The sequence below is a fragment of the Eublepharis macularius genome, chromosome 10 (assembly GCF_028583425.1).
Source record: "Eublepharis macularius isolate TG4126 chromosome 10, MPM_Emac_v1.0, whole genome shotgun sequence".
NCBI classification, from domain to species: Eukaryota; Metazoa; Chordata; class Lepidosauria; order Squamata; family Eublepharidae; genus Eublepharis; species Eublepharis macularius.
In genome coordinates, this window is record NC_072799.1 from 68,332,116 (window position 1) to 68,404,204 (window position 72,089).

Sequence of the window (72,089 nt, forward strand, 5' to 3'; positions counted from 1 at the left end):
ATGAATAAATTTAGTAATCATTTTTTGTTTTCTTTAATGGCATATCCCACATATACATTTCTGTCTCCAGTTGGAATGAAATTCTCAGGAGTGTATCCCCTGCTGAAAGGAACCTCTCTTCAAATTTCCAGCAGATTTGAGAAAACATTCATGTTCTAGAAACAACCCTACTCTATAAAAGGCAAACTGTATTCCTGACAACTCACCTCCTACCCTGGTGCACATCTAGAGGGCGCTGCCATGAAGGGAAGCCCAGATGAGGCAGCCCATTCCTCCAGACAGCTCACCACGGCAGGAAGCCCAGGCTGGGATCAGGAGTGGGGCATGGGCAATGCTTACCCTCACCTTTACCCAGCTGCGATCAAGAGTGGGGCAGGGGGCAATGCCTGCCCCTCACCTTCACCCAAACCAACAGTGCATAACCACACCTAAGGGACCCTTATTAACAATCAGAGATATAGCTATATAGAGACATTTTAAATTGTTTTATGTTATAGACATTTTAAAGTAACCTTGTGCATATATTAATAAATGCATAATTTACAATCACATACAAAATAACAAATCATTACAATGCTCCCTATAGAATGCAAGGATATACAATGAAACATTTAAAGGCAAACGGCCTAGTAACAAAGCTCATCATGTCAATAACACAGCTTCTTAAAAGATTAGAAAAGAGTTCTCTTGTTTGCAGGTGCGAAGATGTTGGAGCAGTCCCAAAGGAATCCCTGGACAATGACAGTAAGTATTCACAATAGTTCTTATCAAAGAGTAATAAACATTATTTTTCTTATGCAGGTGGAATGAGCGGGATTGAAAACACCAAGGAACCCCAGACCCAACAAGGGACCTGTTATCAAGACGCCTTTTTTCCAGAGTATCACTTCATCAGGGGTTAATAGACTTTGCCACCATGCATCGAGAATGGCACTTGGATTCTCTCTTGTATCAGTCAGGCACACCTCTTATACTGGGACCAGGAGTGGAGCAGGTGGCAATGCCCCCCCACCTTCACCTGGCTGGGATCAGGTGTGGAAAAGGCAGCAATGCCCACTCTCTCTTCACCCAGATGGGATCAGGAGCAGACCAAGTGGCAATGCTCACCCCCCCTTGAGCCTTCTAGGATCATTAGTGGACCAGGTGGCAATGTCCACCCCCCTCATCCGGCCAGGATCAGTCTCAGATGAGGATTCAATGCCTGCCTGCCTACCCTCCCCTTTCTAGAGTATTTCCCCCCACAATGGACTTTGTTACTAGTGAAATCAATAATACATTCTTGGTTCTAATAGCCTCCTCCACCAACTGAGAAGAAATGGTGGTGGGGGTGCCGCACCCAAGGCATTCTCTTTGCCAAAATGCAGAAAGAGAAGAGAAAATGTCTCTGATTTACAGGCCCTTAAAATTCTTCCTCCCAGAGGTGTGCGGTCAAGATCCCCCCCCCATTATTTCCAGCTGGGATTCTGATATGGATAAGAGTGAGGAGGGGGCAGGCAGTATTTTAAAACTGACACAATAAGAGATACTTTATACTATGCACCCACCTTAGCCCTGCTTTTATTCATTTATTCATTTCAGCATGTTTCTTCCACACCTGGCCTAACTAAACCTATCATTTGAAGAGCTAGCGGGCTTCCTTGCATGATTTCGGACAATGGGAATTTTGACACTCAAAAACTTATACCCGGAAAACCTTGTGGGTCTCTGGGGTGCTAAAGAACTCAAATCTTGCTGTTCTACTGCAGACCAATACAGCTACCCACATGAAACAAGAGTTTTTTTGTTTTTTTGTTATGCCATACCAATATTGTCACACTGCATTTTGCCATGCAGCTTTTTTGCTGTACCAAACTGAAACCTGCACTCATTTTATGTTTCATCCCTGCACTCCTTAAAAAATTTCCTTCCCAAAGACTTATCTATGTTCTGCTTTTTAATTCTCGTGCAGCAAAGTTCTCCAGGGAAAACAACATATTTTAATCTGTCCCTCTGGATGGTTTATTGAATATGTCAGATACTTGGTACTTTACAACAAATGACATCAATAAACAGAGCATATATTTGTAGACTTTTCATAAAAAGCAAAGTGTAAGTAGTAGTAGAAGGTTTATTGTATTCAGCCATAGGCCATTAAAAGTCACAAACAACAAACAAAACAGAAACACAAGCTTGAATAAAATTGATGTGACATGGTCAAAGCTAAGTGTAAGTAAAAGAGTTTATTATAGTTGCAATATTATACAATCCTTAATAATAATTCTTAACATTTATATAATGTAGTTGTAGTGTATACTACCATATGTACAATGTATGTATTTTTCATAATACAGTAATATGGTCAAGGACAGAATCAGGATACAGGATGATCTTGACAGGCTGGAAAACTGGGCTAAAAGAAACAAAATGGATTTCAACAGAGGTAAATGCAAAGTTGTACATTTAGGTAGGAAAAATCGAATGCATAATTATAGAATGAGGGAGACTTGTCTTGGCAGTAGTACGTGCAAAAAGGATCTAGGGGACTTAGTAGACCATATACTGAACATGAGTCAGCAGTGTGATGTGGTAGCTAAAAAGGCAAATGCAATTTTGGGCTGTATCAACAGAAGCATAATGTCCAGATCACGCGAAGTGATGGTATCGTTCTACTCTGGTTTGGTTAGACCTCAGCTAGAGTATTGTGTTCAGTTCTGGGTGCCACATTTTCAGAAGGATATAGACAAACGTTGTCCAGAGGAGTACAGTGAAGATGGTGAAGTGTCTGGAGACCAAATCCTATGAGGAAAGGTTGAAGGAGTTCTGTATGTTTAGCTTGGAGAGGAGATGACTGAGAGATGATATGATAACCATCTACAAATACTTGAAGGGCTGTCATATAGTGGATGGCACGGAGTTGTTTTCTGCTGCCCCAGAGGGTCGGACCAGAACCAATGGGTTGAAATTAAATCAAAAGAGTTTTCGGCTAAACATTAGGAAGAACTTCCTGACAGCAAGAGCAGTCCCTCAGTGGAACAGGCTTCCTCAGGAGGTGGTGGGTTCGCCTTCTTTGTAGGTTTTTAAGCAGAGGCTAAATGGCCATCTGACAGCAATGCTTATTCTGTGAACCTAGGCAGATCATGAGAGAAAGAGTGTGGTTACATCAGTGCTTAGTTCTCGTGGCCTCTTCTTACATACCCAGGGTAAGGCTGATCACAACCTTGGGGTCAGGTAGCAATCTTCCCCAGGTCACTTTGCCTAGAGACCCTGATGGAGTTTTGCCATCTTCTGGGCATGGAGTAAGAGTCACTGTGAGAGTGTGTAGGAGGGGTATTTGGGGATTTCCTGCATTTTGCACGGTGTTAGACTAGATGACCCTAGAGGTTCAACCCTATGATTCTATGATTCTTTAAGGTAGGTCAGTATTATCTACATATTAGATCTTGGGGGCTGAAAGTTTGCAATGACTAAGACACTAAGATTATAAACATAATCTTATGTATGCCTACTCAGAAGAAAGTCTCATGATATTCCCAGAGAAGTATGCATAGAAATCTGCCTTTCATAGGTGAGGGAATATATAAAAAACAGCTTACACTCTTAGTCATATAACACCAGAAAGATTAAGAAGTATATTATTTTAAATATACATTTGGTTTCAAAAACACAGAATGCCACATGTCAGTCCCTAAAGTCTTTATTAGTTAAACCTAGCATTAATGAATATTTATTAATCTTGACAACTTTGACCTATCTAGATATATCAACATATGGCACTCTTAGTTGTGCTGTAAATATTAATTGTACAATCTTCAATGCACCACCCGTACTACTAATTAACAAAGATCTTCCAGTTACAGTGAACAACAAACAAGAAGCATTGTTCCAGGGGTGCTTTAATAATTCAAGAAGCAGTTTAAGAAAATATATTATTTTATGCTTACCAAATTGCCTATATTTATATTGCCTATATAATAAGGATGGCTATAGTAGATAACGTGTGGATCATTAACAATTTTGATAAGATCTGCATTATTAGCTATAGCCCCTGATCTTCCTAAAACTCAAATGGAGCTTCTGCACCCTTGGGGAATACCAGAAGTGTACTTGGGCCCAACTGACTTCATTTTTTTTCTCTTGACCTATTTAATTCAATTCAGACTAGGATAGTGAAGATTCAGGAAATCCCCTCTCTTCTATGGAGCTCACTAGGTGACCTTTGGCCCAAGCTCACTTTCGGCCTCAGCTACCTGATCAGGTAGATGTGAAGATAAAATGAGGATGAGAGAACAGTGTATGCTGAGCTTCTTGAAGGAAGGGTGGGATAAAATGTACTAGATACATGCTGTATTGTTTTGGTCATACATTTACCACCCCCTGCTATTATTTGATAGGACAGCTATTAATTGCAAAAGGGTTTTATTGTTAGTGAAACCTGCTAAGTACTATATTGACAGAGTAAAGTGTGAAGAGCAAGACAGAGACCCTAACCTGATGTTATAATTCTTTCTTGAACATTATTGCATTTTTAAAGATATGTTCCCCAAAGGCCTATTTTTAATTTTGTGAAAATGTAAACTAGACATCAGACAAGAAGCACTTTTTAAATTGTAACCAGTGAGTTCGCTAATAATACAACATGGTAGGTGGTAAATGAGCTAATAAAATATGTAATATATTTCTATGCTGGAGTCCAAAATCAAGTGTTAAAAAAACTTTTACCATTGCATTTTTTTAAAAAAAAATTATATAAGCCGCTTGGCAGGAGGTGAGTGCATTGGCCTGTCACAGAATTTACAGTGGGAATGATCTCATCATTTGTATCAGCAATGAAAGAAAATTCAGTCTCGTAAACCTTATTTTATAAGGATCATCTTAAATACAGGGACTGGTAATAGGTACTCCAATGAAGCTGGGGTGGAGGGGTGGGATAAGACACCCAGATTCTGAAAGCTTCATTGCCTGCATGTTAGCAGCTCACTATCTGACTGAACATTTAACCTAACATCTATTTTATTCTAAATCAGAAAATGGCTTTTGAAGTTCATGTACGAGTGAGTTATGCTGAGGCTACAAAATATCTAGAAGCGTAAAATACGAAACACCAGCTATAAACTGGTCAAAAAAATTCTCACAGCATACAGCAAATAAATTCTGTTCCTGGATGTGAAAGATATTCATGTTATGCCCATGCAAACCGGGTGCCCACCAACAGCATATTTTGTGAGTGTGAATCCCTGCCACACACACCCAATACATGCAGTTGCTGTATGGCGTGAATTGGACAATGAGTTAATTTTCCAGCATTGGCAGAACAAATGTGAGATGAACTAATAGGTTTAGTCAATTTCTGATTGTATAAAGTTAAAGTCAAAAGCAGATCTATCTTTCTGATGGCTATGTAGAGTTAGGCTTGTGATGAATGAACTAAAAAGTACCCTTTAGTGACAAAGAGCGATTGGGGCATTAGAAAACTGCTTTCCAGTGACTGAAGCAGCTAGATCAACATTTGATTAGTTCCCAGACTGTAATTGAATCAAAGTTTTGAAGTGAAATGCAAAAGGATATTGATTTTTCTTGTTGACTAATCAAGAAGCAACAATTTAGATGCTGGGAGAAAGAGAGTAGTGTGCCAGAAAACATAATTGCTATTAAAGAATAACAAAGTGAGTCTATGACAAAAATCAATAGATGACTGATATCATGCATGTCTGGATACTTCCCATTACTTGAAATGAAAAAGGGTATGTTCTGTAGTGACTTGTGCTGCAACTAACTTCATTGATTTCTGTGTAAAAGCTGACTGAATACCTACACATCCATCTAGTTACATGACAGATATGCTGTGTTTCTTCTTCACCTGATCTGCTTTCCTTGGAGCCAATGACACAAATCCTGCTGGCTGCACATATTCAAGATCAGTCAGCTATTTAATAGACCCACATATATGCTTAACTATTCACTTGGAGATTAATTCTATTTTCATACTTTCCTGTTGAACAGCATTCTGATTGATTGATTGATTGATTGATTGATTGATTGATTGCCTGGCTTTCTCACTGAGATTCAAGGCAGATTACATAGGTCATTTTTACACATCTTATGGCCGTGCAAAATTGCACAAAACTCTCAGAATGCTGGCATCTTCCTGGCGCAATTTCCTGTCATGACTCCAGTTTGTGGCATAAATTGTGTCACAAACTGGTCATGACGGGGAATTGTGCCAGGAAGATGCTGTCGTTCTGGGAGTTTTGCGGCTGGTAAGATGTGTGAAAATGGCCATAGTTTAAGTCAATGCAATTAACAGGATGAGATATCCAATAAACAATGCAACAGGGTCTGAAAACTTACAGACATCTGAAGCAAAGTGTATGCAGAATTAATAATCCTAGCAGTTTCTTCTCTCTGGGCTGTCCTGTCTAGAAATGTACACTGATGGACATAAGGTGATTAACTTCAGACTTGCAGAGGATCCCAAGAGCTTCAGTGACACATTGGCACAGTATCTCCGTGCCATGACAGTATGTATCCTAATAATGTGTTAAGTCAGTGGAGTTTTGAAGATTTCACAAGAAATCTCATGACCATTTCAGAAAGCCAAAGCTAAAGACAATTTAGATTGAAAAAGCAAATATTTCTCTCTCTCCCCTAATTTAAAATTGTACTATAGGACTTAGATTCTGTGAGTAAACCAAAAATTGGAAGGAACTAGAGATGGGCATTAACAGCAATACGAATTTTAAAAAGCCATGAACAGCCCAATCTGCTGTTCGAGAACAAGCTGTTTGGAATCGTGAGGCCCCATTCTAAACGAACAGGTGGTCGTTGCAAGCCTCATTCGTTGCTGTTTGTCAAACTTGGATGATGGCTGGAGGAGAGCCTGCTGACCCCTATGAACAGCCAACCACGAACATGTTTGTGAACAGGGCCATGTTTGTGGTTGTTCGTGGATGGCAACAAACAATGAACATCGTGTTAGGTTTTTTTCTGTTCGTGCCCATCTCTAGAAGGAACAGAACACAAAAAAGGTACTGTTAATAAAACCAATACTGATACCAAGGAAAGCAACACAGTAGAGGTCTAAGTGGAGGAAACCTAGTATGGCACTTGTGACACTGGAGTCCTTGTTGTATAGTAGTCACAAGGTGAATTTGGAAATTTGGAAAGCATCATCACATCACAAACCAGGCCTACACATCTCTAAGGGCATAACTACATGATATGACCAAGATATCATGGATGCTCAACTTGACTTGCGGTCAGACATACACTGGGGGAACTCATATTAAAAATTGCTTGTTTATTCGGCACTGTGAGAGAGCACTGTGAGGGAGGAGAAAGAGCCTCCAGTTTCCCTCTCACCTGACCTTTGCCATCCGAAAGGGTGGCTGGAGGGGGAGTCTCTTCAATCCTTTTCTTGGCTCCATATGTCCTTCAATCAGGCAAGCAGATGGAAATGATCTCAGAACCAGTCCTACAAAACCATACATATAGGAACAACATGCAGACGCTTATTCTGTAAGAAACTAATAATCTAAGAATTAAACATAAATACGTAATATTTAGATATATATTCTGAACATGAGTACAGGAATCAGTTTGGGTCTCAAATCAACACTGTATTCTTGTTCTGTGAATGTTATCTGATTCATTTTGTAACCCCAGCCGGAAGGAAGAGACAGACACAGGCTTGGAATAAAGGGCTGTTTATTAAATGACCATAAACGTAATGCACGGCAAGAGCTAACTAAGCGGTACAGGTCAAGCCCTGGGGTCATACCACTGACCACCACCTTGCCTGTCTGGGCGAGCCCCCCTGCCCCGGGTATTGGCCATCTCATGAATGGCTGGAACCCGGCGGCCAGGCCTTGGATCCCCCCTCAAGCACCCTTTACGCCCCAGCCGTCTAGCATGATGTTAGGCCTTGCTCCTGGGGATCCCCTCAGGCGCCTGCCCTCCTAGCAAGGAGCCGTCAAAAGCATCCCGCCGTCCTGGCAGACCCTGCACCCCACGCATGGGGAAATGTCAGAGGGGCTCACCGGCCCGCACCCTATTCCCCAAAATCTCCTGCCACCGCAAGGGTCAAGCCTCTGCTTAGACCCTCACACCCACAGGTGGCCTAGAGCCACCCGAAGCCCTTGCCGCAGGTCATCAAGAAAAATATCATTGCCTGCAGGTGCCAGGTGGACACCATCTCCTCTGTAGAGGTGGGCAAACTCGGCCCTAATCTTGGGGTATGGCAAATAAATACCCAAGCCTTGCCCCAAAGACCTCTTAATGGTGTGGTTGGCCTTGCGTCAGGCCCTATCTATAGCCCTGGTGTCAAATGCCTCCCGCCAAACCCTGCGTTATAGCATCTCCGACCATACTATAAGCACACCCGGCCATTGGCTGCTTATGTATTCAAGGTCCTCCGCCACCTGCATCGACAGGGCCTTGCCCTGTAACAGCCCAAGGTCATTACCCCCCAGGTGAATGACCACTATGTGTGGGGGAGGCTTCATCCATCCCCTAAACAGGAGAGGCAGCAGGCCGGGCCATCTGAGGCCACGCCTGCCCAGCCAGTCCACCGTGGCTACAGCGCTCAGGCCCAGCTGGGATCCAAATTGTGTTCTCTTGGCTTGATTGGCCGCCCAGAACACCATGCTGTGGCCACAAATCAGGATTCTTTTCCTCTCCCAGCCCGACACGGCACCTGAGGAAAGAACAAGTAGTTAGCCATTTAGAACTGATGTAGGGGCTGGACATAGGACCGAAACGCCCTTGACCGCCACCTACCCACTCTCTGAATCGCCTGGTGAGGGTACCCCAAAGCAGCTGCTGTAGAGGCCGCCCCAATCCGGAAGGAGTGGGTTCCGAATTTGACCCCCGACAAGCCCATTTTATTAAGCGCCCTCTCTGTCACAGCCCAGAATTGATATTTAGTCAAAGGGGCTTGATCCTTGTGGCAGAATAAGACCCCTTGGGCATCCCCACGAAGCGTGACATATTCCTTGAGGGCCTTAACAGGGCACAGTTCCCGATCAGAGCAGGGGCCCAAAAGCAAGGTGGTCCCCCGCTGCCGCTTGTCTGTTTTGGACCTTCTGATCCCAATGGAGACTTTATCCCCGACAAATTTAATGTCCCGGGCATTCAAGGCCCGTCCAGACGCATCTGTTCGCGATGAGGCCACCAGCTCACTTACTCGCAGGGCCCCAAAAATGCCATTAAGGCAGCAGCGTGGAACAGTGTCCGCTCAAAAACGGATGAACAGACTTCCGCCCACACTGACCCCATCCCCTTCAGCACTGATGGGGAGATGGGTTGTCTCGGGTCACTTGGCATTTTAATTTCCCTGGCCCAGCCTTCCAGCATTTTCCGAATCCTGAAAACACCTGTGAATTCAGGCAAGCCACGTGCTTTGCTGGCAAAGGCCAATGCGGCCAGCTGTCCCCTGATAGACTTGACAGCAAGTCCCCGCCCCCGTTGCACCACACAAAAGTGCATCAGGTGTTCAGGTGGGATGGGCCACAACTGCTGGAGCCCCACCGACGCCCTGAACTGGAACAGCAGTCCTACCGCACGGTCGTAGGCTCGGCGTGTACTGGGGGCAATGGACAGCTGGATTGCTCTATTTACTTCCGCCATCCAAGCTCCCACAGCTACTGGGGCATCCGTGCAGGCTGCCTGTCGGCCCAGGGGGCAAGCTGCCAGAATCGTTCCATCTGTTGGTGAGACAAAGCGTCTGCCACACCATTGTTAACGCCTGGAACGTGTCTGGCCCTAAACAAAATGTTCAGCTGTAAACATTTTAATGTAAAGGCTCTTACCAGCCTCATCACCCTGGGGGATCTAGATGCCATGGTGTTGACCACGTGCACTACCGCCAAATTGTCACACCAAAAGTGGACAGCTTGGTTCGCCAATTGTGATCCCCAAAGCCACACAGCCACTACCAAGGGAAAGAACTCCAAAAACGTAAGGTCTTTAGATAATCCCTGGGCTATCCAATCTGCGGGCCAATGGTCAGCACACCAATGCCCCCTGAAAAAGACTCCAAAGCCTGTGGTCCCAGAGGCATCAGAGGTGACCTGGAGTTCAGCTTCTAAAAGCAGATCCTCCCTCCAGAAGGCCACCCCGTTATAAGTGGCCAGAAATTCCATCCACACTAATAAATCCTCCCGCATCCCTTTATTAATTCGCAACTGATGATGGGGCAACCGCAAAGTCCCCATGGCATCGCACAGCCTCCTGAGGAAAGTCCTCCCAGGCGCCACTGCCTTACAGGCAAAGTTTAAATGGCCAACTACCTGCTGCAACTCAAGGAGAGATACCTTGTCTCTGCTCAAGCAATCCTCCAACCTGTCTCTCAGGTCTACCACTTTCTCTAGCGGCAACCTCAAGGTCTGTTGAACTGTATCCAGTTCAATGCCTAAAAACGTCAGGACAACCGCTGGTCCCTCTGTCTTCTCATGGGCCACGGGAACCCCCAGTTCCTCAGCAAGCTCCATGAACCCTGCCAGTAGCCTGGCACACTGCCCCGTGCCAGCAGGCCCAGACACCATATAGTCATCTAAATAATGAACGGTGTCTGAACAGGCACAGCGGCGACGCAACTCCCATTCCAAAAAGGAACTGAAGCGCTCAAACGCAGAGCAAGATATGGAACACCCCATAGGTAGGGCTCTGTCCATATAAAACTTGCCCTCAAATGCAAAACCCAGAAGATCAAAGTCTTCAGGGTGAACTGGGAGCAGGCAAAAGGCAGACTTGATATCACACTTTGCCATCTCAGCTCCCACCCCGCACTGCCGCACAACCTTGACCGCTTGGTCAAAAGAAGTGTAGTGCACCGTGCAGAGTTCATCCGGGATGCCATCATTCACCGATCCCCCTTTGGGAAAAGATAGGTGGTGAATGAGGCAAAACTCCCCCGGCGCCTTTTTAGGCACCACCCCTAAAGGAGAGACCCGAAGGGATGGGACCGGAGGGGCATCAAAGGGGCCTAAGACCCGGCCCTCAGCACACTCCTTTAATATCTTATGACGGACCACATCTTCCATGCCAGCCACTGACCTAAGGTTGGCTGCCATAAACGGTGTCCTGGGACCCTGGAAAGGGATCCTAAACCCAAACCTAAAACCGGAAAGCAAGTAACCAGCGTCCCAGCACCTCGGGTATGCTTGAAGCAACCGCTCAAGTACCCTCAACCTTACTGGACTGGGCCCCTTTACCAGGCCCTTGCTGGCCCCCACCGCCCCCAAAGCATCTTCCACCTTGGCCTCCCTGACGTCCTCTGGGACAGGCGGAGTGTGCATGAGGTCCTGCACAGGTAGGGCATTCGTGCCTGAATTTACAGGCCTTCCTATAACACACCCCCTTGGACGTGAAGTCCCAGCAAAGCAGCCGTGATTGAACCTGCTGCTCCGCGAGGGCGCAGGAACCTGAACCCTGTGCGGGCGTAATAATCATATGCCCGCTGTCAGTCCTATCTCCATTGGTGGATTTAGAGGGAGCCATTATCTGGACCCACAGCTGGACCAGTATTTGATCCCAGGGCAAGCTTGGGGTCAAGGCTGCCCGCATACGAAATCCTTCATCGTAGCGAAGCCAGGCCCCCCCCTCAAAATCTGTATACCCCCTGTAAATTATGTTCATGTACTGAAAAAGGGGGAGGGCCCTGTGTGGCTGTGCCCTAGCCAGAACCCCGGCGTAAACCAGGAACCCGGGCAACCAGTGAGCCCAGGTCCTGTCAATCCACCGTCGGTGGATCTTTTCCTTATCCCTGTCCTCCAGATCGTCTTTATCCCTCTTCTCCAGTTCCCTGAAGAGAAGGGTAAAGACGTCCACATACTCGCCCCTTATGATTTTCTCCTGGGTGGCCTGCATCAAATGATCTCCGAGCGGTAAAGCTGTATCACCCGGAGGCAATGCCCTATAAGGGACCATGCCACAACCTTGCGCAGCATAAGGGGTTAAACTTAGAGCATTGCCATACCCGTAAGGCCATCCTGCAGCAGGAGGCAGCAAGACTTGTCCATCCCAGCTCGCTGCACCGCCTGGAGAAGGCGTAACTGAAGCCTGTTGCTGGTAGGTAGGCAACACCGATGGGCTCGCAAGAGGCCAACCCTGTGAGGGGTAAGAACTTGCCACAGAAGGGGGAGACACTCCTAAGGCGGCAGCCTGGGCCCAGGGCCCCCAGGGCCAAGAAGTGCTCTGTTGGGGAAGGGGATCCTTACCCTCAGGTATTGGTGGTTCCACTGCGACGGCGACTTGCCAGCTCTCAACCTGACAGTCCTGGCCGCCGTCAGTACCCCCTTCAGAAGTGGTCAGCTGTTCCAGGGCACCCTCACTTGCCACCGCACCTGACATTTGCTCAAGGGCAGAAAGGCGAGAAGCAAAATCTTTGTTAAATCCCACCTTCGCTACCCTTTTGGGCCCCTTGCGCGGCTGAGTGGGCGCAGCAACTGATGCCATACCCCCTTTTGCCACCTCAAGAGCCAAAAGGCATTCCATAAGTTCCTGCCTGCTCGGTCCGTCCTCCTCGTCCGAAGAGGACAAAGCTGGGGGTGGGTTTCTTGGCGCCGGCCTTTTAGCAGGCTGCTTCCCTTTAGAGGGGCCACAACCTTTTTTAGGTGGCATAACTACCCGAAAATAGGCCACTGAAGCTGCCAAAGGCGATTGCTATCCAAGAAACTGACCCACACCCACTCTCCTAATCAATCACAACACCCCCCCTGTAAGGTAGACCCGAGCCAAAGGAGCTTGCCAAGACAAACAGAGCAATAGCCAACTGTCGCCACTAGGTGTCACCGAGAACCCTTGAGCAGCCCTCAGTTGCCAATAAAGACCCCTAGAGGGCCTCGAACAGCCTCTTAAACAAGAAAGTTTAATGGACCAGCAAAATGGCCCCCCTTTTCTTGATGAGGCCTAGGGGCAAATAATCCCTCTCCCCACTAGGCAGCCCAAGGGGGAAACAAAAGCGCAGACTGTATGGGCCAAAGGGGGGGGTTAACACAGGATATGTGTAAAAGGTCTCCCCCTCCCCCCCACGGGCTACAAAGGCCGTGAACGTGTGTCTTGTTTAACTCGCCGCCCCTCACTAAGGCGGCTGTGAAAAGGCGTGTCGGCGCACCACCGAAAATGAGGCCCTCAAGTGGCCGCTCGCCAAGAAGATGCGTCGCAGCTTCCAGCGCTGCCGCTATGCAGCCACTCCAGGGGCCCTCTGTCGGGCCTGTCTATCGAGCCCGGGGCGACGCTGCTGCAACCGCGGCAATGCAAAGCGGGCAATGCAAGGCGGCCAATCCGGCCGTTCACGTCTCGGAGGCTCTCAGGACTGAGATCCGGGCCGACGAGGCCTTTTCTTCGATGCTCGGAGGAGGCAGGCAAAAAAAAAGTCCTGTCTCTCTGAGCGATGGAAGAGACTGAGGCTGGGTAAGGGCGGAGCAGCCAGTAAACAGCTCGAGGCTCCGCCCCCCAGCAAAGCCCTGGATGCCCGGGAAGGGAGACTGTCTCCTTTCCACCGGGCGGGGCTCCAAAGGACGGCTCCCAGCTTGAGCGGCATTCTGCCGTGCTGGGAGAGCCGCATTCTTATCAATCCTTCAAAACCAAGAAATTTCACAAAAAACCCCCAATGTTTTATCAACTATTTCACTATTCATCTTTTAAAGAGCAACTTAAATCTGGTAAAGACTTTTAATATTTTTTGGTGTTTGTTTATCTTTTAGAGGATGTTTTTTATTTGAATCAATGGAGCTAGGCAGGAATGGCTCACATAATTTCCGTTCCTTGTTTATTTAGCAAAATAGTTATAACTAGGGCTGGGTTATGAAATTCCTGGAGAGCCTGGGTAGGGTAGAGAGCTCAGAAGGGTTGTGATGCCATAGAGTCTACCCTCCAAAGCTGCTGTTTCCTCCAAGAGCAGTGTATGCTGTGGTCTGGAGAACAGTTTTAAAAGGAAAAAACAACATTTAGCCCTCCCTTTCTGTGGGCTTTTATGCACAAGTGGTCAGGAAGTTCAAACAGGGAGTCCCCAGGCTGCTGCAAAGAAGATCAGGGTGAGGACATATTCATGGGTGATGTTTTTTAAGAGGGGAAGGAGGAATGATCCTGCTAATTATAGGCCAATTAGCCTGCACAATATTATTAGTAAGCTTTATGCTAGATATTTACAGGACTAATTTAAGAGCTGGCTAGAGCAAGAAGATCTAATTGCAGAAGAACAAGCTAGTTTTAGGAGAAGAAGAGTCACCATCATTGCCTGATTCTACAGCATCTAATTGAAAAATGCTTGTCTAACAGTTTGATCTATGCTGCCTTCATAGACTTGAAGGCGGCTTTTGATTCCATTTCTAGAACTAAATTGTGGGATAAATTAGAAGTATCATCAATAGAACTCTGGCTTCTTTATCTAATCCGTACCTTACATATTAATATTATTCTTAAGATTAGATGCAATAGGCAAGGGCATCTTATAAACTTAATTAAAACTTCAAAGGGAGTCAAACAAGGTCGCATTCTGGCTCCATCACTTTTTATTTTTTACTGTGGTCCGATGTTTAGGTGACACAGACTTCCACCCTCCTAAATGAACGGATCATAGGATTTCCATGTTATTGTATGCAGATGACACTGTAATTCCATCAAGGACTCCAGTGGGACTCAAAAGAGCATTAAGGGTGTTTGCACAATACCGTACTAAGGACCATTCAGTGATAAATTACCCAAAAACTAAAATTATGGCATTTGGTTGGAGACCTAAGATCTGAGTATGGGACATAAATGGCCATAAGATAGAGTAGGTGTTCAGTTTTAAGTATTTAGAGGTTATACTGCATGCCTTTGGCTTGAGGAAGGCGCATTGTGATTATGTAGCCAATGCTGGACAAAAATCTGCCTATAATATAATCAAACTTTTATGGACAAAGGGTGGCCAATATATTCCAGCTGCTCTCAAACTATTTTGGGCCACAACATTGGCTCAACTTTTATATGGGATTGTAATTTATGGGCCATTGACTTCATGTCCTGCACCCCTTAAGCGAGTAGAGTCAAAATTTCTGAGAGCAGCTCTTCAAATTTGGCACTCCCCGCTGGCGGCAACAGCCGCTACAGCTGGGGGCTGTGCTTTGCCCACCTGGAGGAGGATGAGGCAGAGCCAGCGCCCTCCCTTTTTCCGGGGAACGTGCGTGAGGGGCAGAGTTACGCAGAGCTGTTGCCTCTGATCTGCCCCTCAGCGTCTCAGTGTGCCTCATGCTCGGGCAGAGTAAGGACGTGTTCCTTCTCTCCCAGCTCGAGGGCTTGACTGCAAGGCTGCGGAGGAGCAAATGTCGGCTCCTCTTCCCTCAGCCTGAGTTGGAAGCTGTGTGTCAGTGGGCAGGCGTCTGGCTGCTTGGGCCTGAGGAGCTCGGAGCACTTTTCTTGCCTCCTTTCTTCTTTTGTCCAGCAGGTTACGGACGGTTTGTCTCCCTTCCCCCACCCTTCTGTTGTGCGGGCGGTGAGGGCTGCTTTCTAGGGAGGGAGTCCTCGCCTGCCCAGCGTTTTCCCTGTATGGCCCCAGCGTCGGGGCTTTGTGCCTTCAACAGCTGCATTTGTTTCACTTAGCCCCAATGTCGGAGCTTTGAGTATTTTCCAGCTGCATTTAGCAGCACGGCTTGCCTCGGCTGGCAGGGTTGGCTGGTGCAGCTTTACTACATTCATGTGCAGCTTAACTGCAGCAGTTTTTCCCTCCTCACTTTTGCCTGTTGCTGCTTTACCCCTTAGCTAGCTCATGTGAGCTTGATCTCATCAAATTTCTGAAAATAAGCATGGTCGACCTTGGTTAGCAATTGGATGGGAGACCCCAGCCAAGACTAGGGTTGCAGAGGCAGGCAATGGCAATCCACCTCTGATAGTTTTCTTCCTTTTTGGCTTATGGCCTGTGCAGTTTGTTTGTTTGTTTGTTTTGTTTTTAGGCCCCCTTCCCCTTTTGCCTTGACACAGCACATCTACTCTGATGATCCCCCCCCCTTACGGTAGCAGGTTTGTGCTTGGTTTTGAGGGCCCATTCATTTTTAGTTTAGGACTCCCTCATAGGGGCTGGCTTGACAGCCATTTGGTTTAGCTTGTCGGCCATTTTAGGGAAAGGGGGCTTGAGTTGCCCAGGCAGACATTTTGGGGGCCAAGTCTGGTCGCCTTTATAGCTGGGGGGAGCAGGGCCTAGGATCCTTGTATAAATTAGCAAGTTTTGGGCCATTTTGGGGGCACTTAGGGTGCCCCCCTTTTTTTCTTTTTCTTTTCTTTTTTTGCATCTTGGGGGCAGTAGACAATGGCACATTGCCTTTTGCCCATTTTGGCAGGTATTTTGTCTTTCTTAACTTAGTTTAGTTGGGGTCAGATCAACAGGGCCCACAGTAGAGGTTTGCTATACTGTCAGTTTGGTGTAGTGTTAAGAGCAGCAGAACTGCTGGAGTGTTTGGGGGGTGGCTATGCCTCCAAAAAAAGGAGTTGGCCCTTCGAAGGGCAAGCAGCCTGCCAAACGGCCAGCAAGGCCAGCCTCTCGGTGGCCCCTGGTGGCGGTATCGTCTTCTGATGAGGAAGACATGGGCCCTAGCAGGCAGGAATTGCTTGAGCATATTGCTGCATTGGAACAGGCCAAGGGTTCATGGCACTAACATTACTGCCAACCGCAAAAAGCCAGTACGTATGGCCTCTTCCACTGCCTTCTTTAAAGATTTGGTGTCTCGTATTTCTGTTCTTGAGGGTATATCTGCCAGGAGTGGCCCTTCGGTGGCACCTGAAGGTGAAGGAACCGGTGTTCAGCCTTTGGAAGAAATGGTCATGGCAGGTGACAACATTAGGTAGCCCTTGGAGCCTGGTCAAGTTGCGGTGGCTGTGCAACCTACAGAACCTGATGGTAAGGCAGCATTGCCCCAGCAGGGGAGTGTGTGGCCATGGGGGCCCTGGGGCCAGGCCACTGCCCCCTTGCCCTCAGCTACACCTCACATGCCTTCCACGGAACCCAGTAAGTCACAAGTTGCAGGTTCTAGCAGCCTGTGGCCCCAATGGGGCCAGACTGTCTTTCCAGGCCAGTTTCCAGGGGTGTCTAGTTGGTCGCCCATGCCATCTCAGTCACAAATGGTATGGGATGGGTTTTGCCTTGGGGTGTGTACTATGGTGCCCCATGGTCGACCTATGGTTCGGTTCCTTTTCGTGCACTCCCCTTTGGAGATACTGCCATGCCTCTTGGGGACCACCTTACGCCTGGTACCAGGGAGAAAATTCTAAGAGGGGAATATGTGGATGTGTTCACCCTCCTTTTTAGAGAATTGGAAAAGAAGGATAAGAAGGACCTTGAGGAGCGTGATAAGGAATGCTTGAAACGCCGCAGGGTAGACAGGACTTGGGCAAACTGGTTGCCAGACTTCCTCATTTACGCGGGAGTTGTTGCCAGAGCTCAGCCCTGGAGGGCAGCCCCCCTGTTCCAATATATCGATATCATTTACAGGGGGTATTCGGACTTTGACGGTGCAGCTTGGCTGCAATATGACAAAGAATTCCGTATATGAGCTGCCCTCAATCCCTCAATGCCGTGGGACCAAATCCACCAGCAGCTGTGGCTGCAGATCATGTCCCCAGTTAGGCCCAATGCTGGTGATTGCTCCAACAGCGGTCACCTGGTTCAATGACCCTCTGTGTCACCAAGCACCCACCCTTCTGGGGATCAGGCGCCTAAGTCTCGCACGCTTTGTTGGGATTTCGCATACCAGGGAATTTGCAATAGGGAGTCTTGGAAATTCCGCCATGTGTGCCTGGTTTGTGGGGGTCCTCATGCCTTTATGGCCTGTAAGCAGGTGAATGTGGGCAAGAAGTGTGGTCCAGAGGGTGCTGGTTCTTCTCAACAGCAAGTGGGCAAGGGGCCCTAGCACTGTGTTCACAGGTTCTCCAGTTGTTGCCTTCTCCAATGGTTAATGTCTGTGTTTTTTGCCTAGGTTTGTTCCGTTTGCTGGAGAGGGTGTGGCATTTATATGCTGAATGTTTGTTTGTTCTTATTGCAGGCAAGACCCAGGGCTTCACTGTGTACAGGACCCAGTTTGTATGGGCTGCCGCTTCCCTAGGGGTGGAGGAAAATGGACGTTTGTTTGGGCCCTCAGTGGGGGGTATCAACTAGCTTGTTGTTCTGCTGCGAGCCCATGGCATGGGTGCCTAGACATGCACAGTTGGGGGATCCAAGGCTTACCCGTTGGGGGTGGCGTGATGCTTGGTCCCAGTGTTTTGTTGTTCACTGCTCCTCGTCTGTGGTACATAAGGAGCTTGGACAGAAAATGGGGTATACAGCAAAGTCTACCATCTGCAAATGTGGGCCGCATTTGCTGATCTCTACCAAGGGGATGGTTGGAACAACTATTTGGAGGAGACGCGGCAGGGGTTTGGGAGGCTTCATGCCTCTTGTGGGGCACGAAGGCCTAAGCAGAGGCTTGGCCTTAGCAGTGGCAGGTTAGGAGCTGGGAAAATGAGCGGGCCGGTGACCACCCCTGGAATATCTCCATTGGTGGGGAATTGGGGTCTGTCAGGAGTGGCTGGCTGCTGTATGGCCCAGCTGCGAGGGCAGACGCCCTGGTGGGGAACCCCTGGACAAGCCGGTCCTCCCCTGCAGCTGTACAGCCAGGGGGGGAAGCTTCAAGGGGGTGAACCATCTCGCCAGGCTGGCCGGGTCACAGCCATACCATGGATGGCTCACCCCCGGGGCTGTTGGTAGATCACCCAAACAGGGTGGGGCGGGGTCCTGGAATGACCCCAGGGCCTGACCTGTACCGCTAGTTAGGCCCTTGCCATGTTGACAAGTATGTTGTTTTAATTCAATAAAGCGGCCCTTTAATCTCCAAAACTTGTGTCTGCCTCTTCATTCCAACTTGGGGGGCAATGCCCCACTGTCTCAAATTCAAACTTGATCTTGGAGACAGGTATGGTAAAATCCTCCATTAACCTTTATCTAAAGGTGAATTTCAAGCTTCAAGGCTTAACCCCCTTGATTCTTCAAGATAGTTGTCAATCTTCATGGCTTAAGGCAATTGGGATCAAGCTGGCGAGTTTGGGGTCTCCCCTTATTGTGTTTTGGAAATGGAGTGTGACCAGGCAAAGCAAGTTCTAAAGCAAAGGGTGATGGATATCAATCGGCAGGTTACCGACTTACCTGTGTTCAGAAGATGCTAAATACGTAGTTTCTCTGGCTGCTTATTTCTGTCAACTGAAGATTTCTAGTTACAGGAAGGCATTTTCCCTTGCCACCTTCTGTGGTTTTGGATGAGTGATATAAAAAGGTTTCCAAGGTAGACAGGCTATATCCTTACGGTTCAGGGGAGATTGAATCTATGGAACATGTTTTACTTTGTTGTTTCTAGTATTAAGAGGAGTCCAGTAGCACCTTTAAGACTAACCAACTTTATTGTAGCACAAGCTTTCGAGAATCACAGTTCTCTTCATCAGATGCAGATGCAGATGCATCTGATGAAGAGAACTGTGATTCTCGAAAGCTTACGCTACAATAAAGTTGGTTAGTCTTAAAGGTGCTACTGGAGTCTTTTTGATTTTGCTACTACAGACTAACACGGCTAACTCCTCTGCATCTAGTATCAAGAGGTTCACTCTAATTTTATGCTCTCCTTGCTTCGTATGTATCCTGGCCAATCAGATTTGGTGTACATAAGTATGTTACTTATAGAATGTTACTTATAGTCACTGATTACAGCACATACCACAAAGTTTTGCATGGTAGCCTGTAAAATCCATTACAATTTGGTGGCTTAAGTTTTATTTATACACTTCTAGTATTTGAATAATCTTATTTACTATTTTATTAATATGTATTAACCTGAATTACAATTTGTGGGAATCATTTTGAGCTTCTTCACCTGCTGTGGTGGTTGGGAATTTTCCCAAGACTTGTGCTGGTCTAAGACTGCATTAACAAAGATTGATTCAGCTAAAAATAAATAAATAAAATGAATGATTAAAACATCTGGCATGAGGGATCATTGTTTGCCACAACTGAAATTCCTTACAGCAAATATAAATACTAAAATAACCATAAACAGTTCAAAGTCAAGCCACTTCTTCAAATCTTTCCGAATCTGGTTTAAGAATTAACTTTAGCGATATTTTTTTTAAACAGTTGGTTTGAATCGCTCTCTCTATGGCTAATATTGCATCCAGCAATCTGGACAGAGTCTCATTAAGCAAAATATATAATACCAGCTCCCTTGAGTTACACAGTATGTCTTTAGTATTCATTACCATCTCTCACTTATTTTTTTCCAGTTTAGCCATGTAATGGGCTAGAGGATTTAAGGATTTGTCTATAATTGCTCCCAGATCTCTTTTTAGGTCAATACGTAGCAGTTCATTTTCCATTTAACTGTAGTACATACTCTTTATTTATTTCTTCCCGAACTCATTAGTTCACATTTATCTATATTTGGCATCCATAAGCCAGGTGCATTAATTACTTTCCTCATTAAGTTTTACATGATTTTGTTATTGTAATTCATTTGTAATTTGTTATTTGTAATTCATATGCACCCTTCTGATGGCAGGCACTGCCTCAGTTTTTCCCATTCATCACAATCCCAGGAGCAGTGACCAAGCAGTTTTGGTTATGGTGTGTTGCAGGGCTTTTTTTCAGGGGGAAAGCTGGGGAACGGAGTTCCGGAACCTCTTGAAAATGGTCACATGGCTGGTGGCCCTGCCCCCTGATCTCCAGACAGAGGGGAGTTTAGATTGCCCTCTGCTGCTGCTCTGCTCCGCGGAGGGTAATCTAACCTCCCCTCTGTCTGGAGATCAGGGAGCGGGGCCACTAGCCATGTGACCATTTTCTCTGAGGACAACCCACTGAGTTCCATCACCTCTTTTCCCAGAAAAAAAGCCCTGGTGTGTTGTCAATAAAGCTAAATATAAAAATAACTATGCTGGGTAACTTGTCGCACTTACAGATGGAACACAGGGGAGGGGATACATAAATATCTGAGACCATTTCAATGCCTTTTTTACCGCTCTTTTCCCAGAGTGATCTACACTGTCACCTTCTTTCAACAACACAAGGATAAATGTATTGTCTTCCTTAGAAGAGCTGATGAAAAGTAGTTGAGTGGGCAAGTAAAAGGGTATACTAATGTAGTAACTATTTACAGCTAAATGAAGCCAAAGCTGTGCTTTACAAGCATTACAGTACCATACACCCAGGGTTACAGAAATGACAGACTGTTCTCATTGGAGACAGATGGATGGATTTTACTTGGCATAGCTCACTAAACCCAGGAATCGCAGACCCTTCAAATAATGTTAGCTTGTCTCTCAGGACTTTTCCCTCAATCCCCTCACAAATCACTAACACATATTTCTTTGAGGTAACCTAACCTGCTTATCACAGAATATTTAACCTAATCATGCCTTTCTATAGGCACTTGAGCCATAACCACCTAGCTCTATATATGTAGGAACCTTTCACACAGCCTTTATAAAAAAAAAAATTGGTTGCTGGTTTCAGTGGATTTTTTGAGCAATTAACATATTTGGATATCAGTTGCAAAAGGATTTTTAAAAAACCTTTTCAGGCAAAGCTGCTTGTGTCCTGTTTTCAATGTGGGGTTGAGTCATTTTTTAAAAAGAACCCAATTTTTCAATGTGTTTCTCATTTGCTACAGAGTACTGTTTGAACTATTTAACAACAACATTTGATTTATATATCGCCCTTCAGGACAACTTAATGTCCACTTAGAGTTGTTTACAAAATATGTTATTATTATCCCAACAACAAAACATCCTGTCAGGTGGGTGCAGCTGAGAGAGCTCCAGAGAGCTGTGACTAGCCCAAGGTCACCCAACTGGCTTCAAGCGGAGGAGTGGGGAATCAAACCCGGCTCTCCAGATTAGAGTCCCACTCTTAACCACTAAATAAAACTGGCTCTTCTGACAAGAGGCACTTCTGACAATGCAGATGTTTTTATTTTCTCTCCCAATTCCAGTGCATTCTTCTTTAATATATATATATATATATAGATTAGAGCTGTAGCGCTATAGCATTGTAACGACAGGTGTAGCAGGTGCTCTGAATTCCCCGCTTTCATTTCTTTTTTTAAAAAAATCTGTTTTAACCTCATTGCTATCAGTTGCTGCCCTGACATCATATAAATTGGTATGGGGGTGGCAGTTTCCAACAGCATTTATATCTGTTTATGAACCATATGTGAATTGCTGTGGCCATTCCAAACAGTGTCACTTCTGGAGTGGGAAATCTTACATACCCATAAGTATTATAACTGGATTTAAAGTAGTTAAATACTGTAGCAAAGCACAGGTAGCATGCTAGTAAATAATAAATACAGCTGAAAATTGGGGAGTGGATGGGAATAAAAGGTTGCTTGATTGGTGCATGGGTGGGAAGGAGAGAAGGAAGCTGGGAGATAGGGTTGCCAGCCTCCAGGTAGTGGCTGGAGATCTCCTGGAATTACAACTGGTCTCCAGGCCACAGAGATCAGTTCACCTGGAGAAAATGGCTACTTTTGGGGTGAGCTCTATGGAATTATGCCATGCCAAGGTCCTTTCCCTCCCCAAACCCCACTTTCTCCATGTTTCTCCAGGTTTCACCCCCCAGATCTCCAGGAATTTCCCAACTTGGAGCTGGCAACCCTACTGGGAGAGGTGAGGATATGTTTGTTCCCAGGAAGAAGGAAAGAGGAAATAGTGTGGGGAGCGGGATACAGAGGTCAGAGGGGAAAAATAAGTTGCCCCTGCAAGTCTTTGTGGGTTCCTGACTGCAAAACTGGGCCTGGACTGTCAGCTGACTCCATGCAACTAGGCCATCATTTTCCTGGGTAGAAGCTGCCAGGGGAAGGTTAAAAGGGAAAGCTTAAGATCGGGGAGGGGGGAGGAAGGAAGGAAGATAAATGTAGATTGGCTGGTGGGCAGGAAGGAGACAAAGAAGCAGGAAAAGTAGAGGGTTTATGGGAGCTTTAAGGGAAGGCAAATAGGCAACAGTGGAGAAGGGGAAAATTAGACCCACCCCACAACTCATTGGAGGTTTCCCACTTGTATAAAATATTTTCCAAGCACTGGAATTATTTCAGTATATCTAACCATCTCTCAGTTCACTTGGAAGTGAAGATATTTGGTATCTAATTACTTTATGAATGGTGTTTCCCCAGAATCTCTCATTGTAGCAGAGGGAACAAATAGCCATTCATATAACATCCCTGCAATATATTCTATACCATAATTTTATCATTTGTCAACCTCAATTACCATGTTTCTGTCACTTTATGACCCATTTAGCAATATCTACAGCATTGTTTTGATGCCATTCTATGTGGAGAGTGTTCTGAAGTATTTATACATCATCCTTTCTCTGTACACAGCAAACCCCCTCTGGTATGCAAAATAATAATCATTTCCCCTTGCAAAGCATAATTGCATAAATATTTTCTCTGGGAATAAAGCTAAATTATAAATTTTTAAGCATGGTTCTGTAAGCAAAGATTTTAATACGTGCAATACATTTTGGCTAGAAGGCAATTAAAACCCAAGATATTTGCTAACATCTACTATAGAGGGATATTGATTTGTTCAAGTGCTTGAAGCTGAACAGATAGCACTCATTTTCATGTGCCGTTGATTAGAAAATGTAAGGGCCCAGGCAGGTGTAAATGTTTGACAAAACGTTTATGGGATGAGACAATGGGCCTCCTTAAGGGAAAATGGGATGTTAATTTAAAATAGTTCTCATTTACTTTGACGCTGCAGAATGAGCTACAGTAGTTAGGTCCTCAAGTTTCTTAAAATGAATGTGCTGAGAATGCTCTCTAAAAATGTAATATAAAACCTTACCTGTGCAATTATTTATTCTAAAGTAACTGCAGAAAATGCAGCAATGCGGGTCTGGGCAGAAAGCACAAACAAGAGCTTCCTAGGACACAAGCCGAAATGTTTCTCAGTGCTGGATAATATATTTAAAACAACAATAGTAAAACCACAGTGGCAGTAGTCACAGCAAGTTTCAGACTTACTTTCCAATTATATAAGTGTCATTCACCATCTGTCAGCCTCCATATCTGGTCATTTATCTGTATGATGAGTCACTGCAGGGAGCTATCAGTATCACCATTACTTTATTTAATGAGGGCCTTGTCTAGCTGCTCCCCATTTGACAGCTTGTGTCCGTGTCATTCATTCATTGCCAGACAACCATCAACATAGCAGAAGATGCAATGTATGCCTCCATTACAGCCTGCTGCTATTCATTCTGTGAACATTGTTCTTGAGTAAATGTCCTACTGAAGTCCATTCATCCTATGAAGGCTGACATTCTGCTCCTAAACATGTTTATTCAGAAGTATGCCCTGCAGAACACAATAAGACACAGTTCATAGTAGGTATGTTTAGGAATATAGCCAGACTTTCTAATATCTAGGTATTTCTTTACATTAATGCTATAAGTTAAAATGTACACAAATCAGAAGGAAAGCAGAGTTTGCCCAAGAAAATTGAACACTTTTTGATTTTCAGACTGGCTTCTAGTGTCTTGTTCCAGGTTTGGATAGAGAAAAGTCCTCAGCTGTACAAGGAAACTACTTTGAAAGATCTGCTCTTGAGCATCTTCCCTCTCATCTGCCTAAATGAAAAAGCTCCCTCCCTGAGCCAAAATGCTCACCTCTTAAATTTGGCTCAGAATCCTCCATAGCAAACTTCAATACACACTGAATATTCAATATTCAGTGTGTTGGTATTTGACATTTGGCATCTGATGGTATTTAATGTTTGATGATATCTGACAGTTAACAGGCTGTGATATTTAACATCTGACACCTGTTGTTTGGCATCAGACTTTTGACAGATGATGGCATTTGATATTTAACTTCTGATATTTAACAGTATTTGATATTTGACAGCCAACCTAGAAATGTAAGTGTTGGACTAATGAAGTCTTAGTTAGTTAGGAGCACAGCTGAATTAGTTGAACCTTCTCATGCTCTGTAAACTACCATGCATGTATGTAATTGATGATGTTAATAACTACCTGTTATTTTATCTGTTCTCTGTATTCTAAAAAACAGTCCACATCAGTGTGTAAATGCACAGAATTCACATTCTTCTTTGCCATAGATTAGGGTTTCCAGGTCTCTGTCCTTAATTGCTGGGAGCTTTTAGGGCTGGTACATGGGGAGGGAGAAGTGTCAGTCAATATCATAATTAGAGATGGGCACGAACGGGAAAAAAAATGAACATGATGTTCACTGTTTGTTGCCATCCGTGAACAGGGACTCACGAACAACCACAAACATGGCCTTGTTCATGAACATGTTCGTGGTTGGCTGTTTGTGGGGGCCAGCAGGCTCTCCTCCAGCCACCATCCAAGTTAAGATCCCTACTGCACCACTCCCAGAAACCTGACCTGAGCAGGCACCAGGAAAGGTACCAATAATAAATAATAGCTTGGCCCCAGAGCCTGGCAGCAGCCCTGGAACCTGAGGGTGGGTAGATCCCTACCACACAACTCCCAGAAACCTTACCTGAGCAGGCAGCAGGAAAGGTACCAATAATAAATAATAGCTGCTCCGGAGCCTGGCAGCAGCCCTGGAACTTGAAAGGGTAGATCCCTATCCCACCACACACAAAGAAAATTCAAGCTCCAATGCATACTCTCTATCAAAATGCCAACAGCAACTGTCTGTCCACTGTCTGCAAAGTCAGAGCTGGGAGCCCCCTCCCCCTTGGTCTTTGCTCCCTTGTTGTAACAAATTTGGAGCTCCACACTTGAAAGGAAGCCTATCAAGCTAAATTGGGCTTAGATGGGGGTTTCCAGGGCAACTGCAAGAGTTCAGACAGAGTTCAGACAATCCCTGCCTAAGTTGCCAAGGGAATTGATTGCAGGTGCTAGATAGTCTGGCTTGATGAACAGCAATGAACAGCAACGGACGAGGCTTGCAACAACCACCTGTTTGTTTAGAATGGGGCCTCACAAACAGCTTGTTTGCGAACAGCAGATTGAGCTGTCTGTGGCTTTTTTTTATTCGTATTGCTGTTCGTGCCCATCTCTAATCATAATATCAAATCTAGGTTTTACCCAGAAGTGACATTGGAGCACTCTGGGAATTCCCAAAAACTCTTCGGTAAAACCTGGAAGTGACACTGCTACATCAATCACCATGTGCCCCCCATCCCCTCCCAACTCTGTTGAATGAGCATGGCAGCATAGGAACATTGATGGGATGACTCCCATCACAAGCAAGTAAATGGCAACCCTTCCCCAAATTCTTATTTTGCTGAAGAATTCAGAACCATAGATTCCATTTATATAGGGTCAGTGTTGATTATCAGTTTTGAACAGAAATGCAGTGACCAAAAGTGCATCTTTTAGCTGTATGAGTTTTAATGTTTGTATTCTACTGTATTATTGTTTTTTAAAATATATGTATTCTTATTTTAATATTGTATTACCCCGCCCTCCCCAGGCTCCACCCCTAAAATCTCCAAGTGTTTCTGAAACCAGACCTGGCAACCATTGCACTACATACACCTTCCTGGGTGAAGATTTTTTTTTAGTGATTGGAAGGAACCAAAAGAGCTGGTTTGTATCATCCATTGCTGGACACATGAACATATTGACCTTCTCTGAGTTGCAAGGATCACCTGCACAAAAGAGCCAGTTTGGTGTAGTGGTTAAGAGCGCAGTACTCTAATCTGGAGAGCCAGGTTTGATTCTCCATTCCTCCACTTGAAGGCAGCTGGGTGACCTTGGGCTAGTCATGGCTCTCTGGAGCTCTCTCAGCCCCACCCACCTCACAGGGTGTTTTGTTGGGATAATAATAGCATACTTTGTAAACTGCTCTAAGTGGGCATTAAGTTGTCCTGAAGGGCAGTATATAAATCAAATGTTATTATTATTATTATTATTAAAATATGACCAGTGAATTTTTTTTTTCTGAATTTGACACTTGGGAAGAAAAGATCATAGAAGCGGTCAAGGAAGTTACTGCCTACTAAACTATACATTCATTTATTATTTTATTATTATTTTAACAGTGGTTTCATCTCTCTGTTCTTCACTGGTGGTTTATTATACGTTCAAATGTATGGTTTATGTGGTTTTTATATGGACTGCTCTGTGTGTGTGTGACAAAGAATGTTTACTGATGCACAACTGTAGAAAAAGGCATGTTTCATGAGGAAAATTCAGTGAAAGGGAACATTAAATGTTGAGAAAATAAAGAAGCATGAATTCAGTTTGCACAATGTAGATGTTCAGTCAAAAAGGGATTTTCAGGTTGAAAAACAGCTAGGATAAGAAATTCACAATCATTCCTAATTACTAATACATACCATGACAATGACAAAACTTCACCATGCAAGCAGGCTTCAGGTTAAACATGCCGTGGGTTAATATATGAACTGAAGCGCATGCTTAAATATTTAAGGCTTTTCTTTGAAGAAAATTAAATTTTAACCAAATTGAACTAGTCAGACACTCCAGAGTATTAGTCATTTCTGACAGCCTCCCATTACTCCCCAAATCCAAACTAGAGGATCTCATAGGCTAGACAATGATGAAATTATGTTAGACTAAAGGTTAGACATTACAGGCCAAGAGTAAAATCAGTCAAGCAGCACAGTTGGCATCCAAGCCTGCATTCAGACTTTAAACATTCAACTAAACGACATTTTAAAGGCTCGACACACTTAAACACATTTAATATTTTAATATGCTGTATTCAACTTAAAGCCAAAACAGTATCAAAATTATGCAACAGTAAAAAGTTTTTAAAAAATTATTTAACAGTATCAAAATTACAATACTGAAATAAAACACGTCATCAAGTCAGATGGGCTATGGATTATTACAATTATGGTTGTCTTGCTTTTCCTCAGCTCAGTGTGGGCAACATTTGACAACAGCAATAAGTTAAGTACCCTTAAATTACATTGATTTCATTCGATTTATATACTGCCCTTCAGGACAATGACTCAGAGCGGTTTACAAAGTGTGCTATTATTTTCCTCACAACAAACACTCTGTGAGGTGGGTGGGGCTGAGAGAACTCTGAGGAGCTGTGACTGACCTAAGTTCACTCAACTGACTTCAAGCAGAGGAGTAGGGAATCACACCAGGTTCTCCAGATTAGAGTCCTGCCTCTCTTAACCACTACATCAAACCACAATTGTGTACTGAATCATTTATTTGTTTGTTTGTTTGTTTGTTTGTTTGTTTGTTTATTGTCCACCTTTCTCACAGAGACTCCAGGTGAAGTACACAGTGTGAGATTAGTACAGTCAATTTCAAGGCCATTTCCATAAACAATGGCATAGGGCAAATAAACCCAATTTTACAAAGACATAGCATTATTAAGAATCCAATACAGAGTTGAAGAAATGCTGAAACAGAACATAAGCAATTCTAGGGCTGACATTAGACCAAATGAAGCACAAGTAGCTCATAGGAGCACATATTTAAGACAACAGGTAGTATGTAAGCCAACAAAAGTGATGAAATTTATGGTCCTTAACTCATTAGCAAAGCATCTGACAGGCCCTCCCTACAATACAAATGCCTTTTTGAATAATTCAGTTTTGCATCGTTTGCGGAAAGATAGGAGAGTGGGGGCTCTCCTGACCTCCTCAGGAAGGCCGTTCCACAGGGTAGGGGCCACCACAGAGAAAGCCCGTGTACAGGCTGCTGAGCGAAGCTGTCGTGGAGGAACATAGGGAGGGATTATATGGTTCTGTGATTATATGATTATTTATATAATGTACCTCAGACAGATTTTCAAAATGGTTAAATGATTAAAAGGGATGCCTTAAAACAATCAACAGTTTCTGTATAAAATGCAAATAGCCAATATACGAAAAGACTGGCAAGTCAGGAAAAGGAAGTGTTGTCAAAAGCCTGAGCAAATAAGGAGCTTTCTAGTTTGCAATCAAAGCTTAATAATGGAAGTACATGACAAACTGAAGCCAGAAGGCGGGCCCTTTTATTCTGGGAGCACATGCAACAGAATATCATTCGAAGATCTTAATAGAGAATAGCTCTTATCCGGCAATCCTTGGGAACGTTGTTGGAGACTTCATGATGCTCTAGGAAGCTGAAAAATCTTCATGGTTTTTACTATAGATATTTTGACCAGTGCAATTTCCCCCATTCCCTCTCCCACAATGAGCAATGGCAGGGGAATGGGAGCATTGCAGGAAGGCCCCCCAGTAGAACTGGAAAAGAGGCAATTCTAATAAAAAGCGAGGAATAATATCCAATCAATTTTATTGTCACTGCCATAGGTATAACAATAAAGAATGATATATTGTCGAAGGCTTTCACAGCCAGAGAACGATGGTTGTTGTGGGTTTTCCGGGCTGTATTGCCGTGGTCTTGGCATTGTAGTTCCTGACATCCCTCCAGCAGCTGTGACTGGCATCTTCAGAGGTGTACCACCAAAAGACAGAGATCTCTCAGTGTCACAGTATAAAATGAGAGTGAGAATGAGTTAATTTTCCTGGGTTTTCCTGGGTTTGTTTCATCATCAGTTCTTTGATTTTCTGCATGTAGGCCAGTCTGTTCCTTTGGCTGTCCATTCTTCTTTTTAGCACGCCTTTCTTTAGGGTGGGGAATCTTTGCTATTCAATATGACATTTCATATTTGTTAGGTTGAATGAACACTGTGAATAAACAAATCAAAATCAGTGGAGAAATTTGGCAGTAGAGGATTTCGTGACTATCTCTACTGACAATCAATCATAGAAGCATATAACTATCTAGAGGGAAGAAATGATGTAATGGCCTGTATAAATCTGCATATATTCCATATCATCTTCCTCTTGACATACTTCTTTGTGGCAGCTCTGCTCTGCAAAACAAGGGCTTGTTTACAGAGCCATTTTTTCTATAGCATCCCCTATTTTGTGGAATGGATTTCCTGAATTTGAAAAAAGACACGTATCTTCTTCCTTTTCTAGAGGCGTTACAAGGCAGAACAGTTTAGACAGGGTTTTTTTTGCTTGTTATATGAATATCTTTGTGGATTAGTTTTATGGTCAGGTTTTAGTGGTTTTAGCTGATTTTTTAAGGTGGTTGTTTTTAATCAACTATATAACTCCAGGAGTGACAAGAGCCTTCATCAGGCACATGACAAGAAAAGTTGGATTCACCTTAGTAGGGTTGAGCAGATGGATTTGTTTTAGCAAGAAGAGGAAGGAACCATGTTCTAGTTTGCCTTCTTTCCACTTACCGGCTTATTATTAACTTGAGATTTAGAATCTGTGGCTGTATTCTGGGGCACACGTTATTGCCAATGGTTGGGGGACTCTCAACTGGACCAGAATCTATTGGTTTAGCATTCAAAGAATGGGACCATTGGGGCGAGCTGTTTCACAGCTTCACCAAAAAGCAAATGGGAGCATCTTCTCTACTCGCTTGTAAGCAATCTTTGCAAGTGGCTGGCTTTCAGCTAATTAGAAAGGTCTTAGGGGATATTTAGTCTATTAATTTTTTATCTGGGATTATGATTGTGACAGAAAGAGGGAAAGGAATGGCCCCAATGTCTGAAAGTATGTAGAGTATTTTTCTGCATTCCACTAGGCTCTTTCTCCAAACCTTACACTTCTTTCTCCAAACCTTACACAAAGGCAACAAAACTGAATAGCATGATTAGGCAGTCAGCTCATGTATAGATGGAGTGGCAACCCACAGGCACAGTTTTATATTTTAAAAGATATTTATTATAGAAAGACTATTGTAAAAAGAAATCAGAAAGGCACATTAAATGTTAAAAAAGTAGAAAGCAGAACACTCATAAAAATGCAAATAGTAGCAGAAGTGAAACAGTTCAAAACATTTATCCAGGTATAAATACAATCAGGGTTCATTGCTTACCTGAGTTGTAGAATTGTCTCAAGATTATTTCCTAGAGTTTCAAGCTATGCTTCCCCTTCAAATAAAAGAAAAAAGCAGCAGACATATCCCCAGTGGCTCTACATCTTTTCAAAGCATAGCAATTCATTCAACTTCACCTACTCCATCTCCCATTCCTCTTTGACTCTTTCTCGTTAATAGTAGATATTTGGAAATCTTTTATAGTTGTATAGATTTGCTAATAGTGTTGTTGCAGCCAGCACTGGTTTCTTTTTTTCCCCTTTCTGTTTGCTTTCCCCCCTATTTTTCACTAATAAAATATTTTTTTTTTAAAAAAACAGGAAAACCACCTATATATTTCAGGTGGGGTTGAATCCTACATTTGGGACTGGCTAGAAAGTCTGTTTGTTAGACCATGAGACAAGTAATAAGATAGCAAATCACAAGAAGGTATACTCAATAAGACAATTAAACTGAGTGAATGACCATACCTTTGATGAAAACAGGTTATTACATATGTATCAATAGTCAAGTTATAACTAGACATGGGCACGAACAGCGTTACGAACAGAAAAAAAAAAACTATGAACAGCCCAATCTGCTGTTCATGAGCAAGCTGTTCGGGAAGCCCCATCCTAAACAAACAGGTGGTTGTTAAAAGCCTTTTCATTGCCTTAGGCAGCCGTTTAGCAAGACAGACAGTCTGGAGCCTGCTGCAATCAATCCCCTTGGCAACCAGAGAGGGAGGGACTGAAATCTGTTTGAACTCCTGGCTTTCCTTCTGGCTTTAACCCTTCAAAGTACTTCCAGCAGAGAGTCCCGTTTTTGCCACTGTGAAGAGAAAATGACAACAAAGGGAGAGACCCAAGCATCATACCTTTCCCGGCGTGCAATCTCTCTGAAACTTGGGGAGGGGGGTGGTCTTTGGAGGACAGTGAGGACTATGTCCCCTAGAAATTTGATGGGTATTGGACATTGGGAAGGGCAGTTTGTAACCTCTCAAAGTAGCTGCCTTCCAACAGGCAGTTCTGTTTTTGCCACTGTGAACAGAAAATAAAAGCAAGGGGGGGGACACACATGGATCATGGCTTTCTCGGGGTGCAACCACTCTGAAACTTGGGGGGGGGGTCTTCGGAGGACAGTGAGGACTAAAGGGGGAGAGTCATGGATCATGCCTTTCCCGGGGTGCAATCTCTCTGAAACTGGGTATTGGTGGGTATTGGACATTGAGAAGGTCAGTTCATCACCCCTCAAAGTAGCTGCCTTCGAATAGGCAGTCCCTTTTTTTTCCACTGTGAAGAGAAAATGACAGCAAAGGTGGGGGGGGGACACATGGACTGTGCCTTTCTTGGGATACAAGCTCTCTTAAACTGGGGGAGGGGATCTTCAGATGACAGTGAGGACTAAAGGGAGAGAGCCATGGATCATGCCTTTCCTGGGGCGCAATCTCTCTTAAACTGGGGGGGGGTCTTCAGAGGACAGTAAGGACTAAAGGGGAGAGCCATGCATCATGCCTTTCCTGGGTGTCATGTCTGACTGTACCCATTCATCCATGCCAGTGTCTGACTGTATCCATTCATCCCAATCCAGTGTTAAGCTGGTGGTTCATGCCAATGTTAAGCTTGTGGTCCTGAGTCACCTCAGTCTTAGAATTGATCTCATGTTCTGACTGATAAGTCCATTCCTTAGCTTTCAATGACTGCTTTCGTTTTCTCACGACAGCTGGTAAAGCTGCAGACATTCTTTCCCATTGCTATTGTTTAATCTGACCTTGAGTGTCTGAAGTGTTGCATTGCTCAGTATCTTGCCTCTGTATCTTGAACTCTGGAAATGTTTCCGAGACTGCCTCTGTACTTGAGGTTTAGGGGGGAGGGGGTTGGTTGAGTATATTGTCCTGTAACAGCCTGAAGCCTTATTCCTTTCAATGAGAAGTTACAATGCTCATCTGCATTTTACTTCATGTACTCCTATGGACCTGTGTATATGTAACAAGATTGATTTCCTGAATAAATGTCATTTAGCCAAGGACATGTCTTGCTGAAATGATCCAGGGATCTATCTGCCTTAACCTGTCATCTATAGGCTGACACTGGGGTGCAATCTATCTGAAACAGAGGACAGTGAGGACTAAAGGGGGAGAGCCATGGATCATGCCTTTCCTGGGGTGCTAAGGGGGGAGAGCCATGGATCATGCCTTTCCTAGGGTGCAATCTCTCTGAAACTGGGGGGGGGTGTCTTCAGAGGACAGTGGGGACTAGAGGGGGAGAGCCATGGATCATGCCTTTCCTAGGGTGCAATCTCTCTGAAACTGGGGGGGGGGGGGTGTCTTCAGAGGACAGTGGGGACTAGAGGGGGAGAGCCATGGATCATGCCTTTCCTGGGGTGCAATCTCTCTAAACTGGGGGGGGGGTCTTCAGAGGACAGTGGGGACTTAAGGGGGAGAGCCATGGATCATGCCTTTCCTGGGGTGCTAAGGGGGGAGAGCCATGGATCATGCCTTTCCTAGGGTGCAATATCTCTGAAACTGGGGGGGGGTCTTCAGAGGACAGTGGAGACTTAAGGGGGAGAGCCATGTATCATGCCTTTCCCAGGGTGCAATCTCTCTGAAACTGGAGGGGTGTCTTCAGAGGACAGTGGGGACTAAAGGGGGAGAGCCATGGATCATGCCTTTCCTGAGGTGCAATCTCTCTGAAACTAAGGGGGAGTGTCTTTAGAGGACAATGAGGACTAAGGGGAGAGAGCCATTGATCATGCCTTTCCCAGGGTGCAATCTCTCTGAAACTGGGGGAGTCATCAGAGGGCAGTGGAGACTACAGGGGAATAGCCATGGATCATGTCTTTCCTGGAATGCAACCTTTCTGAAACTGGGGGGTCTTCAGAGGATAGTGATGACTATATCCCCTGCAAATTTGGTGGGCATTGGACATTGGTAAGATTCTCCCGGGTGCGAGAGGGTTGGGGAGAATCTCCCCACCTCTCTCACACTGGGCAGGCAGCCTGGCTGTGCGACTGCTCTCTGGGCCCTTTAAACTATCATCTGTCAGTTGGTAGGGGGAATTCCCCCCCCTGCCGCCTGACAGCTGATAGTTTAAAGGTATCTTTAAAGGACCAGGTAAGTTGGTTTGAGGGATGGGGGGCCTAAATGGGGGGGGGTGGTTCTGCCCCCTACGAACAACGAACATGTCCAGGAACAGTTCATGTTCATCCATGTTCGTTGTTCGTTGTTCGTGGATCGCACCAAATGTTGAACAGGGTGTTTGTAGTTTTTTTCTCCCATTTGTGCCCATGTCTAGTTGTAACTAGCTTGTGCCCACCAAGGGACTTTCAAGGCAGAGAAGCAGAGATGATTTGCCATTGTCTTCCTCTGTTCATTGGTGGTCCCCCATCCAACTTGCTTAGCTTCCAAGATCTTAATTGTCCTTTTGCAAATATCAAAATAATAAAGTGCATTTTAACAATTAGCACTCATAAAAGACACCAGCAGCAATGGAAATATGGGAAAGAAAACTAACGGATGTACAGTACAAATCTTGCAACATAGGATGCAAGAGTTGCAGTGAACTACTTATCTGTCACCTATATAGTATCACAGACAAATGGGTCATGCATTAGGTGCAACTGCAAGATGAATTGTGCCAGGGGATATCTCAGCTACACTAGCTGTACCAGTTTTCCTGGGAATTGCAATAATAACTGTAGCCTTACTTACCCTCAAAAGATAATGCCCGTAATAGCTTGTATGTTATGCTATATTTATTTAAGAAAACTGAGGACAGTTGAATCCCAGCTCATGGTATCCGTATTTTTATTTCCTGCCTGCTGCAAGTGCATAGGACGTTGGACTTGGATCTGGGTTCAAATTCCAGTTTAAAAATAAAGGTCAGTGGATGACCTTTAGTCAGTCATACTGTCAGATTAGTTCATCTTAAGGAGTTTCACAAAATAAAGGTAGCGAGGGGAGTCCTGCGCATCTTGGAGGAAAGGAGGAATAAAAATGCAAGAAATAATAATTAAGAAATAAAATACTAGATGGCATTTGAGAGTTAATATGGTAATTATATTATGATTTAATAGTGTTTAATAGATCAAATGTGATGATGATAATTAGTATGTGACAGTTTTTAGATTTCATATAGGACATATGTCAAAACTAAAATAATTGAGATATACCAACAAGTTTCTAATTCTGAGATAAATGTTTTGTATTAAAATGCAAATTCCAATTCTGGCTCGAAATTTTTCTTTCAAAAACTTAAAAAGTGTAATTGGAATAATTGCCAAATTTTGAACATTTGTGACTGTTACTGAATTATAATTTTATACTCAATACTTGGCAGAAGATTGTTAAATATATTACTTCAAGTCCTCTTCTGCTTTTGACTATTATAAATAACTTTGTTCCCTCAGCAGATTTTGCTGCCTTTTCTTCTGGATCAATAATAAATATATTTAACACCACTGCTCTTACTAGGCAGACTTCAAGCACGCTGCTGTTAACCTTTGCTTGGGATGAAAAATGACCATTTATTTCCGCTTTTAGTGGTTTGACTCATATCCAGTTGTTAATCCTTGAAAAGTAGTTTTTTAAGGCCTACAGAATACATGTCTGCTTTTCTTGTAAAAGCTTCAAAGGTTTTGTACCAGAGGAATTGCCCATTACTTCCTATTTATTTCCAAGCAATAGATATATCTTCAATCCACACAGGATTATATTTATCTTAGGCTATCAACAGTTCAAAATGAAATCATGGGTGACGATGATGGTGAATGGACCAATTTACTTCTTTAGCAGGTCTGCAAGATGTGAAACAATTCTCTCCCCCCCCCCCATGCACAAATGCACACACAGAGAAGCGGGATATGATATACAATGACCACTGTAAGACAGATTTTCCTTCCAAAACTGACAAGGTTGTTTACTGGGGCTGGGAAGCCTTAGGTATTAAGGTGTAAGAATCCCTTTTGTCCCACACTTCAAGTACATATATATAGTTGATTTATTACCCAGCCCAAGTTTAAATTGAAGAAAAGTAGAGGCCCATGTCTCCTTTAAAGTGAAATGGCACCAGAGGTTTAGAAAAGTTTAAAAGATAACAGCAGATTTATTCAACAGGCAGGGTTAATATGAAGATAGACAGGGAAAGAAAAACTGAGGTAAAATTTTGTTTGTTGACCACAATATTTCACTAGCATGAGGCAAGCTTAGTTTAAAATATTTACAGATTTTAGATGTGAGAGGTTGGTAGTTACAGACTTAAATTACTTGAAGCAAAGTTCCTTCATTGACTTAACTTTAGCTTAAGTGCACAGACTTTTACACAATACATTTTTTTTTATTTTACTGCAGACCCAGGGTACTCCACAGAGTCCAGACACTGGGCAGGGATTATTCTTCCACTAAAGACATAACCCTGTTCTTTTGGCTGAAAGGGAGTCTCCTTACTTCCTTTGCCAACCACATGCTCCCAGTTCTATCCTGTCTCAGTAAAGTTAGTGCTGGCCTTCCCACTTTAGTTCCTCAACTAACAGCTTTTTATCAACCATAAGCTGTCACAATAAAGGCAAACTTTTCTCTCCTTTTCCTCCAACAGAGGAATCTCAGTCTGATCCTCCCCGGTCAGAAACCCTCCTGGCAATCCCGTTAGCTCCAATTTATGACCTTCTTGCTGGTCAATCACAGAAACAGGGGGACAGCATGCCAACCATCCTCTCTTCAAACAGTTGTTCTAACTCTCTACCTGCCTCTCTCTGGATGCAGCAGTTGGTAATCCTGGCATTTAATGCCCATTCCATCACAGGGAGAAATGGCCAAAGTCACTTTTTAAAATCCAGAATAATTAATCCAGACTAATTAATACCTTGTTCTTGAATTCCGGTGCATTATGTTATTTTGATCTTCACTTAATTTTTAACCACATTGAACATTTTTCAAATTTCAGGTGTATTGCACTGTACTCAATGGACTGCTCAAACCACGTGAGCCTATGTGCAGCCTAGTTTGATTCCTGCCACTATTTTTCTGCTTTGTCGATGAATTGTAGAATATCAGTTCTGCTTTGAAGCGCAAACCATGCAGGAGAAGTAGTAATATCAGCACGGAGCATGTCCTGCTAAGTGTCCCCATGCATCAGTTACGGTTTTCAAGATGAAACCTTCGAGTTAGCCAGTAGCATAAAAGAAATGGGCAGCAGGGGTTGCCGGTAGAAGGTCTTCTGCCATAAAACACTTGGCAGCCCTAGGTGTTTAGAGGGGCTGTGATGCTAGTCTGCTTGCTACGGCTTTTAATCAGGTATAGGCTGCAGACTTTTTTTAGGATGAAGGGGGGGTTATTTGGGGTTCTATTATATTTTGGAAAATTTTAATTTGTAAACCATCTTGAGCTATGGGAAAGGTGAGGTATAAATAGTCATATAAATAATAAATAAAAAGTGAAAGCCTTAACCACTTTGTTCGTTTTATTCACAAGTTCAGCTTCTGATATTTCTGTCTTCGGACCACTATAATCTTATGGTTTGGCATTTTGCAGCCTATGCTTAAGCCCGGTGGGAAGGACGGCGCGCAAAGAACTCAAACAACAAGAGCTGGAGGAAAATAGGCCACAACTTTATTGCAAACAGAAACAAACAAACAAGGAGCGTTGGCAAGCATATGGATCGGATCTCAAGCAAAGGCTGGCCCGCCTGCCAGCCACTGAGCCCTCCCCCCTTCAGGACCCCCGCTGAAGGAGGGGGCACCAAGGAGTGACATTATAGGGGCAATCAGATGGGTGTATACCCCTGCCTGATTCGCCTGCCACCTGGGAGTGAGCACCTCGCAACCCCCGTCCGGGTCTGCCACTCACCTCACTCCCAAGATTCCGTATGGGAATCCCCTGAACAGGGTACCAGAGCTGTGGCCCTGATCCCCCGGATAGAGATCCGATCCAATGCTACCCGCAAAGCTGTGACAGATAAACTGCAGAAAACAGGGAGTGGAGGGTGGGGTTCGCGTCCTGGCGCCGACTGCCGGGGAGGCGGGGCTGGGTCTGCTTAAATGCAGAGCCGCCAGACCAGAGGGAGAACCTCACCCTCCAAGTCCAGCGGTTGGCCCCGCCCCCCGGCAGCCGCTCCCCAGCAGTCCTGATTGGGCGGCCAAGGTTCAAACCGATTGGCCGCCCAGACCGAGGGGCCTGCCGGGAAGCAGAGGCCGGGACCTTGCAGCCGTTCCTTCCTCCGCGCCGCCGGCTGCAAAGCCTTCGCCCGGTAAGTCGGGCGTCGGTCCCTTCCAGGGCTTTGCAATGGCATCACCATTAACTGCCTTAAGATCAGTTTGGGCCCAAGAGTTAAAGATAAGCAGTGATGGATAGTGACTACAGTATCTCGTAAAAGTTATGCCTCTACCCAGCACCTCTGGCAAGTATGCCACAGTCATCCTGAACTGTCATATCCAATATTCTTCCTCTGTTTCTAACTGACAGCTTTCTCTTAACTGCTGCCAATTCACACTTGTTCTCCCATATCTTTTAGAAATGCTAGTTGGACATATAGTTTGGAGAAACAATGGCTGCACCAGTATGCCAAAGAAAAGAAGAAAGAGGTGTAAGGTGAAAAAAAAAATCAAGTTTTGTAGATCCCTACACATTGCTCAAAGTGACACTTGAAATACTTCCTAGAAGATCCCCTGATGAAGCTTTTAAGCAAAATGCATAGGGATCTACAAAACTTGAATATTTTTGTTCACCTTGCACCTCCTTCTTCATTTCTTCTGAACGTATAGTTTGTCATTTTTTTTACTACAAACCAGGATTCTAAATAGGATTCAAACTGCAGTTTAATACTGGTTTGTAGTCAGGAAACAAATAATTGTTTGTGGATGCAATGGCAAACTACTGTCGCATGTAGAAGTCCTCAGTCTCTAAGCTGTGCTCAAGGGGAGGAAGCAGAAAGAAGCCTTGCTAATTAAGACAGAATAGTCACTAGAGGTGGGCATGAACTGAAATACGAACTGAAGTTCATCACGAACCAGTCCGGTTCGTGGTTCATCACGAATTGTGAGGAATTTTAGCCCCATTCATTTGGTTTGTATTTTGGTTTGTCACTGCAGACAGCCTGGCGCCCATCAATCAGTTTCCTAGGCAAGGGGGAGGATGGGCTCTCTGCAGACCAGCTGACCTGGAAGTGACATTTTCATAAACCAAACAAACCAGTTCACAAACTGGGGCAAGTTTGTGAAAGTTTATGGTTTGGGAAACGCGACAAACCACGAACCGCATGGTTCAGAATTTTCCCAGTTTGTGCCCATCTCTAGAAGTCACATATTCTCTCTGCTGTTCCAACAGCACAAGAGTAACTCACCAGAAGAGGTTATTTCTTGGTACCTAATAAGGAAGAGTGATTTTATCCTGTTTAGCATTGGTTGGAAGTAGTGAGTGCATGGATGCAGTGGACCGAGGCATCTGGAAGTGGAACATATCTGGAACTCCCCTATCTTTCTCTTAAAAAATGCCCAGTTTTGCCTTTCCTTCATTTTTAAGGACAAGCCATTCAAGGACTTGTCTTGATATTTTTCCGCCCAAAATTTTGCATCATAGTGAGGCATAATGGGTTGGATACATCCAGCTTTTCCACTGGTGAACAAGGGAGGAACGGCTCTCTTGACCACCCAAAAAGTATGTGTTAGGGATCATGGACCCTGCATGAAAAAAATGCCACATGGGATGGGGACTTCAGACAAGCTTGAGCAAAAAGATTGAGTGATCCAACCCAGTTCTTGGATCACAGTGATTCTTCTAACAGCCGAGCCCCATAATTCTGTATGACATTTCAAGGGATCACAAAGTACACCTTTCAGATTATATGCTGCATCATTAACACCTCTAAAATGTTGCCATCCCAGGAGACTGTTTGGGTTGCTTGTGCAGCCTCTGTTTCCTCCATTTTCCCCCAAAGCTTTCCCTCTTACCCTTTCAGCATGGCTAAACCCAGCTAAATATCCATGCATCTATATTTTCTTAGTATGTTATGGTTTGCTTTCTTTTATAACCCCATCAACCACTACCACATTGCCTAAAGCCATTTGGAGATTGTAAACTCATCGGCATGAAGACCAGTCTCTTAATTTAGTCTGTTAATTAACAGCAATTGGGAAAAGGATGGATGTGAGCAATCATTTCCTGTGGCAGACAGATTTGCACTGTTGGTTGTATGCACTCATTGAAAAATATATTACCCAAACAACTAGTCTGTAGATAAAAGCTGCCACCAGTAGACTAATTATGGCATGCCTTATAAAACTGAACATTGGTTGTATAAATGTTTACTTGTAATACTGTTAGGTATTAGGTGTGTAGCTGTGTTGGTCTGCAGCAGAAAGTGGATTTAGTTCAGTAGCACTTTAGAGACCAACAAGAATTTCAGCATGTAAGCTTCCGAAAGTCAGAGCTTGCTTCTTTAGAGCTCCCTGAAGAAGGGAGCTCTGATTTTTGAAAGCTTATACTCTGAAAATCTGGAGTCCCACCAGTCATGTCAACAGCTGATTATAAAGTGCTTACCTAAATACTTTTTCTGATTCTCTCCTTTCCTTCTGCAGGTTTAGAAGATTAAGGAAGCTGCAGTGTCCTCCCAGTCATCAGGTAAGTGAATAGTCTCTTACTTTCCGGGACTAAATATGTCCTTTATATTTTCAGGTATCCAGAAACTAGGAGATACCCAACAGGCTGCTAGCCACAGGCCAGTTTTGCTGAGCTCTCTCAAGGGCGTCTCAAGTTGCAAGAAACATTTGCCCCCCTATTCGGAATGAAGACACGTACAAAAGGCTTGGGAGAAAAACAGGGCCATTTATTGACCGACAATAACTCAGAACTTAACTACGAACTTAATCACAGCAAGGGTATAACTAGTGGTCTAGGTTGAGCAAGGGGTTAACTGGACCTGCTCCTCACCTGTTTGGGCAAGCACTCCCTGCCCCAGGCGCCATCTATCCATTGCATGGCTGTAACCCAGCCGGCCAGGCGAATGGTTCCCCCCTTAAAGTGCCATACACCCCAGCCATAAAGCCTGAGGGAAGTCCTTTTCCAGAGGGTTCCAAGGGCAGTCTGCCCTCTCAGCTGGCAGCAGTAAAGCCCACCAGCTGATTCAAGACAGACCCCCGTTCCCCACCAATGGAGAGGTGCCACCGGGTGCTCACTGGCCCGCTCTGCCTACCCAAACTAACCTGCCAGAACCTGAAAACAGAAAACAACAACCCGCTAACATGCAGTACAAGGTAGGCGAAAAACACCCCTCACCAACGGCCAATCAGGTAAAGGGGCGAAAAAATTCCTACCTGGCCCTGTAAACCAGCAACCGGCTGTTCCTGTACTGCAATAAACTAGGGAGCAGAGGGTGGGTCGAGCTTGCAATGGCGACTGCACGGAGGCTGGAGGTGGGGCTGGCCTATATAGGCCAGGCCACTCCCCCATCTGGTGCCCAGATGCCCGGGAAACAGCCTTCTCTTCCTCCATGCAGGAGGGCAAACGGCAGCACCTGGGTGAGCATGCTGCGTGCGCACCGGGAGTGCCATTATGTATATAAGTCTTCAAGCAAGGATGCCATGTTCCAAACTGTCAGGATGGATAGCTTTCATGAATAGGAGTGTGCACCCCAAAAAGATTTGGGTTTCCCACTTTGAGTTTACCCCAAAATGGGGGAGGGGAATCAGGAAAACCCGAATCCTGAAACAGCAAGCTGCTTCGGATTCGAGTATTTAAACCACTTAGGGATTATTAGGGAAGATTTGGCCATTGTTTCCAATGGGATACGCCGCACCCGCCTCTCCAGGGGTCTGGGGGACATTTTCTTCCCTAATAATTCCAAATTTGCAGAGGAGCATATCCTAACCCTTCTCTCATGACTTCCCAAGTTTCAGGGTGATTGGACTTTGGGGGCCATGTTATGCTCCCCCAAAATTGCCCCTATCTACTGCCAATCTCCATTGTTCCCTATGGAGAAAATTGAAGGGGTTTCCTAGGTGGCTAGGGGTGGAGTTTTGCAAGTAAAATGTATAAAATATGCAGGGGACCTACTCCTGCCTGTACTCTCAATATCCTCCAAGTTTCAGGGAGATTGGACTTCGGGGGCCATATTATGGCCCCCCAAAGAAAGTGCCCCTAAATTTTTCTTAGTGCAATTCTCTGGCGTGAATGTTGGTCCTCATGCCACCCCCACCCATCTAGGAACATCCCCTCCATTTTCCCCATAGGAAACAATGAAGATTGGTGGTGGATAGGGGCACCTTCTTTGGGGGGACATAGCATGGCCCCCCCAAAGTCCAATCTCCCTGAAACTTGGTGGGGTCTTGAGAAGTCAGGAAGGAGTAGGTCTCCTTCAAATTTGGTGCATTTTGCTTACAAAAGGCCACCCCCAGCCACCTAGAAAGCCCCACTAGCAGCAGAAGCACTGTTTCCTCTTGGCGTTCCTTAGGAACGGCAAGGGAAAGACTGCTTCCATGCTACCCGAAGCTCAACAAAGCATTCCAAAGCACTTCGGTAAGCTTTTCTTCAGCATTACCAAATCACTTAAGAAATGCTGAGGCTGATTCAGGAATGCCAAAACATCCCAAATTGGACCTAATTGGAAACTCGAAGTGCACATCCCTGTCTGTGAATTTCCAGTCTAAACTCTACCTTATACTACCCGTGGCAGCCTCTCTAGTTGTAGCTAATCTAGCTCTTCTTCTAAAGATTGTTGTACCAAATGTGTATATGAGATTGACACATTGTTGCCACAACAATTAAGAACAAAATTGTCTTGAATCTGAACACAGTTACTCAGAATACCTGGAAAAAGGGAAGTTAAGGCATCAGAATTAATTAAGCTACTGAAAAACAGATTCCCCCCCCCCCCAGAAGTTAATTAATGGAAATGTACCTTAATTGATTCAAAATGCTTTAGACATTAATGTAAATGCACAATGAACTCCTCCTCTCACAGGTTCAGAAAATCATATAAAGCAAATTAGTATGCAGGAACTTACCAAAGTGAAACACTTAAGTAGCAATAATGCTTCAGCCCAATGAGCATATCTCAAATCAAGCACAAAAGTCTCATAAACAGGCCTTTCAAATGGAACCAGTGTTGGGTTTCAGCCTGCCATGCTGTCACTCTCCTATGGACATTATTCTAGGTTATAATTTTATCTTTAATTCAACACAATTACAGTATATTATGATATTCCATTTTAATTTGGATAGATGAAAAGAAATCTCAACATCTCAGGACAATAAATGATCAATGCAATTTTGACATAGGTGGTATATAAATTATACTTACAGTGACTTCTTCACATACCCAGGAGGAAAAACTCTTGGTGCATCATATTAACTTCACAAATGTGACAGCTTGAACTTTAAAAATCAAGATGAGGCTTTCTGAATTGCTCAAACGGCACTATCACTGATCTGCCGAAGTTAATGGGCACTATATATACACATAAAATGCCTTCTTTAACATCCTTGCAATAATTCATGTGAGGTCATTACTAGGTTGTTTTGATTGTTTCATCCCTCTAGATGTACCTTTATTTATAATAACTAAATTTTAAAACATAATATACTTCCTCTATGTGATAATTAACTTTACTTTGATGGCATCTGAAACATATAATTATATAGCATTCAAATAATCATGTGTCTTCACTGCTGTTAGGCAAAAGTATCTATCAAGTAGTTAAGACTAGTTTGGGAAGGGGGTTAATACTCTACAGTGGATTATTATACAAATGAATAGAAAAATATGATTTTGTTGTATGAGAAATGAAAAGGGTTTTATGGTACCATCTGAAGAGCCAATTTATACTTCAGTCTGTTTACATAAAGACTCTCCAACAAAGCAGCTGTGAAAAAAAGGAAGTTAAAAAAAAGTATGACATCTGCGTCAATACACTTAGGTCTTTCAATTAATTTTGCTTTGGAAAAATGGCAGGAGAGAGAGAAGTCTTTACATTTTCCCCATTCCTAAAGATGTATAAAACCAACACTTTCTTTCAGTGAAAAGCTTATCCTGGTTAGGTTTCTCTGGATTGGTCTTTTTCTATAAATAATTCCAAAGTGTAATAATCATGTGATATTTATACACAGGTATAAAGAACCGTGTATGGCAAAGTGTATATTGTATATTGTAAATTCAGTGTGGAAGTTCCCATCCCTGCTTAATGGTTAAGGATGTTTCTTCTGACACGGAGAAAATGAGGTTATCCAGACTGCTGATATCATGACCATGTGATCTTGACTGACCAGAAGTTGTGGGATTGGAGGCTGAGGACTGTAATAGCTTGCAACGTGCTATGGTGCAGCTATGAAATTGACAGTAAAATCTGGAGAGAAAGGGAGGGGAATATATGTCGAAATACAATCTAGGTGAATCCTGAAGCGTACATGGAGTACACATGAAGCTGGGTGAGGCCACATATGTTATGCACATTACACAAAACACATACACATGCACACAGAGAATGTTTCCCTCTACTAAAATACAAATAATGTTCTTGATGAGGCACTCACTTGGGTAAATTGGCATGTGCTCAGTGAATTTGGCCACGATACCATCCTTGTATGGTATTACATCCTAGGGTACACTTGAATGGATGGGTGGAACTTCTGCTTGCAGAAGGAGGATCTGTGGTTTCCATAGATTTCCTGCATAAGCATCCCTCAACCATGCTGTCTCCAACTCTTTCCTGAGGATCCTCCTGGTCCCCAGGAATAGTATTTTTGGCGGCACAAAGACGCTACAGAAAGTATTGCCAATTTTTTTTTCTGGGACATCCCATCATCCTATCTGTGCTATTCATCTGAAGGTTCAGGTTCATTCTGAACCATAGAAGCATAAGTTAATAAAGAAAAATGAAAACGACATAGGAAACCTGCAAGTAGTCTATAATTAAGAAGATACTAGAGGTGGCAAAATGTTAAGTGAGCAACATAGTCTGGAAAACACTAATCGCAAATGACTAGTTTTTTGTACACAAAAAAGATGTACCTCTCCCCTTATATCTCTACAATGAAAGAGGATAGACTTATCTTTTATAAAAAATGAAAGCTGAGAATTCAGAGAACCTGATGCATTATTTTTTTAAAAAATGTTATATTTTTATATTGTTATGAAAATATTTAATTGCCAGGTTTTTTTTTTAAATGTAAAAGTCCCAGCGGTACAGGCAGGTGGATGCAATAGCAGAAAAATGGGGCGGGGGGAATCTGCCATATGGAAATCGGTGCTGTATTATCAGCCACTGTAGCAACAAGGAATTACACAAACTTGTCCCTGTGTGGAAAGCACAAATGTGCAAAAACCCTATCAATGTTTTCAGTTAGAGCTCTTTTTCCCAAGCCTTTCTGTGATGTATATTCCCCACTGAAATCATATTAACCGCAACATATGCAACATTCATGCTGCTATGCGTGAATTTAAGGCATGCTATTCCCAGTGCAAGTATACCTGCTTTAAATGCTAGCAAATTTAGCTTTTTAAATTGCACCTTAGCATGTGCCTTTCTTATTCCAAGAAACTATAAGAACTATCAACATAATTCCTACAAAGTTTGGGTGCTCCATAGATCAGAAATTTAACACTAGTTATTTTTCTTTGTATATTCAAATATATATTCCCTTCCATTAATATAACTTCATGCTTTCTATATTTACTAGTCTTTATGGAAAGGAGTCAGTACAATTTTCATAAGAGGAGCAGTGAGAAAGGGGTTAAAAAGTCATGTTTCATTTACAAACGACTGTCAGATAAATTATGCCTTTACCAAGATTTCTTATTTCACACATATTTTGGCAAAGTAGGCGATGAACAAAAGGGGATAGCATGACCTCTTCATCATGGTGGAATGCAGCAATTAATTTTTTTCATTGACAATTCAATGAGCTTTTTTGTGCTCTAATATTATACCTGAATCCTCCTTTATGTTTTTAGTGAGGTTACTGGGAAAGACCATCTAAGCGCAGCTGTGTTAAAAGGCAGAGGTAAGGAAAACAAATTATTTCAATTGTGTACAAAATTGAGGTCACTGTAGGTTAACTGAATCTGACTCTTTCATGAAATGAAGAATTTCCACAACGTGAAGAATCATTCAGAGAATTCTAATTGAAAAAGTAAGATATCAACTTCCAATTAAAAGCACACCACGGTTAGTATCTCTGTGCAAGAAAATCTAAAATAGATTTTACAAACTTCTGCCTTTGTGACTCTTACAAAAGAAGAATTGTCAAGTAAAAACAAAAAGAAAGCTCACACCATTACCACTTTGTAGTAAGCCACAAAAACTACTACCCTACAAATGGAGCCCATCATCGTATCAACTGTTACCTGCAAAGAGCTGGAAGAGTCACAAGGGCAGTAATGAGTAACATTCTACATTAGCAGCAAACAATAAGTACACTTCCAAACATGGCACTTTTGAAGTTCCCCTAAATCCTTCCCCTTCGGGTTACCATAAAGTGGGCTGCCTCTCTTGGGGTTACCATAAAGTGGATTGCCTCACTAGCCAGGCAGAACAGATGCCAAGCCCAGCTGGAGTTGGAAAATTACCAGAAGGGGTGTTAGATTGACTAACTGCCTCTCCATGCCTCAGAGAAGCACTTAAGTGAAACAAAGAAGTCTTCCAGGAGTTCTGAATTTATCTTGTCAACATTCTTCCATACCTTTCCTTACCCACCTTCCCAATTAGGGTAATTCAGGGACCTGATTAGCCCTTCCTGTCCAGATATTATGGGACACCCAGCACCTTTCCCACCTATAGTTCCTTCCAGATATGTATAATCAAGCCTTTTTGTTTCATCTCCGGACAAGTCATTAAGCTATTGTTTCAGGGGCAGAAGACGTAATTGTACCTTGGGATATGTTTTGCACTGTAACTAGGCTGCCCCCAGCCATGTGCTATGTGTGTGTCCTTTGGATCCATTTGCACACCCTCAGATGCATGTCTGAGCCTTCTTCTTGCTGCAAAGTGCTGGTCGCTCACTCTCATGCCTCTACAGACATCCTCCCTCTCCTAGACTAGTAAATACCACCCTACCCTGAACCTCTCTTCCCCTTTCCTCTCTGATTTTCTAGAGAGCCTTGTGTATATGCTGTGTGTTATTTTCCGTGCATTTGCCTTTTACTGCTCTGTTAATAAAGAAACCTTTCCTTTAGAACATCTGCCTGTTCATTTAAGAGTTTCTCTAAGGGAATAATCCTAGTATACACTGATGGTGATCCCAGTTACCCCCTCTCCTTGAATGCTAATTCTCCCAACTCATAAGGAGACCTTCCCCATTTAGGGTAACAGTGGGCACCGTGATGACTACAGCACCATGTTGGGAATCACTTTTGTAGCCATTGAGTTGATATTTACACTTTCTTTGTAGAAAGTTGCCTAGAAATGTGTCTGTATTGCCTTCTGGGGTTGCCCCATGGGACTCATATCCTGCAATACCATGAGTATTTGGACAGCAGTAGTGATGTGCAGGGTGGGGTTACCCAGACTGTGGTTGAGGTCTCTCCACGCCCCACTTGCAAATGAGCATGAAAGCGAACTGACAGAGCAGTGATATGCCCACAATGTATCTACAAGAGAGGCCTCTTTTTTGCACTGTGCATGCATACTTAATGCTAGCAACGGTTGAGGGGGAAGGTTGTTGGGGAAATGAACGAAGTAGGTATGGGGGAGAGGAATATACAATTGTAGCCATCACCGCTTGAGGCAGTAGATCCATGTTTACCTGTGAGGTTTGCATTTGTATCCACAGTTCAGGAGATGGAGGCTCCTCTTTGGTGTCCATGTGTTGGAGTCCTTGTTGGAATTTCTGTCAGGGTTCTGAGCAATGGTCTGTTAAACATATGCCAAATAGCGGCACCTGTTCTGTCCCTTGGCTGTTTGTGCTAAATGTCTTTTTGTGGGGTTCCTTTCGCCATGCCTTCCTCTGTGCATTCTAAAGATGCACAACAGGAGGTCAGAGAGATGTAGCCCCTTTGTGCATTCTAAAGATGCACAACAGGAGGTCAGAGAGATGTAGCCCCTTTGTCATCTGAAGAATAGATGTCATTTAGCGCTTAGAAGGATTGTCATTGGCAACACACTTGGTTAATATCCTAAACTGTAACTGGGCTTGGTAATCAGGAAGGAGGCTGAAGGGAACTTGTACTTCCTCTCACAGTAGGCTCTATGGGATTTTTCAATTGGCTCTAGGGTTGTTGTTGTTGTAAAGTTAAGCCATACATGCTGGGGATGTGACTAGGCCTGGAGAGGCTTTGGAAACCAACTGAGTCCCAATTAGAGGTAGGCACAAATCCAATTATGACCCAAAAAAATGCACGAACCAGGCCAGTTTGTGGTTTGCGAACCATGGATTGTGGAAGCTCCTTTCTATGAACTTCTACGAACTGGTAACTGGTTCAGGTTTGTTTGGGTCATATTGGGAATGGGACAGTTTAAATGGTCATTTCCCCAAGGAAATGGCCATTTAAACTTTTCCTGCAGCTTGCAAGCAACAGGTCCCTTTAAACTATCAGCTGGCAGTAAGTGGCAGGGCCCTTTAAATGGCCCACAAACCCCAGCCCCGGCCCCCACAGCCCCCACAGCCCCAGCCCCAGCCCCACACTTACCTTGAGGACTCCTGCAGCCCACGGCATCCTCCTCCTCCTGTGAGGGGCGGCAAGGCCATTTTCGGCCTCCTCTGCTACCTGCAGAGGAGGTAGAAAATGGCCTTGCCACCCGTGGCCATTTGAGGGGTGGCAAGGCCGGTTTTGGCCTCCTCCATCCCTCTGTGGGCCTGCACAGGGGTGGAGGAGGCCAAAAATGGCCTTCTTGCCCCTCACTGGAGGAGAGGGAGGATGCCGTGCTGTAAGTGAAGGTAAGTGTGGGGCTGGGGCAGAGGTTAGGGCTGGGGGGTTTGGGGGCTGGGAGTGGGGGTGGTGCAGGCTGGGGTTTGGCCACCAGCAGGTCCCTTTAAACTGTCAGTTTGCAGGCAGCGAGGGGGAGTCCCCCTCGCCATCTGTCAGCTGGTAGTTTAAAGGGACCTGCTGCTTGCAAGGCAGGAAAGGGCCCTTTAAACTGTTGAATGCCTCTTTACCTGCCACTGCTAAGAGGCTGGAAAGGGATATTTAAACCCCACGAACCACAAACTACGAACTGGTTCATAACTGGCCCCAGTTCCATGCCAGTTTGTGGTTTTTGGTTCGTCAAAATCCACAAATCATGAATCTCATGGTTTGGGTTTTTTTTTTTAATTCATGCACATGTCTAGTCCCAATCCACCTAAGATATGTATAACATCTATGGTGGCCCATTCTGCATCAAGGTTGGGCAATTTGGGAAAAGACATTGTCCTGTTACTTAGCATAAAGGGCCATTTTGCTCATTACCAGCAATGCAAAGTAATCAAACTGCTCGAAGTTGTGCTCCCACAGCAACTGTAGTTAAGACTTTAGAGTTATCTGTGGCTTTAATTGTTGATGACTGATTAGGCAGTACAAGAAGACATAATAAGTACTGCAATTTTTAATTAGGCCAAAACAGTGATGATTGTCTAGACAAAAAGGCTCAGTAGCTTTATTTAATTCATTATTGATGTGTGAAACATACTGCAGTATTCCATGGGGCGCAGCTGAGGAAGACTCTGACATTATGCTCTGTTTAAGCACCAGTAATTTTGTATTAGAATTATTTTATATTGTTAGTTGCTTGTAACTCCAAACAGGCTATTAAATGGTTGGTTGTACTTCTGAGTTATACCCTTGACCTTATTAAAGTTTTAATTTGGATAATTAATTTCTTTTACTATCAGTAAAGCCATATTATAGTATCTGTGGCCTATACTCACCATGTACTTGATCTGTATTGCCATCTGTGCTGAGTATTGGTCAACAGTCATCTGGGTGGATAGTGACACATTTCCTTAATAAAAACATCCAGCTACTTAATAATATTTAGGGCCCCGCTACAGGCAATGATAAAAGGTACTAGAATTTCTTGCTCATATTGGTTATCAGTCCTAACATGCTTTGCTTTCCTCAATGGCTTGTCTCGCTTGCTTGAATCAATCATTTGCTCAAAGCTGGGTTGATGCGGCTCCTTCCCTGTGGTCTAAATGGTATGGGGCAATACGTTTGGGATCTGATACATGCATTAATATGCCTTGGTGCATTACAGTATCAAGGATGGAGTTAAGGAAGAAACAGAGCTAAGCACTGAAGATGCAAACTCAGAGAGGGATCTAGTTTGCAACAGACAGCTCAGTGACACTGAGAGATCTCTGTCTTTTGGTGCTACACCTCTGAAGATGCCAGCCACAGCTGCTGGCGAAACGTCAGGAACTACAATGCCAAGACCACGGCAATACAGCCCGGAAAACCCACAACAACCATCGTTCTCCGGCCGTGAAAGCCTTCGACAATACTTCGACAATACATTAGACAGCTCAGTAATAAACTGAAGTTAGGAAAATGGTGCATGGATCAGAGGAGACATACACTGGGGCTGGTACATACAGGCCTAAATGATGATAAAAGTATAGTCCATAAAAGAATGCACCAATTCAGTTTGGGACACAAAGGCTGGGTCCCAGAAACTTTATGGATGACAAAGGGGAATCAACCCATCGTGTGAGGTCACTGGAATTCACATTCCATAGCAGTGGGAAATGAAGAAATGTGAGTGACTGGCATGCTAGAAGTCATCAGGGATGTACTTGTGAGTCTCTTCACACTTTCTAGTAGAAAAGTTGGAAAGAAAAGACACAACTTCTTTTGTTTCTTGACTGCTCATGTTGATGTAAAAAGAAATAACAAACTTTCTTCACTGATTCTACAACCAGGTGCAGAAGGCTCAGAATCCTAGCATGATTTCTTTGGGCTCAGGATAAACTTGTAGCATGCCTTTCCCATCTTGATTCCAACAGTGAGTGCATGAATAATAAAAGAATACAAATCTATTTTATTTCTGAAATGTCATAAATACCTTTACAATGATAATGGGACTGCCACTTGCTTCCCACTCTCCAGGCTACTGGATCTTGATAGAATGTACTGAATCTGTAACCGCAGGCTTGAGCCCTGGCAAGGTTCAATTTTATCAAAGAATAAACCTTAAAACAATTTACAGACTATATTTTGTTTGTTTTTATGTATGGTTGGGACTCAGGAGTTCCCATCTCCCCGTGCATGTCTTCTCCTATATCATCTTCCTGATTCTTCTCTGATAGCACCTCACTTGAAACAATGTTGTAATCTAATATTACTTCATTTGGGAGGGTTTTTATGCAGTTGCTGATTTTAGATTTCTTATTTTTTTGGCATTGTAATCATCCTGTGTTCATTATTAATTTTGTGTTTTAAACCACCTTCAGTACTCATTTTTAATAACAGAAAGGTTATAAAGGTAAGGGATTGAAAATAAAATAGCCAATATTGTAATGCCCCTGCGTAGAACTATTTAGAATACTGTGCGCAATTTTGGTCAACGTATCTCAAAAGGGATATTGCAGAGCAGGAACAAGCATAAAGGAGGACAACCAATACAATTAAGGGTTGGAGTGCTTTTCCTATGACTTTCTTTGGCTTTTCCGTCTAGAAAAAAGACGCCTAAGGGGAGAACTTGATGGAGTATTGTATGGGGTAGTTATCTCTCTCCCATAAGACTATAATCATTTGGACCAGCAGGTGCCAAGGGTACATCATCTGAACGTGCATCCTTGCTGGCATCTATCTCAGAGTGGATCTGGGCAATGTTGTCTGCAAAGTAAGTAGCAAACTGATTGCAGTGGGACGTCATGTGGTCAAAGTTCAATTCCTTGTAGCTATGATGTAAAAGCCCCCAAACCATACAGAAAAGCTCAGCTTCATAATTACTTCTATACCAGACAAGAAATTAAACTGTGAAATTCACTGCCAGTAGATGTAGTGATAGCCGTGAGAATTGCTGTCTTTAAAGGGGAGGATAGCTACTAGTCATGTAAGGGAACTTCCATATACAGAGGCAAGAAAGCTTTGAATACCAGTGGTAGAAGGCATCATCAAAGGAGGGCCTCAGCTTCTGTGCCCTCTAGAGCAACTGGTTTTGCTGCTGTTTGAAAGAGGATGCTAGACAAAGGTGGACTAAGATGGACCATTGGTTTGATCCAGTAGGGTTCTTCGTATGTAGAAGTAAAAATTATGTAAAGTAAGTAAAAAAAAATCATTAATCTCCACCAATCCTTTTTTCCTCTTTATATATATTAAACACTGATACCTGTGGGAATACACAACTGCTTGTGCATACATTTATTGAGGAGAGACATGATGGTTCTCTTTAAGTATTTAAAAGGCTGTCACTAAGAATCTCTCCACACAAGTTGTCTTACACAGGGACACTGAAAGATCTTACACTCGTTTTCCCATTGTGGAAACACATGCCCTGCTTAGGAAACAGAATACACTTGAATATAAGTCCACACAGAAAGTAAGTCATTCAAACATCCCTATGTAAGATCTCTTGTGTAGAGAGACTATTAGAGGAGAGAAGGGAGCTATTCCTGTTGGCAATGGAGGGTAAGACTTGAAACAATGGGATTAAACTACAAGAGGGAAGGTACAGGCTAGATGTTAGGAAAAAACTTCTTCATGTTAAGCATAATTCAGCAGTGGGATTGGCTGCCTAGGGATGTAATGAGTTCCCCCTCATTTGCAGTCTTTGTGGACCGGCTGGACAAATACTTGTCAGGGATGTTTTAGGCTGTTCCTACATTGGGCAGGGGGTTGGACTGGATGGTCTGTAAGGCCCCTTCCAACTTTAGTTATTATTATTAAGTTCACTTACAGTTCATTTGTAGGCCAACTTTCTCACTGAGGCTCAAGATGGATTACAAAATATGAAAGAAAATTCAAACAGCACACCTATCTATTAAACAAAAAAATGCACTGGAAAACAATGCAAGCAAAAGATAAAAATTGTATAAACAAAACATTCATTGTAGGCAAAGAGCTACCTAAGGCAACAAAATTGTCTAAGGCTTGGGAGGGGCTTCTTGATAGCTTTTGGCAGGATATTCCATAATGTGGGAGCCGCCGAAGACAATGCCCATGAACAGATATTGCTGATTTTACCTGCTTATAGGGCAGCACCTTCAGAAGACTTTGCTCAGATAGGAACATCTGCCATGGCAATCTCAGGTGGGCCCAATTTCCTCCCCCAGTCAGAGGTACTGATTAGAGATGGGCACAAACCGGAAAAAAACTGAACCATGCAGTTCGTGGTTCGTCAAATTTTATGAACCACAAACTTTCACGAACCTGCCCCTGGTTCGTGAACCGGTTCATTTGGTTCATGAAAACAGGTCAGAAAATCATCACTTCCAGGCCAGCAGAAGGTCACTTCCGAGTCAGCAGAAGGTCTGCAGGAAGTCCATCCTCTGTTGCCCAGGAAACTGATTGATTGGCATCAGGCTGTCTGCAGTGACAAACAAAAAAATGAACCAAACAAACCAGCCTAAAAGTTCATGGCTAAAAGTTCAGAAATGGGATCTGATGAACCGTTGTTCATGAACCACAAACCGGCCTGGTTCGTGTTTAATTTTGGTTCGTATTTCAGTTGTGCCTATCTCTAGTACTGACCTTTATCTGCATGCGCTCCGAGGCTCACTCAACTAATGGGAGCAGAGAGCAAATTAAATTGCTTGCAGCCCATTACAGAAGCAGTTGTCAGTTTTAAGGTGACATCCCATCAGCTTAGTATTTCAGAGAGGAGGAACTATGTGTATACAATATGTCAAGAAATGAATCAAAGAATAAGGATACTCAGAGGTTGCACTATGAGGTAACAGAGTAAATCCTAAACAGAGTTGCAACATTCAAAATCAATAGAACTAGGCTTAAAAGGGTAAAGGTAGTTCCCTGTGCAAGCACTGAGTCATTACTGACCCATGGGGGGATGTTGTATCACAACATTTTCTTGGCGGACTTTTTGTTACGGGGTGGTTTGCCATTGCCTTCCCCAGTCATCTGCACTGTACCCCCAGGAAACTGGGTACTCATTTTACTGACCTCGGAAAGATGAAAGGCTGAGTCAACCTTGAGCTGGCTATTTGAACTCGGCTTCCGCCAGAATCAAACTCAGGTTGTGAGCAGAGCTTGGGCTGCAGCACTGCAGCTTACCACTCTGCGCCATGGAGCTCTTAGAACTGGGCTTAGAAGGGTGTAATTTTGTTTAGGTTTTCACTGTAAATCATGCAACTACAAAAAGGGTGAGTGTTGCAACATCCCTAATGCTATCTCCATTAATGCACACCCTACTCATACCATGGATAATTTTAGAAGACAGATGGATTCTTAACACTCGTGCTCTACAACTTGCCATTTGGAGCTGTTTTAAATAAAACCATAATTCAGCATAGATGATCAATGAAAATACTCAGAGATGCAGGGAAGCAATGTGATATTAGACAGTTAGCAACTGTAATTCCCCAGACTGGGATGCATTTATCAGGAAACCTTGAAGTCATATGAATGTCAAAATGAAATTTTTCTTTTCCTCCAGTGAATAAGATGATTAAAACAGAAAGCATTAGGGCTGAATTCTCAGACAATATTTTGAACTACTATACAATGCTTTAAATAATATTTCCCTGTGGAGAATTAGCATTCTGAGTAGTGTTAAGACAAAAAGTTAGGACGAAAAGCCAGCACGCTCATCAGAAGTTCTAAATAGTATGAACCAAGGAGCATTTGCCCTTTTGAAAGTAAATTGAGGTAGGTAGGATTGTTGATTTTTGAAATAATAAACTTTTTAAAAACAGTTCCTTACTATGATTTTATATATATCAGAAAATCTAATTCTGAAGTCAGTTGTATGAGGAAAGGCTGAGGGGCTTGAGAATGTTTAGTTTGGAGAAGAGGAGATTGAGGGGGGACATGATTGCTCTCTTTAAATATTTGAAAGTCTGTCATTTGGAGGAGGGCAAGGAGCTGTTCCAGTTGGCAGCAGAGGACAGAACTTGAAACAACGGGCTCAAATTACATGCAGAAAGGTACCAGCTGGATATTAGGAAAAACCTTTTCATGGTCAGAGTAGTTCAAAGGTGGAATCAGCTGCTTAGGGAGGTGGTGAGCTCCCCTTCACTGGTGGTTTTCAAGAAGTGGCTGGATGAATATTTGTCAGAGATGCTTTAGGCTCATCCTGCATTGGGCAGGGGGTTGGACTAGAAGGTATGTATGGCCCCTTCCAACTCTGTGATTCTGTGATTCTGTGCTGAAAAAAATATGTAGAACTAGCAACAAAGCCCATTGTGGGAAAATACACAACAAGCTCTAGAAAGGGGAGGGTGGGCAGGCACGCATCCATTCCACCTCCATCAGGGGAGGCATTGCCAACTGTTCTGTGCCTGACTGTGGCTGGGTGAAGGGGGGGGTAGGCATTGCTGCCTGCTCTGAGCCTCATCTCAGCTGGGTGAAGAGGGGTGGACATTGCCACCTGTTCCCCCCTGGGTGAAGAGAGGAACAGGCATTGCTTCCTGCCCTGTGCCTGATCCTGACAGGTGAAGGTGGGCAGCGGGCTTTACTAAATGCTCTGCTCCTGATCCCAGCTGGGTGAAGGGGGTGCAGGCATTGCCACCTGCTCTGCTACTGATTCTGGCAGGTTGAAAGGAGAGCAAGCATTGCTGCATGCTTGGTGCCTGACTCTGGCAGGGTGAAGACAGGGTGGGCATTGCCACCTGCTCAGTGGCTTATTCCAGTAGGTTGAAGAGGGTGGGCATTGCCACCTGCTTCGCTGCTTATCCTGGCTGGGTGAAGGGAGGAAGGGCATTGCCTCCTGCTCTTTGCCTAATCCCAGCCAGGTGAAGGCGCAAGGTGGACATTGCCACCTGCTCCACTCCTGATCCCAAATGCGTGATGGTGGGAGGTGGGCATTGCCACCTTAGGAGGCATGGTCAACTAAACAGCACAACCTAGCTGCAAATTAACAAATGCTCCAACAATCAATCCAGCACCAAGATGTCCATCACTACACAAAGGCTCTCCCAAAATGGCCACCACAGCTTTAAAATGCAGCAGGGCAACCCCCACAGGCTGAGGGAAAGGCTAACCCCCGCCTAAACACTGCCCAACCACACACACCACAATGTGATCATTGTATCTGGCTACTAAGTGACCACCAAGGGCTGATAATCCCAAAAGACAGGGAGGGCAGAGCAAAGCCCTGCCTGTCTGGCCTCCTCCAGCTGCAGGCAAACCGTGCACGTCCCCGTAGCATGGAAGTGGCAGAGGAAGGCCACAGTTCACACCACCCCCAATGCCCACGGGAAAGGGCCAAGCCACGCTGCCCGCAGATGCCGGAAAGCTCCCTCCCCACCAGCTGCCCCTGCCCACTACATGGGAAGAGTGGGAGAGATAAGCCGTGGCGCCCTCCCCAGAAAAAAGCCACCGCCCACTCAGCCCTGGCCACAAAAGCAGCAGAAAAAAGACCGTGGCGCTAGCCGCAGGACAAACGCTGCCACACTCTCGGCCAAGGCTGCCTCTGAGCAGCCGCGCAAGCAGGCAACGCCACTGCCTGCACAGGCAGCGTCTTCTGCGCGCAGCAAAGCTCTCCTCGCTGCGGCCTCCCCGGCCTCCGCAGCCAACGCTGACACCGAAAGCCTTGCCATGCCACACCCAGTTGCTCAGATGAGAACCCGTCCGCTCACTTGGAGCAATTTGAGCAACTGTGGCTGGGCAAGGGCAGTACAGCCTCGAAGGCTCCTGCCCTGCCCCGCCCAACCAACCCCAAATATGGAAGGAGGGCGGAGTTGGTGCTGCCTCCCTCCCTCCAGAGCGGCAATCAATGGCACCCGGCTGATGCAGCACACTGCTAGCCGGGCAAGTGCTGCAAAAATATTAATCCAACAATACAGAAGTTCAGTCTTCCATCAATACAGATAATTACAAGATGTATGTTCATGGAACAGACCGGGAACCTCCAGTAAAGTCCCCCAGGGTTTATTCCCCACTACCACAATAATCCAAACACCAGAGTATTCCACGTAGCTGTAAATTCAAAGGATATGTGGGCATCTAGAGCCTAGTGCGAATCTCAGTAGACCTCAGTAGACCATAGAACACACAATAATTAATATCAATCTCTTTGTTTTCTTCTGCAGGTGGAGAAAAGCAGATGGAATGAAGGATCCCTGACCTTGGCTCTACGAGCAGCCAGCAATGTTATTCAGCTTGTTTCATCCTGCAAGAACTTCCTCAGGAGCCAACAGAAAATCCACCCACAACAGACCTTCACCAATTCCAACAGATAATCTCATGTGCCGTTCATTCAAAGCACTCAGAGGTCGGTTGGTACAACCCATTTCTTACAAGCAGCCGGCAATGTTATTCAGCTTGTTTCATCCCGCAGGAACTTCTTCAGGAACCTACAGAAAGGTTTCTGGTCTGTTCCATGAACTTACATCTTGTAATTATCTGTATTGGTGGAAGAGTGAACTTTTGTATTGTTGGAAGAAGCTCATGGCCAATTAACTTCAGCATTCACACTTTAAGGGTGCCATTTTGAGCAATGAAGCCTTAATCTTACATCATTTATGGTTTTTTGGCTTCTTTTCCTTTGAAAAGGATCAGAAGGCTTAAAATGGACTTAATTGATGAGTGATAGCAGTGATTGCATACAAAGCTGTAACAGAACAGAGTAGACACAGTAGATTGAGCTTGTCAAGCAGTGTAACTATAGCAACCAAATTGAATGGTCAGGGAATCTAGGTGCCACCATGTTTTCTCCCCCAATTCAAGTGTATTTCGTTGTTCACTAGCAGCTTCATTCCAATAGCTACGTAATTTAAAGGCAACAGTAATTCTTCAGCAGATATAAAGAGGTCATCATGACCTCTTTACCATATTTTAAAAATATGCAGTGGACTATAATATTCAGAAGTCTATCAACTCTATTACTTCTCAGGGATTCATAGTCATTGTATAAATTTTCCCCATCTCACAGAAGCACAAGGCTGGATTGGCCAAGAAGCCATCTGTTCAATCTCCTGGCCAAAAAGCAGGACCATCCATCCACCTCCACTCCCTGGCCCGGTCTGCCAAAAGCAGAATGAAGATGGCTGAAGCATTCATAGCACCAGATGACTTGCACATTTGCTTATTCCTAGCACTTTCACAAATAGGCTAATCAAAAGAGAATAAGACATAATGTCATATCACTGTGGCAAATTAGTTCTTAATACCTCCAATTCAAAAATCCTGGTCATTCCCAGCATAGTGCTTAGTTTGTTTTTGTTTGTTTGTTTAAAAAAGAGATGCCATGCCAACAGATTTATAGTAAGAACTGAGAAAAACACCTTCTTTCATAGAAAAATGCTAAGAATATGTTGTGGCACGAACTCTAAGGAAACTGAAAACAGAATTGGATTCGATTGTCCATATTGTTGGTTTTGATTTTAATGTATTTTAAATGTATTTATATGTTTTATCTTTGTATGATTATACTGTTGTAACCTGCCCTGAGCCCACTTGTGGGGAGGACAGGCTATACAATCAATCAATCAATCAATCAATCAATCAATCAATCAATCAATCAATCAATCAATCAATCAATCAATCAATCAATCAATCAATCAATCAATCAATCAATCAATCAATCAATCAATGGGAAGCTTATCTCACACTTACGTTTTTGTTTGCATTTTAATGTAAAATGTACGATGTGGACAGAAGACGTGCAGGTTCCAGATGCACATGCAAGTTACGTAGCTTCTCAAATTTCTTTTTGGAGGCTCCCAAGGATTTTAAAATACTATTTTAGCATGTTATTTTAAGCTATCTGTGGTCTTTCTTTATGAGCTATGTTTTTATGCTGCATTGGGGTTTTTTAATGCTGGATTTTAATTCATATCTTTTAATGTTTTATTATTTTTACATTGTAAGCTGGAGAGGAGGCATTAAAATGTTCTAAGTCCATAAATAAGGGTGCAGAATGTGAAAGTGAAAAAAAATTGCACTAGGGAGAGATCAGACAAGGATTCATCTTCTTGATGGGGGAGGTGATACTCTCTTTTGAACTCTACAGCTTTTCATCCTCTTAGAAATCAACACTTAGTCCCAAGAAAAGAATATATAAAGGAGAAGTGCAATTAAAAAACTGTTTTAATATTTATGTTTGTTCACAGTCTTTTTGTACCGTCCAGTATATGTATATGGTACGAGAGAGAATATTAAAAGAAAACTAAACTGCTTTCGCTGTTGGCTTTGAATTTGACCAAAAATGGACTTTGAGATGTAGATGTTTTTGGTAATTAAATAGGGCCATTAGTGAAAGCAAACTATGTATTCGGACTCTCCTGAAAGAAATGTTATTGTGGTACATATTCACTCCACTGTACGGTAAAGTACTAGGCACTTGATTACCCTTTCAACTGAGCAGCAAAAACACTTATCAGTACTTGGTGGGTCAAATTACACGGCCAGTGAGCTACACTTGGCTGGGAGGACCACAGTTTGTGCAGGCCTGCTGGGTGACCTATAGAAATAAACAGTGGTCACCAGCAGCTATTGAGTAAGCTACTAGTTAAGTGAATAAAGTGCTTGGTTTTGAGAAGTTCAAATGTCTACATTGAGAAGTTCAAACCTCAAATGGAGGTTTTGAGAAGTTCAAACATCTGCATGTTCAGCTTTCTTTCTCTCATGACTACAAATTTCTTTGTGGTATAGAGTAACATTTGATGCAACATAAAGACTGAAACTTTATAAAAAGTGAATATGGTTTGATATTATTTATGTTAACTGTTAAATTTGTCTGCAGATCTGGTTCTTTATCTGTGTATACAGATTTCCTTGGCTCAACTACAAATACTTTGGAGTTTACAGAGATATTGATGTAACTGACAGAGCAGGAGAGGAACAGGGTGGGAAGGTCAATTTAATCCATATTTTAATCAATATGTATGATGATATGCCCCTTCTTTTTTTACATACTTAATGTATTAATATTTATATTAACAGAAGGGTTCTGAGTGCTCCCTCTGTAGACTGGATAGGGGCAGATTTGTGGAGGAAATGACAGAGCAACAATAAAGAGAATTTCTTAGCAGATGGCAGCAGGGATGTGAGAATATCAGGGAAGAAAGTGAAGAGAAAGAGCATTGTGAAAGGATGTTTAATAGCATATTGCAACATACACTAATGCTGCTATTAATTGTATGTATCTGTTCAAAACATTCAACTACAGAGGGCAACAGTCTGACAATTCAAAAACATAAGGAAACACATCCTACTATATAAAAGGCTAAGCGTGTTCAAGACAACTCATGTCCTAACCTGGTGTGCCACCAGAGGGTGCTGCTGCAGAGGGAAGCCCAGCTGAGGCAGCCAGACCTCCAGAGAGCGTGACACAGTGGGAAGCCCAGGCCGGGATCAGGAGTAGACATGGGCACAAATGGAAAAAAAACCCCCGAGCACCCTGTTCGTCATTCGGTGCCATCCACGAACAACGAACAATGAATATGGATGAAGATGAACTGTTCCCGGACATATTCGTTGTTCATTGTTCGTGGGGGCCAGAACCCCCCCACCCCAAACCTCCCCACTTAGCGCTCCTCCCCTCAAACCCACTTGCCTGGCCCTTTAAAGATCCCTTTAAACTATCAGCTAGCAGGCGGCAGGGGGGCAGGGACCTTTAAACACCACACAAACTGACCTTCCCAATGTCCAATACCCACCAAATTTGCAGGAGACATAGTCCTCACTGTCCTCTGAAGACCCCCCCCCCAAGTTTCAGAGAGATTGCACCCCGGGAAAGGCATGATCCATGGGTCTCCCCATTGGCTGTCATTTTCTCTTCACAGAGGCAAAAATGGGACTCTCTGCTGGAAGTACTTTGAAGGTATAAGCCAGAAGGAAAGCCAGAAGGAGTTCAGACAGTTCAGTCCCTCCCAGCCTCCGGTTGCCAAGAGGATTGATTGCAGCAGGCGCCAGACTGTCTGGCTTGCTGAACGGCTGTCGAAGGCAATGAACGAGGCTTGAAACGACCACCAGTTCGTTTAGGATGGGGCCTCACGAACAGCTTGTTCGAGAACAGCAGATTAGGCTGTTTGTGGGTTTTTTCTGTTTGTAATGCTGTTTGTGCCCATGTCTAATCAGGAGCAGAGCAGGTGGCAATCCCCGCCCCCTGGCTTCACCCAGCTGGGATCAGGAGCAGAGCAGGTGACAATGCCCACCTGCCCTTCACCAAGCTGGGATCAGGAGGGGAGCAGGTGGCAATGCCCGCTGCCCATCTTCACTCATGGCTTTAAGTGAGTTGGGGGCCCTAGTTACTTTCCAGCTCGGGAGGTGGTCATCTTGGAGTCCCCCGCCCAGCTGGATTTTTTCTCTGACAAATATAAGACAGACTGTGAATTCTGCAAGACTTTGATGGTATAATTCTTTATAGATTTTTTGGACTCCCAGTCTCCCTGCTTGAGTTTGAAGCTTTTCTCATGAATGTGTTCTTACGGTTCCAGAAGTTTGTATGCATGTATATTCATTTATATATTATGATTCAAAATATTTATGACATAAAAATTTTGTACTAACTTATTGAGCACTTTGCACTTGGAAAATTATAGGAGTGGAGCAGGTGGAAATACCATCTCCTCTTCACCCAGCTGGGATCAGGAGCAAAGCAGGTGGCAATGCCTGCTCTCCCCTTCACCCAGCCGAGATCAGGAGTGGAGCAGGTGGCAATGCCTGCATTCTGCCATCACCCAGGTGGGATCAGGAGTGGAGCACAATTCCCACCGTCCTTTAACTTGGATGGGATCAGGTGCAGAGGAGGTAGCCATGCCCACCCTTCCTGCCTTAATCCAGCCAGGGTCAGTGATGGAGGATGAGGGAATGTCTGCCTGCCCACCCTCCCCTTTCTAGATCCCGTTGTATTTTTTCCCACAATGGGTTTTGTTGCTAATTTAACATAATGTTGCTTAAGCTGTTTGATTTCTATAGGCTTAAGAAATCTTAACATGTTGTTAGATTGCAGCCAATGAAATTGACTAGAAAATCATCTAGTAAAAATAGAATTAAGGCATAAAGTTGGAATCATTTTAATAGTAACTTCCATCATCCTCCACCAAAGGAATGGCTAGCACGGTAACCTTACCTGTGTACTATAACAAAATAAGAAAGGAGACTTAATTGGAACTATTGTTTTATGATAATTATGCACATATACATAATTCAGCTAAAATCTATTACACAAAAAATTGGCTAGTTCGCTTTAGTCAAAATGTGGAAATCAGCCTCTCTCTCACTTTTTGACTTATTATGTTCCCTTAACAGCTGCAATAGCAGTCTGGAGGGACTCCTGATTGAACAACTGCTTCTCAAGTCACCTGTCTCTTACAGAGACACTTGATATATCCTCTGTTCAGTTAGCGTTTTGATGCCAGTTTAATAATAATAACATTTGATTTATATACAACTTCAGGACAACTTAACAACTTAACATTTATATACAACTTCAGGACAACTTAACATCCACTCAGAGCGGTTTACAAAGTCTGTTATTATTAACAGACAACAAACACCCTGTGAGGTGGGTGGGGCTGAGAGAGCTCTGGAAGAGCTGTGAATGACCCAAGGTCATCCAGCTGGCTTCAGGTGGAGGAGTGGGGAATCAAACCCGGTTCTTCAGGTTAAAGCCCTGCCACTCTTAACATCTACACCAAACTGGTTTAGGAACAAGACCCCTTAGGCTTTGAAAAATCTTAGATTGTTTTTGAAGAAAATTAAATTTTTCTTGCTTTGTGGCTGCATATTCCTCTCATCCACTTTTCCTCATGTCTCATCTTGCCATGGATGCCCACCTCCTCCATCCATCTGGTTAGCAGCAGCAGCAGCAGCAATAACAACAGCAACAAAATTAGCTTCCAAAAGAAACTCTTTCTATAGTTGTTTTGATCCTGCTGGGATGGCGGCAGCCTATCTGTATTGCCTCTCTATGGGTCCATAACTGACTACATAGTTTTCCTGCCTGGCTTCAAAAGCCAAGCATATTCATGTTCACTAGTATTAATTGGATGACCAGCTCATGATGATCTTGGGGCATACATAAGCCAGGCAAAACCAACAATTGTGAGCATGTATCAGTGGTGCTACCTGGCCAGCCACCGTAAGCACACAGAATTATGTTGTTCATTTTGAATTGCAAGTAGATCATCAAGTTAATCATATAAGGTAATGGACTCCACAATGAACAAATAAGGCAAACAAGGTAATTTCAATATTTGAACACATTTTATATGAATATTGAATCATCCGTAGTTTCTTGACTGGCCTCCCCACCTCTCTTGTCTCTTATCCTTATTCTCCTCCTGATTTTATCCATGCAAAGTATTGCCCCTCTCTGATAAGTCTTGTCATATCTAAATTTCCTGTCTCTCCTTTGTTTTGGTTGCTCCTTCTCAGTCCATATCCTACTCTGTGCCTTTCTTTCTTATTTCTTGGTTCTGCACATATGGCTCTTTGGGATCCCTTCATTCTGGGTTCTCAATCCTCAGTCTGTCGCTGTGAGGTTATAATCCCACACAAACTGACAATTTCCCCCTTTCTTCACAGATTGGACTGTAAACTGCTTAGTTCTTTGAGCAATTGAATATTCTATCACATCAACTCGGACAGCAGCACAGCCACAAGTACAATACAATATGAATGGTATACTTTGTATGTTACTACTTCATTCAATTTTTTTAACCATAATTTATCCATTTAATGAATAGTTTATCAAAAGGTCCCTAGAAAGCTCTATTTTTCTGTTATCTACATTTATTTACAGAGCTATGTCTACCTACATTAATCTTCTTACCTTCCAGGTGGGGGAATGAAGAACTGGATGATTTCGGGCAAAAGAAAAAAATGGGACTGAATAATTGTCTATTATATTATGGATGTCCCAGGGAATCAATCCCCTTGGCCCTAAGTATGCAGGAACTTTAATATTCTGCTTACAGTATAAATAAGATGCATTCATTTTAAGCCTAATTCCCGAAATGTTTGTCTTTTAACTCTATTCCAGAATGTTTTTGTGGCACATTGATACATCAACCTAATCTACATTTGTAAGGAGGAGGTCACATAATTTGGTTACCTAATTGCTCATCTTGAATAGATGATGTTTTGTTTAAAAAACGCTGGAATCTTTTTTTTTTTTTTAGAAAAGTTTTTTATTGAGTTAGAACATTATTATTTTTACATTACATTCGATTTCCCCCAAATTTTTCATTTCTAACCCCCTCCCTTTCCCCCCCTTTTGTTGACTTCCAACAGCTTTCCCACCCTCTGTCCCTTTTCCCTTACTTCTATTAAATTCCTCTGTCTAAAACAGATATACATTCTCCATTATATTAAGCAGTACATCTTTAACTCCCTTACTTATTATACACCCAAACTGTACGTCTTTGGATAAACAATTTATCCCATTTTCCAGTTTTGAATATTTCTATATATCATAAACCATAAAAATTTCCCACATTTAAATCAAACAATTTGATTTGTTCTCTATATATTACTCATTTCATCTTTTTATGGTAATTCTATATAACTCATAATCAATCAATTTAACTCTTCTGTACATTCAGTTTGGTGCATATAAATCTTATCAAAGAAAGAAAATATTGTTAGTTACTCAATCCTCATGTTTAAACCTTATCCTTAATTATTCTCTATCAATGTTCTATCAGTTAACCTATATATATCTATATATATATCAATCTATTAATCTAACTGCTTATAAATTCACATTTCTCTTCCTCCCCCGGTAAAGTCACCCCTCTCTTTTATACTTTTATTATACTTCAGTAGTTCTCAAACTGCCACAGTTTTCCTCCCACCTCCCATTTCTTCTCCAGATATTGTTTCAGCTTCTCCCAGTCCGTGTTAAACTGCCCTGAGTCCAGATCTCTCAGTTTTCTTGTCATCTTGTCCATTTCAGCCATATACAGCAATTTGTAGATCCAATCTTCAATAGTTGGCACTTCTTGTACTTTCCATTTTTGCGCATACAAAAGTCTAGCTGCTGCTGTCATATAAAATATCAACGTCCTATGATGGGCTGGAATTCCCTCCATTCCCAAGTTTAGTAGCAGGAGTTCTGGGTTCTTATTTATTTGAAACTGTAAAATTTCACTCATTTCTCTTATTATTTCCCCCCAGTACTGCCTAGCTACCTCACACGACCACCACATGTGGTAGAGGGAGCCCTCATGTTTCTTACATTTCCAGCATTTATTAGAAGTATTCGAGTTCCCTAGCGCAATCTTCTTTGGTGTCATGTACCAACGATAAATCATTTTGTAAATGTTCTCTTTAATATTAATACATGTCGTTATCTTCATTGTAGTTTTCCACAAGTATTCCCATGCCTCCATTGTTATTTCTTTATTGAAATTTATAGCCCATTTCACCATCTGTGTTTTAACTATCTCATCCTCAGTATACCATTTCAACAGTACTTGGTATACCATGGATATTCTTTTCTTGTCTTCTTTAAGAAGGGTCTGCTCTAGTTCCGAGTTCTCTGTTCGTATGCCCCCTTTTGCAGAGTCCGAGTTGTATAAGTCTCTAATCTGTCTATACTGGAACCAATCATAGTTAGGTGATAGTTCCTCTTGCGTCTTTATTCTAAGTTTGGATACTTCAATTTTAGTTATTTCTTTGTACGTTAAACATTGTTGTTCATTATCAACAGCTCTCGGGTCTATCACCTCATATGGAACCACCCACAAGGGGGTTCCTTCTTGTAGGTAAATTCTATACTTCTTCCAGATTGTGTATAAACTTCTCCGTACAAAATGGTGCAGGAACATCAAGTTGACCTTTACTTTGTCATGCCATAGGTATGCGTGCCATCCAAAAATTTTTTTATATCCCTCTAGGGCTAGTAGTTTCTTATTCTTTAATGTCATCCACTCTTTCAACCAAACTAGGCAGATTGCATCATGATAAAGTCTCAGGTTGGGCAGTTGCATTCCGCCTCTCTCTTTTGCATCTTGTAAAACTTTTACTTTCACTCGAGGCTTCTTGCCTGCCCAAACAAAATCTGATATTTTCCTCTGCCATTTTTCAAATTGTTTAGAGTCTCTGATGATTGGTATTGTCTGTAGCAAAAACATTACTCTTGGTAACACATTCATCTTAACTGCTGCAATCCTGCCCAACCATGACAAGTTCAATCTATTCCATTTGATCAAGTCTCTCTCTATCTGAGTCCATAATTTTTCATAATTGTTCTTGAACAAATCTATATTTTTTGCAGTCAGCTCAACTCCCAAGTATTTCACCTTACTAGTTACTTCACAATCCGTTGTTTCCATTAACAATTGTTGTTTCTGCTTAGTCATGTTTTTGCATAATATCTTTGACTTCTTTTTGTTAATGAAGAAACCTGCCAAGTCTCCAAACTCCTTGATCTTATCTATCACTTTTGGCATGTTCTCCAATGGGTCTTCTACAATTAACATTATGTCATCTGCAAATGCTCTGACCTTATATGAATAGTCCTTTATTTTTATTCCTCGTATTTCCTCATCTTGTCGTATTTGTATCATCAGAATCTCCAATACTAAAATGAACAACAATGGAGATAACGGGCAACCTTGTCTTGTTCCTTTACTAATCGTCAATTTCTTGGTCAGTTCATCATTCACTACAATTGCTGCAGTCTGGTCTCTATAAATTTCCTTAATTGCTCTGACAAATCTTTCTCCCAGTTGTAGCTTTTCCATAGTGGCAAACATAAAGTCCCAGTTTAAATTGTCAAACGCTTTTTCAGCGTCTACAAAGAAGAAACCAACCTCTTTGTCACAACGCTTGTCATAATATTCAATAGCATTGATCACTGTCCTTAAATTGTCTCTTATTTGTCTATCTGGCAAAAAGCCTGCTTGTTCCTCCTCTATAACTTCCGAGAGCCACCCCTTCAATCTCTCCGCCAATATCTTCGCAAAAATTTTATAGTCATTGTTAAGTAGTGATATAGGTCTATAATTTTTCACGTTGGTCAGGTCTTGGCCCTCTTTTGGGATCAATGATATATTCGCTTCACTCCAAGTATCGGGAATCCTTTGATCCCTAAAAACTCCATTCATCACCTCTTTTAGGAATGGTGCCAGTTCATTGGCCATTGTCTTATAAAATTTAGCCGTAAGTCCATCTGGCCCTGGCGCCTTTCCTAGATTTGCGGATTGTATTGCCTTACTTATTTCCTCATCAGTTACTTCACTGTTCAACTTATTTCTCCAAGCTTCCGAGATTTCTGGAAGTTTGGTTTTCTCCAGATATAATGCTATTGATTCTTTGTTTACTTCTTTTTTATTATACAGCTTAGCATAGAATTTATAGAAGGCTCTACTAATGGTAGTCTGCTCCAGGTACGTTTTATTTTCTTCACAAATTTTATTTATTATTTTCTTTTCCCTTTTCTTCTTCAATTGCCATGCCAAATATTTCCCAGGTTTATTAGCACCCTCAAACGCTTTTTGATTCAAGCTTTTAAGGTTCCACTCCAATTCTTTATTACTCATTGCTGTTAGCTGTTCTTGAAGAATTTTGATTTCCTGGTATATTTTCTTTTTTCCTGGTCTCTTTTTTAGCTGTGCTTCTTTGGCTTTTATTTTCTCCTCAATCTCTTGTCTTTTCTCCTCTTTCTTTTTCCTTGCTCTGCCATTTAAATCCATTAGTATGCCCCTTACAACCGCCTTGTACGCATCCCAAACTTTATTGGTTGGTACTTCTTTGTTCACGTTGTATTGTATGAAAAACTTTGTCTCTCTTCTCAATATTTCCATATTCTCTCTTTCCTGTAACAAGTCCTCATTTATTCTCCAGGCTTTCCTTTTTCTCCTTTTCCCAAATTTCCACATAATTGGGTTATGATCTCGCTGGAATCTTTTTGATTGAACTATCTGCAATAATCCAGATGGTTTGAATACGAATTCATGTACACAGACCTAGTTTTTTCAATGACAGCTGTCAAAAGACTGAGATGAGCTTCCTAGGGAATCTTTGAACAGTTGCTCTTAGAGTTGCCAGATATTGGCCCAGACTGCACAGGAACAATCTTGTCTAGAAGCCAAGACCTGCTTTCATCCAGATGCATAATATCCAGGAGTAAGATGGAATGCAATGGTGGGGCTAAGGATACTTAGTGTTTTCGGATTGTACCCTCCTGTCTTTACTGAAGGCATTTCAAACTTTGATACAGTGAACCTCCCTAAGTGGTTTATCTTCCTTGTTTATATCTTTTTGGCAAATGTAAACAAGTAAAATGAAGAAAAAAACAGCACACAATTAATAAAGGCAGAGTATTCATATATGAAAAATACATAGAAAATCCCTTTGTTTGATTGGGCAAAAAAGTCAGCTGTATCTGTGTAATTCTCCACCTTTTTTGTTACACCTGAAAAGCCAAAGATGAATATAACAAAAAATGAATCATTATTAACAACTAAAATGTGTTGCTTTTATACGTTGGATAGGGAGAAGCCATTTTTCACTTGCTGGGTAACATGAGGGCCTTTCACATGTGAGATTGTCTATTGCATTCCATGCTACCTACTTAAATTTATGTACTTATTGCATTCCATGGTGGAGGGTAAGTTGGACAGCTTGGCAATAAGACTTCAGCCCAAAGAGAAAAGGAGTTATGTGTAGGGCCCCAGACCATCTTTTTATTGTCAGTTAAAAGATACTTACAAAATACTGTTAAGAATGATTCATCATCTTTCATTCTAAACGCTTCTGCAGATCAGAAGAGTTCTCCTCTGATTGCTTGATAACATAATGGATGGGTTTTGCAGCCTCTGTATTGCTGTATTAACATATTATTAAGATAATTATCCTTTCTTCACTTTCATTTACAGTATTATAAATAGAAACAGGAAGTTGGTGTTTAAGACTGGTGGAAAGTCTAAACCTCCACCTTTTGGATTTTCAGACTCTGACGTATCAATATGAGTAGGATGTGAAGTAATTTGCCATATAAACAGGTCATGTAGTATCATTACAATTATTACACATACACTGTATTTGGAGTAAAGTTGTGTCCATAATTATACAAATCACCTGGTCTTTAATGCTGCAGTAGCTGGCGCCTCCAGAAATGGGTACTGTAAGACCGCGCAAAGCTATCACCAGTGCTGATGGGTTAAAGGCAGATGTGGGTAGGTCAAGCTAAGAGGTCAGGCGGTGGATCATAGCAGGTCTGGAAAGGAAAAGCTTATGACAGGTCAGGAGAGCAAACTTTGTAATCTTATAGGTCAGGAGGACACAAAGCCTCCGTGTTTGGGGTGGAGGCTGAGGGCCAAGATAAAGGAGGTTCAGCCCAAAGAAGCCATTTCACAGTGTATAGAGCTGTAATGTGGTTCTGTGGCAATATCCCCCTCTGTTTTGGACTAAGCACAAAGACCCCCACATGCACTCTAGAATAAATGAGGCCTGCAGGAACACTGGCCAAGTTTGGAGCCAGAGTACCTCAATTGCTGCTAATCATATTCATTTAATTTTCTTCTCTGTTTCCTTTCTGCCCATGACATAAAACAGTTTTTTACCCTTGTCAACAGCATGCCAAGCTCTCACTCCCCTTCAGCATCTAAAAGACAGCAGGAACAGCAGAAAGCCAGACAATGCTGCTCTGATTTGAGTTAGAGATCTTGAATTGGCCTTTCCCTCATTCAACAGACTGGATCCCAAACCATTGCACTTCCAATGCATAGACTTACATACGTGGTATTGCATTTTTCCAGGCTAATGCACTAGATACCCTCCCACTATATTGAAAAATGCTAACAGTCTCCTAGCCTCATCCATCATCCACAATTTAGTGTCCCCAAAGTACAAGTGATCATTTGGCAAACAGGTAGTCATTAAGAAGGCAATCCCTTGAAGCCACATTTGTATGTAGGAGCTGGCACATGGATGCCAGCACCAGAGCGTGAAAGCTTGTTGTCATGATTTATCTGTTACCTTGATAGCAATAAAAATCCACTTTGGTTTTTACTATGCATTTCTACCATCAGTATAGTTGTGCAACATGCTCTGTGCACAATATCTGGGGTTATTGTGGTGTGTATGGTTACATGCTGAGATGAAGAGACTCCCACGAATGTAGACTGGATAATGCTCCTTTCAGATCAGAGATCCACACCAGCTCCACCTTTTCATGACAAGCCTGTGTTCATTTTAATTTGGATAGTTAGTTTAAATGTGGATAAAAATGATCAAAACTGTTGAAAGGGTTAAAATGTTCTCTTTCAAAGGTTCAATTGTATTTTATAGTCTCTTTCTACTAATTCCTTCTGTTTTTTGACAAGCTCTCTCAGTAACTTGTAGAAAGTTTGTCACTCCTTTAAAGAATAACTCAAGTTGAGAATGACAGATTCAGTCCAAATATTAGACAGTGGTTAAAAGCCTGAATGGCTGACCCTAATCCTTTAGTGAAATTTCAGAGTTTGATAAATAGGACCAATTTGACTCAACACCCTCTGGTTACCCATTGCAAATTGCAATGTCAGGAAAAACCTCAAGGTGGCATCAGCTGTCTTTTCCTGAGATTGTTAAAAAAAACTGCATACATGATATAAATTAAACAGTGTTATAGTCAGAAAATACGGACAACTTCGACAGCACTCTGCCTTGTTGTAACCACAGAATGTACCAGTCTAAGTCCTAACCTTGTTGCATATATACATTGTTATGTTTTATGAATGTTTGCATGTAATTGAGCTGTATCTCCCTGGTTTCCAGATACCTGATGTGATGCCATTGCATTCAGTGTTATCCCATTCCCAGAAGCAAAGCCAATGAACTGCAGTGAGAGTGAGATTAATATTAAACAAGGATCCAGTAGGTCCTTAAAGACTAATCACATTTATTTCAGCATTATCTTCTGTGAGTCAGGGCTCACTTCTTCAGGTGCATAGGAGTGTCCATCCAAAGCAGCTAGATTTATACTAAGAGTTCAAGCAACAAAAGGCGGGAGAGGGAGAAGTTAAAAATACAGACTAGATAGTGAATGACACAATCACAACTTCTTTAACTAAACATTACTGGAGGATGGCAGGAAGGAGATGTGGTTTAGCAGCAGCCATTCATTCACTGTAAAATGTAGTTTGACCTGAGACATGCCAGCCCTTCTCTCCATTTAAATTAACCCTAATATTGTCTCACTGCACCATCTCTTCATTCTTCTTCCAGCTCAGCACTCCTCTCTCTTTCCCCAGAATGCATCCCCAAACTAGGGTTGCCAGCCCTCCACCAGCAATACCAGGGAGCCCAGAGAAGAGAGGGGAGACTCACTTCAGTAGTGTCTCATGATGTAGCAATGTCATTTCTGGCTGTGCAACTGGAAATGATGTCACTACACCATGGGACACTCTAGCACAGCATTTCAGAGAAATGCTAGAACAACTAGCTATGCTGTAATGTCTGTTCTGGTTCTGCAGCCAGAAATGATGCTGGAGGATCACTGGACACCAGGGCTTTTTCTCTGGGAAAAGAGGTGGTGGAACTCAGTGGGTTACCCTCAGAGAAAATGGTCACATGGCTGGTGGCCCCGCCCCCTGATCCCCAGACAGAGGGGAGTTTAGATTGCCCTACGCGCCGCTGAGTGGCACAGAGGGCAATCTAAACTCCCCTCTGTCTGGAGACCAGGGGGCGGGGCCACCAGCCATGTGACCATTTTCAAGAGGTTTCGGAACTCCGTTCCACCGCTTTCCTGCTGAAAAAAAAGCCCTGCCAGACACTATTCCCCTCATTTTCTCCCACTGGTCCACTGAATGCCAGTGAGGAAAGGGGTTGCTTTGGTGGGGGTTTCTCCACCAAAATGGGCAAACACACCCCTGCCCCAAACCCAAGCCTTCTTCACCTTTGCTGAGTTCTAGATTACCACTCCTTCAAAATACTCCTATCCTGGAAGATGCATCTCAGATTGCCTTTTCCATATACCATTCCCTACCGTATTCGTTACTGCTTGATGCTGTCCATCAGGCATTCTGTACCATTTGTTATGGCTCATGCATTGACTATGGCCATGCTGAGTTCACAAATGTGAGGTTGTGGATTTCTGGATAGTGCTACACTTCCCTACAGCAATTTTCACAAATGAGAGAGCATTTTCATGTTGTTGAAATAATGGAAAATGTCAATGTGCTCTTAGCTTGATCAAAGGATTTATGTTAATATCCCTCATCTATTTGCATTTCTGGAGACAGACTGTGTTAAATGAAGTCATTCGAAGGAATTCCTGATGGGGCAGCATGTGGTAGCCTTGATCACAGACC